The sequence below is a fragment of the Schistocerca serialis genome, chromosome 9, assembly GCF_023864345.2.
Source record: "Schistocerca serialis cubense isolate TAMUIC-IGC-003099 chromosome 9, iqSchSeri2.2, whole genome shotgun sequence".
Taxonomy (NCBI): domain Eukaryota; kingdom Metazoa; phylum Arthropoda; class Insecta; order Orthoptera; family Acrididae; genus Schistocerca; species Schistocerca serialis.
The window spans coordinates 471323918-471396006 of NC_064646.1; positions in this window are offsets into that span (position 1 = coordinate 471323918).

Sequence of the window (72089 nt, forward strand, 5' to 3'; positions counted from 1 at the left end):
TCACCGCATGCAATTAGAGAGGAAAATCGTAAGATAGAAATATGAGAGGGGGCTCATGCCACCTCTCAAAATTATCCTTGGATTTGACGTATACACAAGAGTCAGTTCTGTTTATTGACGAAACCATTCAGATGGAAATGAGCTTCGTCTGACAAGATAAGTTGGTGCATTAATCACTGTTTTCTCTGGACAATTCTTGGATACAAATCGAAAAATTATGTCGCAGTTTGTGGTCCACAGGTTTAAGTTCCTGCGCTAACCGTATATTGTGTGTAAATATCTTTACGTCATGTATTAAAATTCTCCTTAAGCATATTCCTGGCATCCATAATTAGAACAAATCCTAGTTGATGTCTGTGGTACTTCTCCGATATTGGCACCATCTCTTTCAATGTTCTCTTCGTTGCGAGCCGCACGTGGTCTGCCATTAGTCGGAACGTCCATTGCAGTCCATTTTTCCTCTAAGGGTGCCATTAGTCTCCGAATTATCGTCACTGATGGTCCGTGTCTGTCATGGATAAGCTCTTTGCCTCAGAATAATAGTTCTCCTATATTTTTTTTTGTAAATAAGAGCCGCCTTCTCTTGTTGCACAGTAATTTATTTCTTCCAAACGGGTTTCTCCGTCCTTATTCTAAGGCATTTTCAGTAGGACATAGAACGATACGGTTTTGTTTTGACATATGTTAGTTTTAGATTGTAGAACATTTCACGTCGTGTTTTTTACGTAAATAAGTAATTACGTACAGTTCTTCTTGTTTTTGGTTGGCATCTGCGTTTCCTTTCAAATCAAAACAAAACTGCATCGTTCTAGATCCCACTAAAGATGCCGTAGAGCAAAAAATAAGATACTGGGAGAAACAAATTGCAGTGTAGCAAAAAACGTTTTTATTTACAAAACACATTTCTGTGCTTGCTGCGGAGGATAGGCACGCAAACAAACTTGTTAAGAGATCTGTTATTTTGAAAATAAAATCCCACTATTTCTAGTTGTTCTTCCGTGGTGTAATTGATCATGCACAATCTTCAGAGCATCAGATATGATGATGTGCACCTGTAATAAAGGAAACGGAACAGTTCATATACAAGATGTATACATGTTAAAGCCTACTCTGCCTTCTGGTCCATCTGTTTGTTCTGTAAACCATCGTGAAGTGCGTGGAAGAGTGTACTTCCCACTGTGCACCTAACACGGCCTCCTTGTTGCAGTCACCCACGGAGCACAAAAATCATGTTACATGTCCTGAGATGGTCACCTTTGTGGTGTTCGACAGACGTGTTCAGAAGGCGGCTCGGCGAGCACGACTGCTCACGCTTGCAATCAGCGTTCGCGATAAAATGTGCCTGCTGTACTTAATGGCCCAGTGCTGAATGTGAAGAGCCGCTCTTTCAAAATCTATGGAAAGCAGCTTTCTGCCCGGATAGGAACTTTAAAGCGAGGATCAGACATACCAGTGTCAATGTATAACACGTCAGTGCGAGATGACTGGGCACAGTTGGAACTTAGAGACCTGCACTGTGACAGGCAGTTGCGTGATAAGTTTCATAATAAAATATAGACTGATATAACAATTTTCTTCAGTATACATTTCCACAACTTCACAAGTTTGCAACAACGATTATGTCGATGTTACAACTTACAATATTTGTGCGAGCAACATTTTTCCGCAATGAAGAGAACGAAATCCATCCACAGAATTTAACTGCCAGACTTCAGTTTAAAAGCATGTCTTCGAATTAGCAATGTCCATAAAGTGGTACCAGACATCGATGCTTTACTGAGAAGCAAAATAAGTGGTATTCGCTGACGTGCGGTGTTCCAATGTTTATGTTGTGAATAAAATAGCAACGAAATACAGCTTGATATCATAGTAAGACATCATGGTTCAAAATGGCTCTGAGCACTATGGGACTTAACTACTGAGGTCATCAGTCCCCTAGAACTTAGAACTACTTAAACCTAACTAACCTAAGGACATCACACACATCCATGCCCGAGGCAGGATTCGAACCTGCGACCGTAGCGGTCACGCGGTTCCAAACTGAAGCGCTTAGAACCGCACGGCCACACCGGCCGGCAGTAAGACATCATGCACAGAATTGGTAAACAGTATGCTGTCTGATATTTTATTTTAGTGTATAAGCTTTTCTTGGCTCTATTCCCTTCAGCAATAAAAGTCCTGACACTTTTATAGGACATATGTCAGCTCCGAGTAAACTATTCCTGCTGTCCGTAGTTGCTGGATGTAATATTTTTTCGGTAACGTTTTAAAGTTGTCCAACGACTTGATCTTGCACGTATATTATGATACGTTTATTATTATTTTGACAGTTGTAGAAATTCAACTTTTACAGCGTGGATTTCTCCAGTATCCTACCAATGAAACTAATTCTTTCACTTGCAAATCCTGCGGTAGGGTCCATCTGTTCATTTCAAATGTTCAAATGTGTGTGAAATCTTATGGGACTTAACTGCTAAGGTCATCAGTCCCTAAGCTTACACACTACTTAACCTAAATTATCCTAGGGACAAACACACACACCCACGTCCGAGGGACGACTAGAACCTCCGCCGGGATCAGCCTCACAGTCCATGACTGCAGCGCCTCAGACCGCTCGGCTAATCCCGCGCGGCTTATCATTGCATTTCGAATTCCTAGAAACTGGTACATCCAGATATTTGTAAGAGATGACTGATTCTGGCTGTGATTCACTGATTTTGTAGTTACATAAAGTAAGACTTTTTAATATGTGAAGTGCACAAATTTACATTTGTGAACGTTAGAAACAAGTTTTCAATCGTAACACCACTTTAACATCTTACCAGTACTGGGTAAATGTGTGTAACTTTACTTCATACAGTGTCATACAATATTTCATTATCGTAGTTGCGTCCTACGCAGAAAGTTTGAGATTTGCAGTAATATTTTCTTTCAGATCATTAATGTACAACATGAACAGCAAGGACGCAAACACACTTCCCTGGAGATACGCCTTTTTTTGATAAGCAGCTAAAGTAGCAAGAATTCTTAAGATCGACCAAGTGATTAGTGTGTGTGAGCTACAAAAATTCTATTCCTGAGCGTCTAAACTTCCACACCGTAGATATTCCTGTTCGGTTTTTACGCTAACGAGATATTCGTCACACTAGCAGTTAAAAGCTGCCGCTCCTTTTGAAACTGAACCCACGTGTTCATAGGGTTTCGGAGATGACAAAACTTTCGCAAAGTGCAGCAAACGAAGAAGGGGTCATTTGCAAGTGTTACACATGAAGTTTAAACTGAACGTTGATTGCCAACATCGAACCATTCTCCTTTAAAGCGTAATAAGATGATCCTTACAGGCTCAACATGTGCAATACTGATATTTATTAGAAGACATCTTCTGTACACCATGGGCTACACTAGAAAGATTTCTAGTGCAGCTCATGGTGTATAAAAGACGTATTTTAATAAATATCTGAAAGCTGTGGAGCATCTAGTATTCCTGAGTTTTCCATCAAGACTAGTATTTTTTCCCTCCACGCTACCCTCCAATACTAAATTGGTGATGCCTTGATCCCTTCTTCTAGCCAAGTTGTGCCACAAATTTGTCTTCTTCCCAATTCTACTCAGTACATCCTCATTAGTTACGTGATTTATCCATATGATCTTCAGCATTCTTCTGTAGCACCACATTTCGAAAGCTTCTGTTCTCTTCTTGTGTAAACTGTTGTGACTTGGCAAGACAGCCAAGCCACTAGGAGAGGAAGCCGAAAGGCACGCGTTTAAGCTCACGCAGGCTGGCGTGAGGTCTGGAACAGTTAAAGGAGTTGAGTCTAGTAAAAAAGTATGTAGCTTCTGGAATACTTAACTTTAATCCATAATTGGTGAACATCGGTCTGAAGGTACATGCATCACAAGATAAATAGCAAATGATAATGGCGCCTTGCTAGGTCGTAGCAAATGACGTAGCTGAAGGCTATGCTAACTATCGTCTCGGCAAATGAGAGCGTAATTTGTCAGTGAATCATCGCTAGCAAAGTCGGCTGTACAACTGGGGCGAGTGCTAGGAAGTCTCTCTAGACCTGCCGTGTGGCGGACCTGCCGTGTGGCGGCGCTCGGTCTGCAGTCACTGACAGTGGCGACACGCGGGTCCGACGTATACTAACGGACCGCGGTCGATTTAAAGGCTACCACCTAGCAAGTGTGGTGTCTGGCGTTGACACCACATAAACTTTTTATCGTGCATGTTTCACTTCAATATATGGCTGCACTCCATACAAGTACTTTCAGAAAAAACTTCCTAACACTTAAATCTATGCTGGATGTTAACAAATTTCTCTTCTTCAGAAACGCTTTCCTCGCCATTGCCAGTCTACATTTTATATCTTCTCTACTTCGACCATCATCAGTTATTTTGCTCCCTAAATAGCAAAACTCCTTTACTACTTTAAGTGTCTCATTTCCTAATCTAATTCCCTCAGCATCACCCGATTTAATTCCACTATATTCCATCATCCTCGTTTTGCCTTCGTTGATGTTCCTTTCAAGACACTGTCCATTCCGTCTAACTGCTCTTCCAGGTCCTTTGCTGTCTCTGACAGAATTACAATGTTATCGGCAAACCTCAAAGTTTTAATTTCTTCTCCATGGATTTTAATTGATACTCCAAATTTTTCGTTTGTTTCCTTTACTGCTTGCTCAGTATACAAATTGAATAACAAAGGGGATAGGCTACAACCCTGTCTCACTCCCTTCCCAACCACTGCTTCCCTTTCATACCCATCGACTCTTACAATTGCCATCTGGTTTCTGTATAAATTGTAAATAGCATTTCGCTCTCTGTATTTTACCCCTGTCACCGTCAGAATTTTCAGTCTATACAACGTTTAAATCAGGCCTCGGCGGCCGTAACTTTTTCAGCACCAACTTTCTCTCAAAAGAAAGATTCTCACTATCAGTAGTTAAAATACTGTTTACGCTATTTACACTACTCATTTTAAACAGGAAACTAACGCATCAGTTAGTCTATAGGTCTCATTTTCCAACAATATTATTCAAGATGAAATAACGAAACCTTATCACAGGCGCGACACTACTTTGCCTCGACCGCGGACGCTGCCCCAAACATTCCTGCAGAACGCACTGCCCCCACCGAACTCCCCGTACCCCCAGTCTTCTACAGGGGTCCATTGCCTGTCTTTAAAGAGCCGGGACGATTCGCCAATAGATAATGTCAATTTAACGACCTTTCAGCCCTCAACTGTGGACTTTATTTTATTGAGCAACCAGTTTCAGCGTTTTACTACGCTATCTTCACGCCCCTGACCGACGTGTAGGAGTAATCTACCTCGCCAGCGACACTGGTATTAGTAGATATTTGTTACGTTGAACACTTAAACTACCACCTCAGGTGATGATTAGTACATATGTCCAATTCCCATACAAATGCGAAGCATTGCCTGGTTCACTATAAAGTAATAAGCACCTTTCAAGCGAGATGTAATAGGGGTAATGCAGGAGTAGGTTTAATAATGAATAGGAAAATAGGAATGCGGGTAAGCTACTACAAACACCATAGTGAACGCATTATTGTGGCCAAGATAGATACGAAGCCCACGCCTACTACAGTAGTACAAGTTTATATGCCAACTAGCTCTGCAGATGACGAAGAAATTGAAGAAATGTATGATGAAATAAAAGAAATTATTCAGATTGTGAAGGGAGACGAAAATTTAATAATCTTGGGTGACTGGAATTCGAGTGTAGGAAAAGGGAGAGAAGGAAACGTAGTAGGTGAATATGGATTGGGGAACAGAAATGAAAGAGGAAGCCGCCTGGTCGAATTTTGCACAGAGCACAACATAATCATAACTAACACTTGGTTTAAGAATCATGAAAGAAGGTTGTATACATGGAAGAACCCTGGAGATACTAAAAGGTATCAGATAGATTATATAATGGTAAGACAGAGATTTAGGAACCAGGTTTTAAATTGTAAGACATTTCCAGGGGCAGATGTGGACTCTGACCACAATCTATTGGTTATGACCTGTAGATTAAAACTGAAGAAACTGCAAAAAGGTGGGAATTTAAGGAGATGGGACCTGGATAAACTAAAAGAACCAGAGGTTGTACAGAGATTCAGGGAGAGCATAAGGGAGCAATTGACAGGAATGGGGGAAATAAATACAGTAGAAGAAGAATGGGTAGCTTTGAGGGATGAAGTAGTGAAGGCAGCAGAGGATCAAGTAGGTAAAAAGACTAGGGCTAGTAGAAATCCTTGGGTAACAGAAGAAATATTGAATTTAATTGATGAAAGGAGAAAATATAAAAATGCAGTAAGTGAAACAGGCAAAAAGGAATACAAACGTCTCAAAAATGAGATCGACAGGAAGTGCAAAATGGCTAAGCAGGGATGGCTAGAGGACAAATGTAAGGATGTAGAGGCCTATCTCACTAGGGGTAAGATAGATACCGCCTACAGGAAAATTAAAGAGGCCTTTGGAGATAAGAGAACGACTTGTATGAATATCAAGAGCTCAGATGGAAACCCAGTTCTAAGCAAAGAAGGGAAAGCAGAAAGGTGGAAGGAGTATATAGAGGGTCTATACAGGGGCGATGTACTTGAGGACAATATTATGGAAATGGAAGAGGATGTAGATGAAGATGAAATGGGAGATATGATACTGCGTGAAGAGTTTGACAGAGCACTGAAAGACCTGAGTCGAAACAAGGCTCCCGGAGTAGACAATATTCCATTGGAACTACTGACGGCCGTGGGAGAGCCAGTCCTGACAAAACTCTACCATCTGGTGAGCAAGATGTATGAAACAGGCGAAATACCCTCAGACTTCAAGAAGAATATAATAATTCCAATCCCAAAGAAAGCAGGTGTTGACAGATGTGAAAATTACCGAACTATCAGCTTAATAAGTCACAGCTGCAAAATACTAACGCGAATTCTTTACAGACGAATGGAAAAACTAGTAGAAGCCAACCTCGGGGAAGATCAGTTTGGATTCCGTAGAAACACTGGAACACGTGAGGCAATACTGACCTTACGACTTATCTTAGAAGAAAGATTAAGGAAAGGCAAACCTACGTTTCTAGCATTTGTAGACTTAGAGAAAGCTTTTGACAATGTTGACTGGAATACTCTCTTTCAAATTCTAAAGGTGGCAGGGGTAAAATACAGGGAGCGAAAGGCTATTTACAATTTGTACAGAAACCAGATGGCAGTTATAAGAGTCGAGGGACATGAAAGGGAAGCAGTGGTTGGGAAGGGAGTAAGACAGGGTTGTAGCCTCTCCCCGATGTTATTCAATCTGTATATTGAGCAAGCAGTAAAGGAAACAAAAGAAAAATTCGGAGTAGGTATTAAAATTCATGGAGAAGAAATAAAAACTTTGAGGTTCGCCGATGACATTGTAATTCTGTCAGAGACAGCAAAGGACTTGGAAGAGCAGTTGAATGGAATGGACAGTGTCTTGAAAGGAGGATATAAGATGAACATCAACAAAAGCAAAACAAGGATAATGGAATGTAGTCTAATTAAGTCGGGTGATGCTGAGGGAATTAGATTAGGAAATGAGGCACTTAAAGTAGTAAAGGAGTTTTGCTATTTGGGGAGCAAAATAACTGATGATGGTCGAAGTAGAGAGGATATAAAATGTAGGCTGGCAATGGCAAGGAAAGCGTTTCTGAAGAAGAGAAATTTGTTAACATCGAGTATAGATTTAAGTGTCAGGAAGTCATTTCTGAAAGTATTCGTATGGAGTGTAGCCATGTATGGAAGTGAAACATGGACGATAAATAGTTTGGACAAGAAGAGAATAGAAGCTTTCGAAATGTGGTGCTACAGAAGAATGCTGAAGATTAGATGGGTAGATCACATAACTAATGAGGAAGTATTGAATAGGATTGGGGAGAAGAGAAGTTTGTGGCACAACTTGACCAGAAGAAGGGATCGGTTGGTAGGACATGTTCTGAGGCATGAAGGGATCACCAATTTAGTATTGGAGGGCAGCGTGGAGGGTAAAAATCGTAGAGGGAGACCAAGAGATGAATACACTAAGCAGATTCAGAAGGATGTAGGTTGCAGTAGGTACTGGGAGATGAAGAAGCTTGCACAGGATAGAATAGCATGGAGAGCTGCATCAAACCAGTCTCAGGACTGAAGACCACAACAACAACAACAAGCGAGATGTATATAGTCTATGTTTACCGGTGTAGCTTAGTGTTAAAGGACACTCCTATTTCAACAATATAGATCCCAGACAAATACGTCTTACTTGCTACAATCTTACTGTATTGCTGGTAGACTTAGGTTGTGTTGTGACCAGACGAAATTACAATCTTCCGACCACAACTGTGTGTTCTTTGAGTGCTATGGGACATGGTTCATTTCTAACTAGAACAGATGAAATATTAATTCGCTGTCTTACAGCAATGAATAAAAATTGTTTCTTAACTCGAGAGTGTTCTTTGCCATAGGAGACTGTAGAACACTTACAACTGTCATTGATTATAAAAGGATCACTTCATGCAAACAATCGCAAACTCTTCTCTTGAAGTACAGCGTTCAACTTCAATTAAACTACGTGTTCATCTGCAACTTCATGATCACTGTTCCTTCATGGTATTGTTGACAGCTGAAACTGACGTTACAAACTGGAGGAGATCTTACACACTCGAAACTATATTGCCCTCAGTGTGAGGGCACTGCTGTGGATGAGAGGGAGGCGCGGTCTTCTGGAGGAGCTTCCAACGTCATTGCGGACTGCAGTGAGTCCTCGCCGGTGCCTGTGGTACCGCGACCTCTGAACCGTACCACAGGTTGAATGCGCCAATCCCGAAAGCACAGGACATTTGTGTAGATCTCGTCCATTCTCTGAGATGTCAGGGACGTCAGCGCTTTGAGCTTAGCTGCACGAAGCGTCTGAAAACCATATTTTCGCACCTACCGGCGCTTGTGCTTCCTACCAACAAGGAGACTGCGCGGCAGACGGATTTTCTTTAAAGCTTTATTATTTATGGTACGTAAACAAGTATCAAACTCTCAAAGGAGTTCGATGTAATTCTGGAAAATTCTCGAGCTAATTGATTTTCAAGTTTTCCTAGGATCAGTAATACTCGGCAGCAAGGTAAAGTTCTTGACAAGCAGCGTCACTCATTGGTAGGATGTTCACCTACCATGCAGGTGACTTGGGTTCGAGTCCCAACTGTGGTAATTGTTTACACAAAGGTACATGCCCCACGAGAATTTCAATATGGTTCAAATGGCTCTGAGCAGTATGGGACTTAAATTCTGAGGTCATCAGTCCCCTAGAACTTAGAACTACTTAAACCTAACCAACCTAAGGACATCACTCACATCCATGCCCGAGGCAGGATTCGAACCTGCGACCGTAACGGTCGCGCTGTTCCAGACTGTAGTGCCTAAAACCGCTCGGCCACTCCGGCCGGCCACGAGAATTTCCGTGAAGCGTAATATAAATAAGTATGAGAAAAGAAGCAGTTGAGTTTGAGTTATTTTCTTAATTTAAACAATCTTCATTAACAGTCTGTCAAACATCAGTAACTAAACATTTTTTACTGCTATATGTAACTGAAAATAAGAGCATATTTCATAAAATGACAGTAATATATATGTTAATCAACATATATTTGATGAATTTTATATTTAAATGGCGCAAGTATTTAAAATGAAAGAAAAAGTAATGACCAAAACAAGACTCAAACCAGCGACTACCAGTCTTGAGCGCAATTGATTTTTTCCCATGTTTCTGCATTTCTGTGTTTCACGGTAATTGTCGTAGAATATGCAGCTTTAAAAATTTGCGTTAGCTGGAAATCGACCAGACATAGCACCCTCCCTCGCCACCCACACCCCGCATGCCAGCATTCTTCCACAGTGCCATGCTTTGTGTCGTAGCAGTGACCTTAGTTTAGGTTCTGAAAGACGTTTGGAAAACGTCGAAGTCAATTTTATCGAGAATTTTTTCGCGTTACTTCGAATTGGTTTGGGAAATTGACATTTGAGGTCTGAGCCTCACCTACCATGAATCTAAGACAATAATAAAAATCCGAGTCTCGTGTTTTATCCTTGTGAGATGTACCTCACAGTTTCTTGAAAAGATGCACCTCGCTAGCAGTCAGCCAGTCTGTGAGATAACAAGTGACTTAAACAAGGCCCTAGCCTGAGCGATACGAAAGACACTCGTACGAAATGGGACGTGTTTCATAGTGTGTATAAGAGGAATGAGAGCACGAGAACTAGAAAAGAGCGCGTCGACGAGAGGGCGAGTAGCGGTGCAAGTGAGAGGGCAGAGCAGGCGACGGCGTGTACACACAGGTCTCCGTGTTCTGGCGGCCGGCAGCAGCCAGGGCAAACACTGTACCGTAGCGGCCCGCGGCGCCGCCCTGTTTGGCCTCTGCGCTTCCGCAAACACGGCGGCACCTGGAGCCTCTTACACGGCAGGAATCCGTGTTTCTCCGGCAACAGAACACCAGGGCCTGGCGGGAGGGAGTCCACGGTTATTACGGGAGCTTGCTCGAGCGACGGGCAGGTCTGATTTACCTGTTTGCATACCAGAAGGCAGGTGCTGACCGTTCTACAGTTGTAGAGGAGCACGTCCGCATTTTGTTTATTTCGCCACTTTTCTTGTGGACTCGTCAGTGGTGAAGTATCCGTTGTTAAATCAACATCCGTTTTTGCTTCTACTCACGCAATCTTCATACTACTTTTCAACCGTACTGAGGAAATTTAGAGAACCAGCATTTGAGGCTGACTGCACTACAATTTTACTTCCGCCAGCTTACGTTTCGCGGAAAGACCACAAAGATAAGATAAGAGAGATTAGGGCTCGTACAGAGGCATATAGGCGGTCATTTTTTCCCTCGTTCTGTTTGGGAGTGTGCTAGTTGTGGTACGAGGTACCCTCCGCCACGCACCGTATGGTGGATTGCGGGGTATGTATGTAGATGTAGATGTAGATGTAGATCCGTCTTTTGATACGTCACGGTGTACATCACTATAAAGTTCCAGTTTCAGAACGCTGTATAAAGGAAAAAAAAAACTCCTCAGAATGACGTCATATTTGTACTACAAATTACTGACGCAGTGGGAAACTTCATGGAATAATACAAAACGAAAATTTTACCAATAGATTTGGCTGTAAGCGTCTTAACATGGGGTCTGTTACAAATGACAGATGGCTGTGAATACAACAGCTTCGGTTTGAGTTGAAAATTACACCCGTAGTGTTGAAAGTGCATGACCGCAAACGGTCGGAAGTCAACAGTTACGGCACAGTGTGTTTGGTGAGCTCATCCACCACGGCAAGATCGTAACACATCGGATGGAAAGAATCGGTTTTTAATTGTCTTGACATCAAAAACCGCATGAAAAGCAAAATGATATCGGTTTTTAATTGTCCTGGGACCAAAAACCACATAAGCAGCAAATTGACATCGGTTTCTAGCTGTCCGGGGGTCAAAAACCGCATAAAAACCGAAATGACATCGGTTTCTAATTGTCGTGTGACTTGCGCAAGACGTGTTCAGTACGCTGCCCACCGTTTTCTGCCACAAGCTGATATCGAGGAACAGCAACATCCACGACAGATCGCAGTGTCTCGGCGATCACGTTCAGAATGCGTTGCGCAATAGGTACCTTCAGTTCACATCCGTTCGTAATCAGAGTACGGAATAGAACGTCTTTCAGGTAACTACACAGCCAGATGTCACACGGATTAACATCAGGTGGTCTGGACGGATAGGCTATACGGAATCGACGCTCGATAACGTTTCCGAAATGCGTCTGCAGCAACCCCTTCGACAGCTGTGCGATGTGTGGAGGAGTGTCATCTTGCATAAAAATGATCCTACCCACAAAACCGCGCTGTTCAGGAGTTGGAATGACGTTGGCGCGAAAAAGAATCCCATAGCGTTCCCCAGTGACGGTGCGTGTAACAGAACCCACAGGGTTCATCTCCTCGAAAAAATACGGCCCTGCGATAAACGATGCCGTCAACTCGCACCACCGGAACCCGCACTTTACCTTAGTGGCGATCCATTCACTGTAGTGGAGACATATCAATTCCTAGGACTGGCTTTCGACGCTCGATTGACTTGGCTCCCTCATCTTCGTCAGCTTAAGCAGAAGTGCTGGCAGCACCTCAATGCCCTTCATTGCCTGAGCAACACCATTTGGGGTGCAGATCGCTCTACGCTGCTGCAGCTCTGCAGAGCCCTTGTCCAATCCCGAATCGACTATGGGAGTGTGGTTTATGGTTCGGCAGCGCCTTCAGCATTGCATTTACTCGACCCTGTGCAACACTGCGGCATTTGACTAGCGACAGGAGCTTTTAGGACGAGTCCGGTGACCGGCGTACTGGTGGAGGCTGGTGTCCCTCCACTGCAGATCAGACGAGCGCAACTGCTCACCAGTTACGCAGCACACATTCATAGTTCCCCTGAGCATCCGTATTACCGTCTCCTTTTCCCGCCCGCGGCAGTCCATCTCCCGCATCGGCGGCCCAGATTGGGGTTAACGATTGCGGTTCGCGCTGTCCCTTCTCTCCGAAATGGAGTCCTTCACTTTACCACGGTCCGTTCACGTACGCCTCCAGGGTGTACGCCTCGGCCGCAACTTCGCCTGGACCTTTCACGTGGTCCTTGGGACTCCGTTAACCCCGCCGCTCTCCACTGTCACTTCCTGTCGATTTTTGACGTGTTCCGGGGCTCTGAAGTGGTTTACACCGACGGCTCAATGGCTGATGATCACGTAGGCTTCGCATATGTTCGTGGAGGACATATTGAGCAGCACTACTTGCCAGTTGGTTGCAGTGTTTTCACTGCAGAGCTGGCGGTCATATCTCGTGCTCTTTAGTACACCCGCTCAAACGCTGGCGAGTCCTGTGTAGTGACTCATTGAGCAGCCTACTTGCTATCGACCAGTGCTACCCTCGCCACCCTCTGGTAGCGTCCATTCAGGAGTCCATCTATGACCTGAAACAGTCCCGTCGTTCCGTGGTGTTTGTGTGGACCCCAGGGCACGTCGGAATCCCCAGCAACGAACTTGCCGACAGGCTGGCCAAACGGGTGACGCGGAAACCGCTGACCTGCGTTCTGTCTTACACCGCAGGCTTTTCCGGCTTTGGGAAACGGAATGGCATAACAGCACGCGCAACAAAGTGCATGTCATTAAGGAAACTATGAATGTGCGGAAGTCTTCCATGCAGGCCTGTCGCAGGGAATCGGTTGTCCTCTGTCGGCTCCGCATTGGCCATACGTGGCTAACGCATGGTTAGATACTCCGTCGCGAGGACCCACCTCAATGTCGCTGTGGCTCCCACTTTTAGCCGCTCTGCGTCAGGCTTTTAACTTTCCCAGCACCCTGCCTTCGGTGTTGGGCGCCAATGCCTCCATAACAGCTTTAGTTTCACGTTTTATTCGTGAGAGTGGGTTTTATAGTTCTATGTAGGTTTTAGCTCATGTCCTTTGTCCCTCTGTGTCCTCCACCCTAGTGCTTTTAGTGTGGACGTTTTAATGTGTTGCAGAGTGGCTGGCTTTCCCTTTTTATTCCAGTGGTTCACCAGCCACTGTAATCCGCTTTCATGTTTTACTCTCTTCTGTTTCTATCGTCTCTGTTGTTTTCTGTCTTCTTCTGCTCCTTTTAGTGGTCGTTGCCTTCCCTTCGTTCGAAAATGGCTCTGAGCAGTATGCGACTTAACTTCTGAGGTCATCAGTCGCCTAGAACTTAGAACTAATTAAACCTAACTAACCTAAGGACAGAACACACATCCATGCCCGAGGCAGGATTCGAACCTGCGACCTTGGTGGTCGCTCGGCTCCAGACTGTAGCACCTAGAACCGCACGGCTATTCCGGCCGGCCTTCCCTTCGTTCTTGTGGCTTTTCCTTTATTTCCGTTTTGTGTTATATGTTTCGTCCGTTTTCTTCTCACACTTGTGGCATTGTTTTATTAGGAACAAGGGACCGATGACCTCGTAGTTTGGTCCCTTCAGTCCTCTTTTAAACCAACCACCCAAACAACTCGCACCATACAGTCACCGCCGGCTGGAGTGGCCGAGCGTTTCTAGGCGCTACAGTCTGAATCTGCGCGACCGCTACGGTCGCAGTTTCGAATCCTGCCTCGGGCATGGATGTGTGTGATGTCCTTGGGTTAGTTAGGTTTAAATAGTTCTAAATTCTAGGGGTCTGATGACCTCAGAAGTTAAGTCTCATAGTGCTCAGAGCCATACAGTCACCTTTGGAGAATGAGGTGGCACCGGTTGATGTCCGTGTGGATTTTCCGTTGCCCATGATCTGCAGTTCTGCTTATTCGCATGTCATTGGAGATGGAAATAGGCCTCGTCTGTCCACAAAATGACCCATGGTCATTCATTATCCACTTCCATGCGAACAAGAAATTCCAGAGTGGACGTTTGTCTTGCTGGCAGGTGAGCAGGGAACAAATCCTGAACATGGCTGATTTTGTAAGGGCAGCAACGCCGGATTTTTCGTAGGATTTTGTGCATCGTGCTCGCAGGCACCTCCAATCTTCGGAAAGTTCTGCGTGCACTACATGTATGGACAGCATCGCTCGACCCCTCCTGCAATGCTGTGGCCACATCTTCGACAGACGTCGGATCAACTGCTTTCATCCCTCTGCCGTACTGAATTTGAAAAGAACCTGTCTTACCGAATTTTGTAATCATTTTTTCTAGACCTTTTGCACTCATCGGACTAGTGTCTTTTTCCATAGCACTGAGTGTCCGGGACATCTGCAGGGCTACTGGCGCACAGGCACCTTTCTTGTAAAAGAGGTTTACCAGCAGCGCGGAGTCCTTCATGGAGGCAGTCACGCTGGGCGCCCCGGACGCAAACTAAGGAACAGCCAAGTGTCGTGCGTTTGTTGGTGTGCGTGTTCTGATGCTTACCTTGCCATTTATTGGTCACTTTTTTATTTTCTATTTTATTTACTTATTATAGTGGCGTTTTCCATGCGTCAACGCTATTTCAAACCTGACGATATTCTGAGCAGTGATTCTCTTTCTACAGCGTTTTGTAACTGCAAGTTTAATCACGGACACCCTATACAACAAACCATTATAATGTCGATAAAATTGGCAGAAATTAAGAAAAACACAGCGTTAGTTTATTAACGAAATTTACCCGCACTTGAACAGCAGTAAGTCTTTTCAAAGCCTTCTCATTGCCCTCCAGGTCTTTAACGCTACGTTCGCGCCTAGCGCTCGACAGAGAATAATTTCTACGGGCAAGCATACTGAAATTACCGTTAATTTTTCTGGGATTATTGTTAGAATGTCAGTATAAAAGAAACCAAAAATAGGACAGAGAAGACGCTGAAAACAGCCGTCGGTGGCTTATTAACTGGAAAATTGAGCATCAGAGAAGCAACCGGGCACTGTTCTGTCCCTAAGAGCTCATTAGGCCACTGTCTTGTTCCCTTAAAGCAGGGGAAAGTACAACAGTGCTACCTTCCTTGGGCAAATTTAAGATCATTTTGACTGATCTGTTGGAAGACAAACTAATCAAAAATCTAAGCAAAACCGAAATTTTAAACTTATTTTATGAGTTAGCAGCACAGTTTGAGGTGCTACATACTAAAAACGACTCATTTTTTTGTGAAGTTATGGTATTACTGTCGTGTATTTTCACAGATGCACAAAGTGCCACAAAGGACTAAGAGTTGGTAACAACGTGATTCATTGGCCGTGGAAGATAAGAGGAGTGGCAGTAGGGTACTTGGGGGGAGAGTTCAGCACGGGAGGAGTCCTGGAGGAGAACACTGGGCAGCGGTTCCGTTCCCTCGGCGACGTGGAGCAGACGACGTTCCTCACGTGGCACGGATGCCTTGCAATCGTAGCCTCATTGACGGCAGCCAACGCTTTGTCTGGCCAGCACTTTATCAATTGAAGACGCACAGTCTATAAATCAGTCCACGATGATGGTTGCCTCTTTATTCAGATTTATTTGTTGCAATTGGTTTTCTTATCATCGAGGCCGGGTTCTCATTCAAATGAACAAAAGACAGGCAAAACTTGGTTTTTTGAGACACTGAAAGGACATTTGTGGATTGTGATTAATCATTTTTTGAACTTTATTTTAGATTTTCACTAACAAATGGAGCCCATAATTATGGTTTCATGAAAGGGCTCAATGTCTGAAGTACGCTCGCTGCATGCAGTATAGTCCTTAAAAAAAAAAAAAAATTATACCTCAGCATAATGAAATAACCTTAAATTTGATAATGTGCTAACTCGAACTTTTTGAGTTCGAGTCTTGGTTCTTTCGCTCTTTATGGCTTTCCTAAAATAGTTAGTATTAACAAATTTCATCTATTCTAGGTGTAAACTCTGAAGAAAAGGGTTTACTTATCATGCTGCACGCATTTTGTAACATCGTTTCTTGCGAAAACCCTGTTTAAAGTTTAAGGAAAACTTTTGTATGTATTATTAATTAAATTTACATAAAACTACATGTTATTACGTACTTTTGATGTCGCCGAACAGAAATCTGAAGTTATATTTTCAAAAATGAAAACGGCTAGTCGAATATGACTTACAAAAAACCATATTTTGACCGATTTTGACCAAAATATGACCAAAAAGAGTGTTTGCGCTACTTACGCTTAGTCTACAGTTCCAGGAGAGTATATCAATCCTCACTCTTACTCGAATTATTCATGGAGAGCAATTCCCCCGTTCTTCTTGGCGAGAAAAACCGATGTGGTTGAGGTGCATATGCTTGCTGTCTTCGGCAGCCTGCATACTTTGTTCGTCAGCTTTTTCGGCAAATATGTGTGCATGCATACTGTCTTATAAATCATTTTGTAAACGTGCGTCACGACACCAAGTTTTCTACCTCGACTCAGCGTCTGTCGTTGATAGCATCCCACGGCGGCAGTGGCACTGCTTCGAACGAACTTTTGTAACGCACGGATAAAAAACCCATAATTTTAGACACATATACCTTTCAAAAACATGCAATTAAAAAGAAATCGAATTTCCGACCATTGAATGAAAATCGTCCTTAATATGGAGCTTCCTCTGGATCCCAGGACACATTGGTATCCGTGGAAACGAGGCGGCGGATATAGCGGCCGAGGCTGCAGTTTCTCTTCTTCAGTCCGCTGTTCGTGTGGTTCCCATCGCCGATCTACAGAGTGTTTTATGTCGTCGTCGTTGCTCTTTTACGGCACGCACATTGGTCTACACTTCCGGATAACAAATTGCGGGACGTGGCAGCTCTTCCCTGTGCTTGGACCTCTTCCTCCCGAACTCGTCGTCGGGAGGAGGTAGTTTTAACTAGACTCCGGATAGGACACTGTCTTTTCAGCCATCGACATCTTTTAAGTAGCGATCCTCTCCCGCTTTGTCCCCACTGCTCTCAACCGTGGACGGTGAGAAACCTTTAACTTGCGTGCCGCTATTTTACTCCGCTACGCGCCCGTTTACAGTTGTCGCCTGATAGATCTTCCGTTTTAGCAGACGACACGCGCTCAGCCGATCGCGTTCTCGAGTTTATCAGTCTCAGTGAGATGACGTCGTTCATTTGAAGCTCTTTCCGGGGAAAACAACACCCCGTTCCATAGTGGTTTTCTAAGATCTCCTTCTGTTTTTTAGTTTCCCCACTTTTTGAGTCTCGCTCCCATTGCTGCTGATTTCCAATTCGGTTTTCTTTTTTACCCTTCCCTAAGCCACAGAACGGGCGCTAATGACCGTAGATGTTTTGCGCCCTAAAACCATAACAAAAAAACAAAAACAAAAAAATTAATATGGAGCTGAATGCAACTGGATATGTTAATCATTTGGTTTATTTATCACCTCGAAAATATTCTGTGTTATGTTAGAAATGCTTGATTTTAAATAATATTTCATCAAGGCATCTCGATAAACCGTTACTTAAAGGAACCTGTGCGAAAGCATATCTGTTAGTCTGTCACGGGCGTCGGGGGGAAACTGAAAATAAATTGCGTAAGTACTAAGTGATTGTCGTGAAATGAGGCAGTAAATAATAGAACTGCTGAAGGCAACATGTAGAATTACGGACTCTGGAAGCAAACGATTCATGACTTGAAAGATAATTCAGTAGAATGAAGCTCTTAAGATGTTGAAAGCTGATCTGACTTTCCCTGCATCTGATGCGGATGCTCCTCGGTCTCTCCACGTCGTTGCTGTTGGTGGCAGAAATACAGTGACGTCAGTCTGTGGTAACGCCGACGTCCTCCCTTCTAAAATAGCGGCATAATTCGAAGGTCTGTGATGGAGATCTAAGTAGAGATTCTGCAGGCAAGCTCTGCGAGGCAACCAGGACGAAAGGAGGGTCAGATGAAATATGAATGTACTGTGTGGTGGCGTCTGCCAAGGAAGCCTCGCTTTACCGCATTTTTCGGTTCAAGTTAGACCTGATTGGCAGGATTCTGTATCCCGCGAGCTCTGAACGCGCAGGCCCCTGCCTGGACTTTAACTTGGCTAACCAATGAAATTCTTCCTAACACCTTACTCGGGAAAAAAGTCGTTCCTCGCTCACTCTGTCCCTTTCTTCGGCCAGTAAAGGGCCTTCCCTTCTGCATTACCGTCGTCAGCCACTCTGGGATAAACACCAGATGTACCACTGTCTCCATCTTTCTTATGTTCTTAACCAAAAGTTCTCGTGAAAGAGACGCACATTCAGTGGTGTACCACAGTTTTCAAAGACTTTGGCCTTTCTTTTCACCTGCCTGATTAGCGATCTCCAATGTCCGTTCAGAAACTGGTGCCTACGTACAGCAGACAATAGCGCTTTCGGCTAGGGTTCCTCCTCACTCCACCTCATACAACGTTCTCGCAAGTAGTCGTTGCTGGAAGCTCTCCCGGTTGAGGAACTCGCGCGGCCGGTCCTCGGGCATCGGGTGACTGTCACCCCTCATGGTCCCTACTCAGGAGGACAACCGGGCGCCTGGTCATCCCAACATTCACTTTGCTTCCATAATATTTCCTTACTCCCATAAAGCACACAAGTCTATTTTCGTACTAATGCAAGTAACGATCACTCGTACGATTAGTTTGAATCTCAGGGGAAAGGGTAGTGGCCTTGAATATAAGTCCGCCTGTTGTGTAAGCTGACACCAAATGTGTAACCTGATACCAGATGTGATAAGACAGTTATCAGCACCCGAAGCTGCAGTTATGACCCCATCCATAATAACGCCAACAGCATAAATTTCTTGATGTACGTCATACACCAGCATGTCCGATGTTTCTTTGAAAGCTCTTCAGGTTTTCCAGAGTCATGCTCAAATATCGTCCACACGTCCATAAATAAAGGTGTTTGAAATGTGATATTCCATGTTAACTGTATGCTGCTTTTATGTACTTTGTTTGGCTGAAACTGCTCCAGGCAATACTGACTTCCGCGAAAAAGTGAACAATATTTCGTTCGCTTACATCATTATCTATACAATTTTAATTTCCTATACACACTGAAATGCCACTCTATATAAATTAATAGCATTACTTCCGATATTTTGAGAAATATCTTTGGTCTAATTTTGCAAGCTGTTGCCTGCGTAACAAAGTGTTTTATGGCGTGAGAGCAGTAAAGTGCTGCCAAGTTCGTGCTGTGTTTTTAGTCTCTTGCCAGGCTGGCGAGACGACTAGAGCAGTAGCTGCAGACACAGCGGCCAGACACGCAGGGGTTGGTGATACGTAATTCAGATCTGTAACAACATGCGTTCTCAGAAAGGATAAGTTCACAAAGGTAAATGTATCTCATTGGAACAACCGAAATAAAATGTTCAAACGTACCTACGTTCTGTATTTTAATTTAAAAAACCTACCTGTTATCAACTGTTCGGCTATAATTGTGAGCCATATGTTTGTGACTATTACAGCGCCATCTATCACAAAGCGCAAAAAGTGGTCCAACTAAAACACTCATATTTCTTTACGTACTACACGAATGTGTAATAAAAAGTGGGGGTTCGTATTTAAAAAAAACGCAGTTGATATCCGTTTGACCTATGGCAGCGCCACCTAACGAGCCAACCATAGCGCCATCTGGTTTCCCCCTTCAAGCTAGACAAATTTCGTTCTTCGTAGGTTTTTCGTTTGACGCTTATTTCGTGAGATATTTGGCCCGGTTAGTATCAATGGACCACCCTGTATAATTTAATTCCTTAAAAAAGGAATTTGTTAACGTCTAATATAAATTTGAGTGTTAGGAAGTATTTACGGTAGGTATTTGCGTGGTGTGTAACCTACCCATGTGAAACATGGACCAAAAACAGTTCAGACAAGGAGAGAATATGGGCTTTTCGCATGTCGTGCTCCGGAAGAATGCTGTAGGGCGAATGGTAGATTGAATAACTAATGAAGGGGTGCAGAACAGTATTGGAGAAAAAAGAAATTTTTGTCACAACATTATTAAAATAAGCCATTGGATATTAGAACACATCTTGAGGTATAAAAGAATCGTAATTTTGGTAATAAAAGAGAGTGTGGCGGTAAAAATTGTAGAGGGAGACCAAGGTTGACGAGAACAAGAAAACTAAAATGGATGTAGCTTATAGTAGTTATTCGGAAAAAAAGGGGGCTTGAGAGCATGGAGTAGAGAGCTGCATCAGACCTGTCTTTGGACTGAAGACTATGAGAACAAATGACGACGACGGCAAATTACATTAGTCAGAGGACCGCCTTCTGCCGTCCTAGTGTTTGAAAGACTTTCTGGCTGGAGTTCTTCCTTCGTCGCAGACGAGTACGCGAACCATCACTTCGACGCACCGGACGCAGTACATATGGTGATATCGCAAATTGATTCGGGTTATTAGCGCTATAAACCTAAACAGCTGTGATCAAGCTAGTTTATTGCCACTGAGCTTCCACATCACCGTAGATCATCTTCGAAAGTAGTGTCTTTTAGTGTTTGGTACGTAGATGATGTCAGTTATTTCGCGTTATTGATATTAGATCGCGCAGTCATAATAAGGGGCAGAGTTGGGCAATTGATTATTAATTTCAGTAAGAAAACATAGACAATTGTTTTTAAAGCGTTGATTTTAATCTATAATAAATATATATTGAACAACAACGCTTATCATTTAGAAGTATTAGTTGCCTTCATCATTCATATATGTTCCGATTGTAATTTATATGTAAAAAAGAGCATAAAGAGATCCTAAGATCTGCTTCAGGGGGTAGTCAGATAGGGCAAAACAATCATTTTAGAGTTTATTATTTTCCGTTGCGTACATTCAATTTTACACCCGCGTGGAGTAGCAGTTTGGACTTGGCGTAGCTCCACACGACCACTACACCAAAGAAAACGTTTAGAGCAGCACCCCCAGTAAAGTATTGGTGACTGTCTTCTGGGACTGAGAATGGGTTATTCTGTCCTCCTCCATGATGCAAACGGGAAATTATGACTTTCGTTTGTTCGTTGCCACAAATGTGCAAACGAACTTCCCCCATGGCAACGCAAGGCCTTGAACAAGACTACGTCCACGGAAGGAGCTCACAAAACTTCACTGCACTGTTGTTCCTTATCCATCGTATGGCCCAGACCTCGCACCTTCCGTCTTGCATCTGTCCGTCCCAGTAAAGGGAGCAGTCTGCGAGAAGCAGTATGTGGATGATGGGGAGGTTGTTCATGCAGTAAGGCGTTGGCCCCGACGTCGACCAGTAGAGCTGTACCGTGCAGGAGATACACGCCCTCCCAGTGGGGTGACGTAAGGCCGTTGCATTGCACGGAGGTTTTGTTGTATGGTAGGGTTTTGTAGCCAAAAATTGGGGAACAGGATAAAGTTTTGGAATCCCAAGTAAAATCAATCTGCTTTCAGAAAAGAACTGTTAGATTACACTACTGGCCATTAAAATTGCTACACCAAGAAGAAATGCAGATGATAAACGGGTATTCATTAGACAAATATATTATACTAAAATTGACTTGTGGTTACATTTTCACGCAATTTGGGTGCATAGATCCTACGACGTTAGTACGCAGAACAACCACCTCCGGCCGTAATAACGGCCTTGATACGCCTGGCCATTGAGTCAAACAGAGCTTGGATGGCGTGTACAGGTACAGCTGCCCATGCAGCTTCAACACGATACCACAGTTCATCAAGAGTAGTGACTGGCGCATTGTGACGAGCCAGTTGCTCGGCCACCATTGACCAGACGTTTTCAATTGGTGAGAAATCTGGAGAATGTGCTGGCCAGGACAGCACTCGAACATTTTCTGTATCCAGAAAGGACCGTACAGGACCTGCAACATGCGGTCCTGCTTTATCCTGCTGAAATGTAGGGTTTCGCTGCGATCGAATGAAGGGTAGAGCCACGGGTCGTAAAGCATCTGAAATGTAGCGTCCACTGTTCAAAGTGCCGTCAGTGCGAACAAGAGCTGTCCGAGACGTGTAACCAATGGAACCTCATACCATCACGCCGGGTGATACGAAAGTATGGCGATGACGAATGCACGCTTCCAATGTGCGTTCACCGGGATATCGCCAAACACAGATGCGGCCATCATGATGCTGTAAACAGAACCTGGATTCATCACAAAAATGACGTTTTGTCATTCGTGCACCCAGGTTCGTCTTGGAGTACACCATCGCAGGCGCTCCTGTCTGTGATGCAGCGTCAAGGGTAACCGCAGTCATGGTCTTAGAGCCGATAGTCCATGTTGCTGCAAACGTCGTCGAACTGTTCATGCAGATGGTTGTTGTCTTGCAAATGTCCCCATCTGTTGACTTAAGCGTCGAGACGTGGCTGCACGATCCGTTACAACCACGCGAATAAGATGCCTGTCATCTCGACTGCTAGTGATACGAGGCCCCTGGGATCCAGCACGGCGTTCCGTATTACCCTCCTGAACCCACCGATTCCATATTCTGCTAACAGTCATTGGATCTCGACCAACGCGAGCACCTATGTCGCGATACGATAAAGCGCAATCGCGATAGGCTTCAATTCGAAACGCGATGGTACGCATTTCTCCTCGTTACTCGAGGCATCACAACAACGTTTCACCAGGCAACACCGGTCAACTGCTGTTTGTGTATGAGAAATCGGCTGGGAACTTTCCTCATGTCAGCACGATGTAGGTGTCGCCACTGGCGCCAACCTTGTGTGAATGCTTTGAAATGCTAATCATTCACATATCACATTATCTTCTTCCTGTTGGTTAAATTTAGCTTCTGTAGCACGTCATCTTCGAGGTGTAGCAGTTTTAATGGCCAGTAGTGTATTTATTGAACGCACTTCGTAAATGTAGTGTCGCAGCTTCGTTCGAGGTCTTCGCTGCCTAACAGTCTCCACTTCCTCAAGTGTAACCGGTCTGGAGTGCGTAGTCACGTTACAGCTTTTCTTTAGACTTCCGCAAAGGTTACCTCGTGAGCGTCCTGTCTCAACTGGACGGTTAGCAGCTTGGCTCCAGTAAGCGCGATGATAATAATAATAATGAGCGTATGGCGTTGGTGGCCGGGAGACCCCTCGCGGGGCGGTTCGGCCACCGCTCCACAAGTTCTTTAACACCACTACGACGACTTGCGAGTGAATGAGGATGAAATGATGATGAAAGAGACACAACACCCGGTCATCTGGAGGCAGAGAAAATCCTCGACGCCGCCGGGAATCGAACCCGGAACCCCGTGTGCGGGAAGCGAGAACTCTACCACAAGACCGCTCGTACGGCAAAGCTGGGGCGGAATGGCAGCGACCGTTGCAGGCCACGTGGAGCAGGCGTCGGACTGGCGCCGGTGTGGCAGGGGCACGGGCGCAGGTGGCTCGCAGTGGCACGTGGCGATGCGGAGGCGCTGCGCCACGCACGTGCGGAGCACGTGTCTGGCCGTGAATACCTGAGGCCCGGGTGGGGCGCGCCGCTGCAGGCGCCGGGACCCCCGATTAAAGTTGCTCCCCGGCGCCCCCCTGCAATATTTAGTAGAGACGGCGATGGGGCGGCACGGCGTTCGCCCCCCGCCCGCGGCTACTGCCGCCTGGGGACCGCGTGTCGTCCCGCCCCCCGCGGAGCCGGAGCCATCATCCAGGCACCCCGAGACACACAGCTGACGTGTTACCCACGTGGCTAAGGCTCCGGTCTTCAGCGCACGAGGGCACGCTGAATAAATCTTGTCCTGGCACAGACACGGACTTGGCTTCTGTGATCGGTAAATACTGCGCAGTGGTGCGCACCTTAGACCGTCGATATTGTTGAATTTCTTCCTAGACTGCTCGATCATATTGTCAATTATATTAGGCAATAATATTATCATTGGTAATGCTGGACAGACACTTCTGCTGTGATGAAATCTCTCCTTTATTCGAAACAAAAAGAAAGGTAGATTAAAAATTGGTTGAACGACTGTCAAACACTACTAACGAAAACTTGTTGACAGATTTGCGGTTGGGGAAACAAAAATTTAAAAAAATTAATTAAAGAAAAGGTTACCATAAATATAAATTCTTATGTGTTTATGGTCCAACATTACATTTCATAGAATGCGATTTTCACTCTGCACCGGAGTGTGCGCCGATATGAAACTTCCTGGCACATTAAACCTGTGTGCGGACCGAGACTCGAACTCGCGACCTTTGCCTTTCGCGGGCAAGTACTCTACCATCGAGTTCGCCGGCCGGAGTGCCCGTGCGGTTCTAGGCGCTACAGTATCGAACCGAGTGACCGCTACGGTCGCAGGTTCGAATCCTGCCTCGGACATGGATGTGTGTGATGTCCTTAGGTTAGGTAGATTTAATTAGTTCTAAGTTCTAGGCGACTGATGACTTCAGAAGTTAAGTCGCATAGTGCTCAGAGCCATTTGAACCATTTTGAACCATCGAGTTCGAGTCTCGGCCTGGCACACAGTTTTAAACTGCCAGAAAGTTTCATATCAGCGCGCACTCCGCTGCAGAGTGAAAAAATCATTCTGGAAACAACCCCAAGGCTGTGGCTAAGCCATGTCTCCGCAATATCCTTTCTTTCAGGAGTGCTAGTTGTGCAAGTTTCGCAGGAGAGCTTCTGTAAAGTTTGGAAGGTAGGAGGCGAGATACTGGCAGAAGTAAAGCTGTAAGGACGGGGTGTGAGTCGAGTTTGGGTAACTCAGATGGTGGAGCACTTTCCCGCGAAAGGCAAAGGTCCCGAGTTCGAGTCTCGGTCCAGCACACAGTTGTAATCTGCCAGGAAGTTTCATTACATTTCATACATTGCTGGAAATGACTGTCTCCATATACGGTTTAAAAACCCCAAAAGCGATGAGTATGACACTGACACAGGTAATGTACTGCAAGTCGCATGGAGCCGCGAATGTTGAGGAATATTACAAGAGTGGACGACGGATTTTAAACACGTGACTTTACCAGATGACGTATCTCGCCGCACGTGAAGCGGGTCAACCGTTAGATTTGTCGCACCTGATCATCCCAGTTCAAGTCAAGTAGTCACGTCAGTGTGACTCCGGGCCTACGCGAGCGACTTCAGCGCCTGTGGCTCAAGGGTCGAGGCTTGCGTATGGCGTCTCCCGACTGTGGCGCTACCGTGGCAAAACTGGGAACTACGGCTCAATATAAAGGTCGGTGCAATGCGATCAGATGTCACTTCACTTTCGGATTGTGAACCGTAAACATGAAGTGACGAAAGTAAATTATTCTTTAGCGAAACATGGCTCACTATCCTCTTACAGAGACTGTTGATACGATGTTAATTTTAGGTGAATGCCATAACAATTGCGCTGCAGCTGCGCAATTGTATGAGGATCGTTTCCCAAACAGACGACAGCCAAGCGAAAACATTATTCGAAATTGCACTGAACGAGCTCGAAATGGATACATGCACCGTCCACCTCGTTATCGCGAGTACAATGAAAATGACGCTCGTACCTTTCCGTTCTCGCCTGTGCTCAACTGGGTGCCGAAATGAGTAGTCATGCGATTCAAAGACAGACTGGAATACCGAAATCAACTGTTCTCAGGATTTTGAAGGCACATAAATATCATGTCCATCATATCACACTTACAAAGGCATTAATGCCGAAAGATATGCAAATACGCGTGCATTTCTGCCAATGGGCCTTGGAAATGATGAGAGGTGACAATGATATTTTTAGATACGTTATGTTCACCGATGAAGCCACATTCAAAAACAATGGCGAATTAAATCGTTATGATTGTCATTATTGGTCCCCTGTCAATCCACAATGGCACAGACCCGTTGACAATCGACACAAATGGTCGTTAATGTTCTGGTGTGGAATTTTAAACGGTTACTCGATAGGACCGTAATATTTTTGACCGAAATGTTACTGGGGAATCTTATTTACAACTTCTCCGTGACGATTTATTGGTCCCAATGGAAGATGTTGATTTAGAAACTAGGCAACTAATGTGGTTTCAGCAGGACGGAGCAGCTCCCCACTATGCTAAAAATGTGCGGAACGTTTTAAATTTACGGTACCCTGATCGGTGGATAGGATGCGGTGGACCAATTCAGTGGCCTCCACGTTCACCAGACCTAACATCTCCTGATTTTTTTTCATGTGGGGTTACTTAAAAAATATTGTTTATGAGAGACAGATCACAACCCGAAACGATACGGAGCAACGCATTCGAAGAGCGGGATGTGCTGCTCAAAACTGTGTACGGCTTTCGCAGACGATGGACTTTATGCACTGAAGCAAATGGGGATAATTTTGAACAATTTTTTCGTGGCTAATTTTACTAATTAAGCACCCCAAATTGTGAGAGGCAAGTTGACTCACACTAATGAAGCACCCCATAGGAACATCATTCTACTACGTCCATATCGTTGTACCTGGGTTCAGATGCTCTGAGCACTATGGGACTTAACTTCTAAGGTCATCAATCCTCTAGAACTTAGAACTACTTAAACATAACTAAGGACATCACACACATCCATGCTCGGGGCTGGATTCGAAACTGCGACCGTAGCGGTCGCGCGGCTCCAGACTGACGCAACTACTACCGCTCGGCCACTCCGGCCGGCTGTTCCTGGGTAACGCTAAAAATAGGATACACTACATTTTGTACAAAAGTAGCTTAATTTGGCGTAATGAAAGAACTGGTGCACATTTTTTTATCTATTTGATGCGTCTCTCTCGATAATTCTAAATAAATCAGCGTTCTTCCCCAATTTTACTTTTTTCTCGATTTCAGCGCCATCTGTCAATGGTTTAAAAAATGTTTCACACTATATTTTATTACTTTTTTATGGAGAATCCGAATCTGCAATAAAAAATGAGTGTTTCCAATTAAGATTTAAAAGTTGCCCTATGCCCCACCCAATGGGGCGGGGCTGGAGATCACGTGTCGTTATCGATTGATGTCCCCCCTTTGAGCTTACGAACTTGTCTTACCCACTACTTTTACCCTATGTGTAGTTTTCGAGATAATCTCATCCGAAACTTCAGATGGACCTCCCTGTACTTCCCTCACGGCGTTACGTGAGCGAGACGCCACCGGGCGGCCATCACTCTCGCGTGGGCACAGCAGCCGTAATGTTTTGGCTCATCAGTGGAGATCGCAAGACGAAGCTCCCGGATTGCGCGCTTTGGCGGCTCTCCAGTGCAGTCTAAATCTTCCGGACGATTAGGTAGTTAATTACAGCTTAACGTCCTTCTGGAGTCCGTAGCGGACTGCTTAGCAGTCCTCTGAACGGGTTTACGGCTCTAAGCAGAACACGCCACTGGCTGCGTGCCTATATACACTCTAAATGCGGAATAAACAACTCCGTGTGTTCGCTCTGTGGCAATCTGCTGCAATAAACCGGCCAATAGTCTGCAGTTGCGAAAACGCGCAGCCATTTTCAGATACTCCTGCTGTAACTCGCTGCGTAGTAGACCCCGCTTGGAGCACAGTCATCTTAAATCGTCTAGAACTCCCATAATATATGCGCCGGACATTGAGTCCTTCTGACCAGTAGAGGAATATGATCAGAAGACACCTTCACTGGTGAAAAGCATTTCGCTCAGAAGGAAACCGCGCCTACTCCTCATCACGGATTTCGTCCAAATTTATGGGGTATGGACGGCGTGGCCAAAAATGAAAATGACGGAATTGGACGCTTCAGATGGCCAGACATTTGAAGAAAAGCGTATTTTAGCCACGGGTCGGGGAGGTACGAACCTTTTATGCTAGCGCAGTTTCTACGCAGTGGTTGGCGTAGAGGAAAGAAACGGTAACCTGAAGGTCGTGCTGTCTAGTCCGTATACACAAACTTTTTTTTTTTTTAATTTTCAACTTTTACGTTATGTACATTGCAACTAAACGAAATAACGCTCAGTATATTGTTTTTATAAATGCTTTGCATAAAAGGCGTGAAGAGGAAAGGCAAAGGAAAATTTGGGATTGCAAATTAAATTTCCAGGGACGACTTGTAAGACGTACACGAGAACTTACTATGTAAAGATACAGTTTTATTACATTACAGTCGATGATTTACACATGCTGAGGTGCTTTTCGCCGGAAAAACGGGGGTCGCAATAGTTTTCCCCTCCATCTTCCACGCCTTATCAACGCCACGTTTTTACGGTTACATGTTTGTTTTAAGGTCTCTATAGAAAAAATGGTTTACATTCATAAAAGGTAATTTCTCATAGGATATTTTGTCACCAAACCGCCCTTAACGCCTTATTGCGGCAAATATTGGCCAGGAAAGCTGATGACGTACGATGGATTGTATTTTGTCTTCTCCGGGTGGGATTTCTTTTTCTCTGTCGATGAGACAGGAGCAGGTTACAAGCTCTTTGATCAAATTCCTTACCCAACGATAGAAGCAACGTCGCAGGTTTGCGTTAGCGGAGAGCATTTCAGGGGAATCGTATCTTGGAAATTTATTTGTAACCCCAAATTTTCCTTTGCGTTTATTGTTCATGCCTTTTTTATAAATTTACTTAATACAATATACTGAGCATCATTTCGGTTTATTTTCAGTGCGCGTAATGTAAAACTTGGAATTAAAAAAGAAGTTTCTGCATAGGGAATAAATCCCAGGACCACCAGTTTTCCGTTCTGCACTCTTCCCGACACGCCTACAGCTGCCTGAAAGCTATCCTAACATAAATCATCATTGTCTCTTCAGACCTGATCCAAAAAGGCTAGCTTTTCTAAACGCATGACGATCTGTAGCTTCGATTACTATCAGTTTCATTTCCGGCCGAGTCGTGCATCTGCCATAATTTAGAACGAAATCCGTGGCGACATGTAGGCGCGGTCCCCTTGTAACTCCCAAACCTACCCCTATTATTTAAAGTAAGGTCGTCTCAGGCATCAAGCGAGATTTGCGACTTTGCCTAGGCTTTGTCGTCTTAGTTGGCGAGTCATCGACAGGTGTAGAAGTAACGCGTCTCGTGTTATATATTAGTGACCTTTCAGGCTATATTAACAGTAGCCTCAGATTTTCGGCAGGCGTTGTGGCTACCCATAGTGAAGAACTGTGTGGAAAAAACTGCACAAATATTCACTCAGTTCCTGATAATATTTCAAGACGGTGCAAAGACTGACACTTTTCTGTAAATGCTCAAACCAGTAAAATTGTGCCTTTCACAAGACGAGAAGTCGTAGCACCGTATGACTTCAGTATCAGTGAGTCACAGTTCGATCGCTCACCTCTTACAAGTACCTGGGTGTAACAAATTCTAGGGATATGAGATGGAATTTCTGTTGTAGGAAAATCAGATACGATTTTCTAAAGTATGATGACATAAATAGAACTGTCCACCAGCAAGTATATCCCAAATATAAAATATGTAAGTAGTTACAATCTGGACCATATTATTACTGACACCTTAATTATCCATTCTGTAATGATTACTTGTGAAAATGGGTGAAGTTCGAAATTAGTCAGCCACTAAATAAATAGCATATTTGGTGCAAGTAATTAAAAATGTATTTTCTTCAGTATTTGAGAGCTTGAAGTCACCATGTACTGAAAACTGTTTGAATGTTGTGTTTTATTTTGGTGATTTAATGATCCTAATTCTGTGTACTGACTGTTCGTCGATATTGAACTGTGTTCAAGACTAGATGCGAGACTAAATGAAATAGTGATCTAGGAAAATTGTGTTCTGTACTATGTATGTGAATACAAACACTCAACCAAAGTCGTCACGTACGTGCTTTCGAAGTCGTAAAAGTTCACCGTTCCACGAAACAGACGCTGCACAGTAGGTGATAAGGAACAGTCTAACACCGCAGCTTCAGGAAGAAGTGTCGCCAGGCATGTGAAATAAGTCATTGTCCAGTTCCTCCATATGGCGGTCGATGGAAAATTAGTAAATCAGTGTTACCGTTGGACAGTGCATTAAGTGATGATAAAGACAGCATGTAATCTTGCTACGTATTAGCAATTTCAGAGATGGCATCCAACAAACAGAATAGTGCCTGTAACGTTGTATCACTACCATCATCGTAATTAGCATCTACTTCACAGCAACGAGCGAAATTACAAAAAACTGTTGTGTCGTCGCCATGTTGTTGTGTCTAGGAATCGTGCATACTCGGTTCGCTAGGCAAACAAACAGCTCGTATTAATGAGTTTCATTACAATAAGACAAGTAAAAATACTTAATTTTGATGGATGTGTCGCAAGCAAAGGGCGACATACAAGATAATCGGTCTTCATCAGAATAGACAAATACAAGTCTGTGCTACGTAGAGATTGCTAATAATAGAGGTTACTACTATGCGCCGGCTAACGAAGTGGCTAATGTTGGAACTGCTATAGGAGTGGGATGCCACCAGTCGGGCGCGGCGCTAATGTCCTCTTTACCTAGGGGCCGCTGCTGTCACGTTGTCGTCCTGGAGGGAGGTCGGCCAGCGTGCGATTGGCTGTCCTCTTCTCACCACATTTTCTTCTCTGTCTTCCCGACTGGCGTGCCGGCACAGACTTTACGCCGTAACTAACTGGACAGACATTCGAAGAGACAGCGGTTGTAGCTACTATTCAGTCAACCAGATTTCCTTTCCACCTGGTATTTGTAAACAGCTTAGGGCAGTAGTATACCTAGCTACTCTCTGAACCACTTTGACCAACCTTGAACCAACATACCAGCATAAACGCAGTTCAGTACCACACATATGACGTCACAGTGGGGGGGGGGGGGGGGGTAAGGTAACTACATCATAATCCAAGATGGCAGAATCTGTGATTTCACCATGGCATTATACTGACCATTAACAACCCATCACAGTGTAATATTTTACAGACTATTATTTCCACATCCAAAATGTCTGTCATTTATCAAAAATATGTAAGTTTCATCAGCAGTGATTGTTCCGTACTTCTAAAAATATTTATCTCGCATACGATATCTAAAATTTTGCCTATGAGATGAATTCATCTCTCCCTTTTCTGTCATTTACTAAAAGCAAGTTTATGTCAAATGCTGTACTAGCTCATCAGTAAGTTTCATCTCCTTCCGGAATGATTACTTTAAATCAGGGGTTCCCAACAAAATTTTCTCGAGGAGCCCCTCATCGAGCATGATTGGTACTTTGTCATATCACAGTATCAAGTACCTAAAAAAGTCAAATTAAGAGGCTTTTTATACGTTTTCTATTTTTTGTACTTAGAAAAATCATTGACATATTCATTATTGAAAAAATATTGAGCTTAAAACTTTTTCAATTTAGCCATCATTGTTTCAAATCTGGGCGTTTAGTATAACAAACTCTTTAAAAAAATAAAAATTGAGTATGAACTGAAAATGACAGGAAAAAATTGAAACTGAGTGTGTTGGTCTTTCAAGTGTACTACACTTGAGATTGCATTGAGTAGACATGTGTGAAAAATAAGAAAACACTAATTTCATACAAGGTATTATTTATTTGAAAAATATAGTTACAACAGAGTACTCAATCAGTACGCAGTTAGTTTCAATTTTAAGTTCTTAATGAGATGAGTTCAGTTTGACCTTTGAGTCCATTATTTCTGAAATATTAGGTTCCAAACTTGAAACTGTCACTCTGACATTCGACCGCATGTTATCTCCACATCTAACGTGTATGTGTTACCTCACTGATCTGGATAGCTCCAAAATCTGACAACGAGTGTCCGCTTTACGTATTAGAATTCATCCAATCATTATTTTTATCATAACTGGAAAAGAAGCGATCTGCAAACATTACTTCATGAAAATTATGAAGCAATCTTTATCGCATAAGCACATTCATTTAAAAATGGCGACCAGTTTAGATGCGTTTCACCACCCTCGGACCACTCTCCGCAGTAACAATAAATTTAGAGACTTTGGGGATGTCTACGTTAGAACCGCAACTTAAAATTCAAGGTAACAACAATAACTGATTGACTATACACCCAAATGTGTCAGGCGAAGACGGTAACAAATAGCAAGTGCCGTATGTAGGAGACGTTGTGTCAACTGCTGGATTGCGTGAGCAAGCTACAGGTTAAGTAAAGAAGGCTCCATCTTAGTCTTCACTATGACGTTAATTGCAGCCAGTCAGGTACAATGTGAAGCGGAGCATGATAAAACCACTACACGTAAGTGATTGTAATACAAAATATAGGTACAGAATTTACTGCTGCACACTCATCAGTCGGAACATTATCACCACCGACCTGCTATCGATATAAACCCGTCCAGGGGATAGCAGCGTCACCTGGCGAGGAATGGCTGCCAGTCAGGCACACGCACGGTGGACGTAGTTTCAGTAAGAGCGCTGCCCCTGTGTAGAATAGGGGAGGCGCGCGATCTATCTTGAGTTTGACCGAGGGCAGAAAGTGATGACTCGGCACGAGTATTTCAGACACTACACGACTTGTCGGGTGTTCCAGGAGTGCTGTGGTGAGTGTCAACACGTGGCGGAACCAAGGTAAAACCACGTCCAGACGTCATGGAGTCGGGCAGCCGCCTCTCAATATAGATGTCGGACCTCGAAGGCTGGGCAGACTGGTAAAACAGGACAGGCGGCGAGCTGTGGCGGAACTAACATCTGGCCAGAGCACAAGTGTGTCTGAACATACCGTGCACCGAACACTCCTAACGACCCATGAAAGTGGCAATGTTAACATCACGTTATCGTCAACTACGATCGAAATGGGTACATGGCCATCGGCACTGGAAGATGGTGCAGTGGCAGTGTGTTGCATGGTCCGATGAATCCCGATAGCTTCTTCATCATGCAGATGGGAGGGCGTGAATCAGGCGCTTTCCAGGGGAACAGATCTTCGACACTTGTACTGCGGGAGGGAGACAAGCTGGCAGCGTCTCCATTATGCTCTGGGCATCCATGAGTCCAGTGCAGCTCGTGCGAGGCGCAAATACGGCGTAGGAGTATCGTCCACTGGTTGCAGACCACGCACACCCCTTCATGACTATCATGTTTCCCGACATCAGTGGCATTCATCAAGATAATGCTCTATGCCAGTAGGCAAGGAGTGTGATGGAGTGGTTCGAGGAACACAGTGGCGAGTTCCAATTGACGTGTTGCCCCCCACCCCCCACCCCACTCACCAATATGAACCCGTTCGAACACATCTGGAATGTGATTGAACGTGGCGTCAGAGTTCGTCGCCGCACTCCCCGGAATGTACGGGAATTAGGTGGCTTCGGTGTGCAGCTGTGGTGCCAACTCTCTCCGGCGACCTATCAAGGCCTCATTGCTTCCAAAGGTGGACATACCGCCTATCACGTAGGTAGTCATAATGTTCTCGCAGATGAGCGAATATAGTAGGTGACCAAGAAGTTATAATTAACTTTAACCAATGGCTACAGTTTCTACATAAAATAGTTGCCCACTATGAGGTCTTTTTCTTATTATGTGACTTGTAAGACTTGGATTACCTTCGCTGCTTTTACGACACACATCATAACATAAAGTCACAATAGAGGGCAGCTATAGTTCGTAGAACTCTTGCCATTGTTTCACTTTTTCTATTGTTAATCGTAACTATTTTGGAAGTTATACAGTATTAAATTCTGTAGCATTTATACTTAGAAGTATACACTGTACTGACATTTTGTACTACAGTCACGTATGTACAGTACTTTTGTCACGCTTCTCTTCGCAATACTGGATACTACAGACGTTACGGAGCGCCCTCTCCTTAACCTGTAGAGTTCTCACACTACCCAGCAGTTCACATCCACCTCTCCTACATGCTGCCTTTGTCCATGTGACCGTCTGAGTTAATTGCTGTTGTTACTTTCAGTTGTAAGTTGAAATTCTTGTTTAGACATCGTCCTAAGTTTCTAACTTGCTCTTATTGCAGAGTGTGGTCTGATGATGGTCTAAAACACGTTGAAACGGGTCACCACTCTCACATAAATGTGTTCACGTGACTATGATTGCTTTTTAAATTCTATTAAATCAGGCAGTCATATCTGCTAAATCTGTTATATGCAGACCGTTCGTGATAACTGATCGTATCGGATACGTCTTGCACACAAGGCCATGCATCTCTTGGTTCAAATGGCTCTGAGCACCATGCGACTTAACTTCTGAGGTCATCAGTCGCCTAGAACTTAGAACTAATTAAACCTAACTAACCTAAGGACATCACACACATACATGCCCGAAGCAGGATTCGAACCTGCGACCGTAGCGGTCGCACGGCTCCAGACTGTAGCGCCTAGAACCGCACGGCCACTCCGGCCGGCCATACATCTCTGACTGTTCTTAATTTGTTGAAGCTAAAATGGTGGGATATAGTAAAAAACTATCGTTTGTAAATGAAATCCTATTCCGAGCTGCTTAGTTGATTGAAAACTTTTGTGCTTCATAGCATTTAATATTTTCACAGATGTTGTTGTTGTTGTTGTGGTCTTCAGTCCTGAGACTGGTTTGATGCAGCTCTCCATGCTACTCTATCCTGTGCAAGCTTCTTCATCTCCCAGTACCTACTGCAACCTACATCCTTCTGAATCTGCTTAGTGTATTGATCTCTTGGTCTCCCTCTACGATTTTTACCCTCCACGCTGCCCTCCAATGCTAAATTTGTGATCCCTTGATGCCTCAAAACATGTCCTACCAACCGATCCCTTCTTCTAGTCAAGTTGTGCCACAAACTTCTCTTCTCCCCAATCATATTCAATACCTCCTCATTAGTTACGTGATCTACCCACCTCATCTTCAGCATTCTTCTGTAGCACCACATTTCGAAAGCTTCTATTCTCTTCTTGTCCAAACTGGTTATCGTCCATGTTTCACATCCATACATGGCTACACTCCATACAAATACTTTCAGAAACGACTTCCTGACACTTAAATCTATACTCGATGTTAACAAATTTCTCTTCTTCAGAAACGATTTCCTTGCCTTGCCAGTCTACATTTTATATCCTCTCTACTTCGACCATCCTCAGTTATTTTGCTCCCTAAATAGCTAAACTCCTTTACTACTTTAAGTGTCGCATTTCCTAATCTAATCCCCTCAGCATCACCCGATTAAATTTGACTACATTCCATTATCCTTGTTTTGCTTTTGTTGATGTTCGTCTTATATCCTCCTTTCAAGACACTGTCCATTCCGTTCAACTGCTCTTCCAAGTCCTTTGCTGTTTCTCAAAGTTTTTATTTCTTCTCCATGAATTTTAATACCTACTCCGAATTTTTCTTTTGTTTGTTTTACTGCTTGCTCAATATACAGATTGAATAACATCGGGGAGAGGCTCCAACCCTGTCTCACTCCCTCCCCAACCACTGCTTCCCTTTCATGCCTTTCGACTCTTATAACTGCAACCTGGTTTCTGTACAAATTGTAAATAGCCTATCGCTCCCTGTATTTTACCCCTGCCACCTTCAGAATTTGAAAGAGAGTATTCCAGTTAACGTTGTCAAAAGCTTTCTCAAAGTCTACAAATGCTACAAACGTTGGTTTGCCTTTTCTTAATCTTTCTTCTAAGATAAGTCGTAAGGTTAGTATTGCCTCACGTGTTCCAACATTTCTACGGAATCCAAACTGATCTTCCCCGAGGTCCGCTTCTACCAGTTTTTCCATTCGTCTGTAAAGAATTCGCGTTAGTATTTTGCAGCTGTGACTTATTAAACTGATAGTTCGGTAATTTTCACATCTGTCAACACCTGCTTTCTTTGGGATTGGAATTATTATATTCTTCTTGAAGTCTGTGGTATTTCGCCTATCTCATACATCTTGCTCACCAGATGGTAGAGTTTTGTCATGACTGGCTCTCCCAAGGCCATCAGTAGTTCTAATGGAATGTTGTCTACTCCCGGGGCCTTGTTTCGACTCAGGTCTTTCAGTGCTCTGTCAAACTCTTCACGCAGTATCTTATCTCCCATTTCATCTTCATCTACATCCTCTTCCATTTCCATAATATTGTCCTCAAGTACATCGCCCTTGTATAAACCCTCTATATACTCCTTCCACCTTTCTGCCTTCCCTTCTTTGCTTAGAACTGGGTTGCCATCTGAGCTCTTGATATTCATACAAGTGGTTCTCTTCTCTCCAAAGGTCTCTTTAATTTTCCTGTAGGCACTCTCTATCTTACCCCTAGTGGGATAAGCCTCTACATCCTTACATTTGTCCTCTAGCCATCCCTGCTTAGCCATTTTGCACTTCCTGCCGATCTCATTTTTGAGACGTTTGTATTCCTTTTTGCCTGCTTCATTTACTGCATTTTTATATTTTCTCCTTTCATCAATTAAATTCAATATTTCTTCTGTTACCCAAGGATTTCTATTAGCCCTCGTCTTTTTACCTACTTGATCCTCTGCTGCCTTCACTACTTCATCCCTCAGAGCTACCCATTCTTCTTCTACTGTATTTCTTTCCCCCATTCCTGTCAATTGTTCCCTTATGCTCTCCCTGAAACTCTCTACAACCTCTGGTTCTTTCAGTTTATCCAGGTCCCATCTCCTTAAATTCCCACCTTTTTGCAGTTTCTTCAGTTTCAATCTGCAGTTCATAACCAATAGATTGAGGCCAGAATCCACATCTGCCCCTGGAAATGTCTTACAATTTAAAACCTGGTTCCTAAATCTCTGTCTTACCATTATATAATCTATCTGATACCTTTTAGTATCTCCAGGATTCTTCCAGGTATACAGCCTTCTTTTATGATTCTTGAACCAAGTGTTAGATATGATTAAGTTATGCTCTGTGCAAAATTCTACAAGGCGGCTTCCTCTTTCATTTCTTCCCCCCAATCCATATTCACCTACTATGTTTCCTTCTCTCCCTTTTCGTACTGACGAATTCCAGTCACCCATGACTATTTAATTTTCCTCTCCCTTCACTACCTGAATAATTTCTTTTATCTCGTCATACATTCCATCAATTTCTTCATCATCTGCAGAGCTAGTTGGCATATAAACTTGTACTACTGTAGTAGGTGTGGGCTTCATATCTATCTTGGCCACAATAATGCGTTCACTATGCTGTTTGTAGTAGCTAACCCGCACTCTTATTTTTTTATTCATTATTAAACCTACTCCTGCATTACCCCTATTTGATTTTGTATTTATAACCCTGTAATCACCTGACCAAAAGTCTTGTTCCTCCTGACACCGAACTTCACTAATTCCCAGTATATCTAACTTTAACCTATCCATTTCCCTTTTTAAATTTTCTAACCTACCTGCCCGATTAAGGGATCTGACATTCCACGCTCCGATCCGTAGAATGCCAGTTTTCTTTCTCCTGATAACGACGTCCTGTTGAGTAGTCCCCGCCCGGAGATCCGAATGGGGGACTATTTTACCTCCGGAATATTTTACCCAAGAGGACGCCATCATCATTTAATCATACAGTAAAGCTGCATGTCCTCGGAAAAAATTACGGCTGTAGTTTCCCTTGCTTTCAGCCGTTCGCAGTACCAGCACAGCAAGGCCGTTTTGGTTAATGTTACAAGGCCAGAACAGTCAATCATCCAGACTGTTGTACCTGCAACTACTGAAAAGGCTGCTGCCCCTCTTCAGGAACCACACGTTTGTCTGGCCTCTCAACAGATACCCCTCCGTTGTGGTTGCACCTACGGTACGGCCATCTGTATCGCTGAGGCACGCAAGCCTCCCCACCAACGGCAAGGTCCATTGTTCATGGGGGGGGGGGGGGGTTTCACAGATAGGTCTCCTTAAATTTAATACGTAGAAATCCAACGCTTACGACTTCTGAGAAACACGTTGTGCACCCATCTCCGGAATTTAATGCAGCTGTTGGTGACTGAATCGTGGTGAAACGAAAGGGCGCCTGTGAAGGTGTTCCTGTTTCAGTGTTATACAGTGCATGTGTGTATATGCACTCAGCCTAGGGCATCAGCAGCCGCAGCTGTTAATTTGACTACACAAGTAGCAGAGAGAATCTCCTGTTAAACTGAGCTGTAGAAAGAAGTGTCAGATGAATTAAATAACATTAATGAATAAAACGTTCTCGATTTTCCAGCCGCGTCAATTCGAATAAAATGCTCGAGCTTTCGATGGCCATCTCCGCCATCCTCGTCAGGAGTTCACTGACTGCCGGGGCAGTTACGGTCTCCCCCTTATATAGGCAGGATGACATCATCAGCACCCAATCAGATCTATCCAATGTGGCGCGCGCGCGTAAGTCGACCCGGGCGGCTAGCGGAGCTATTGTCCGTGGCAACATTAATGTATTATATGTTTCTTTTTTCCCCGTGATAAATCAGTTACAAAACAGGTTTTCTATTTACACTAATTTAGATTCACTCTTTCATCACCGCCTATCAGTATTTGTTCTCGTAGTTATATAATCTAAAAATGACCATTGTAATTGGCCAAGATGTGAAATACTACTGAGACTGTAAAGTGTGGACTGTAGTTAAAGTTGCATCCCAGTACGCACCAGTAAAATGATAGTGGTATCTATGTTTAACATCTCATTCTTTAAGCAGTTCTCGACAAATATGACAAACCCCTGCTGGATGAAACACAAATTGCTCTTCCATTCCATCTTTCTGTTTTGAAATAGCAACTCATTCACAGTATCGTAAATTACATACAGCTGTTCAGCGAACCATTCTGCATAATCGCTATCTGTGTACAATTTAAACTCTGATTATTCCACATCATGGCTACAGTCTATGTCATAGATTATGGTGAACAGCGTATGTAAATGTCCGGTAGAGGTACTACTAAGACTGCAAATAACAACAGATTCTAGCGTTTATCCCATGTCAGCATAAACTGCAAAGAGGAGCATTAACTTGTTGCTAAACTTGAAAATTTTATGTACTAGTTCCTCCCACTAGCCATGATACTGCTGTCTGACTTAAAGTGTGCACACTCAATCAAACGTGCGGGCAACTATGTTATAGTCTGGAAATAGCACAGTCGTCATATTCTACAATATATAACAATGAGAAGAAGTAATGCTATTACACACTAACCTGAAAAGGTTATCTGTTGTAGTAACCTGCCAATGTTAATAGATTGACATGAGGCTCACGATGGCGCTTTGAGACATTTAGCGGTAGACCTCGATATTCCTTCGCACCCTCCAGGTCGTCTACAACCATCCGCTCATAAAGATACACTGGATACATTAACCGAGACATGTTTATTCTGCTTTTGGAATACGTGGAAGTGATTAAAGTTGTGGTATAGCGACATGCACGTACACAGATGGCCGTAGTATCGCGTACGCGAGGTATAAAAGGGCAGTGCATTGGCGTCACTGTCATTCCTACTCAGGTGATTCATATGAAAAGGCCAAGATGCCGTACGACATGAATTAAGACTATGAACGCCGAAGGGTAGACGCATGAAACATTCCATTTAGAGAATTCAATATTCTGAGATCCACAGTGCCAAGGATGTGCCGGGAGTGTCAAATTTGAGGCATTACTTCTCGCCTCGGTCCAGCAGTGGCCGGCGGCCTTCACTTAACGGGCAAGAGAAGTGGTGTTTGCGCGTGTGCGGGGTTCGTGTCCCGGCGTCCGTCTCTGTCTGCTCCGTCCACGACCCTTGGTGGAACGGAACGTTCTTCTCTGATTTTCCTGATTGCAGGCTCCCAGGCTGTGCTGAGGCGCTCAACTGCGCGGTTATCAGCGCCCGTACAAAGTCCCAAACTTTAAACAGTCCAATCTCGCAACGTTCACGAATGATGATGAAATGAGGAGGACAACGCGAACACTCAGTCCCACGGCAGAGAAAAATCCGCAACCCGGCCGGGAATCGAACCTGAGACCCTAAGATCCAGAGGCAGCAATGCTCGCCACTAGACCACAAGATGCGGACTACTGCGAGATACAATAGAAGAAGAGGGAGACGCAGCAGGAAAGAAGAATGTGCAGGGAACCACCATGATGTACTTCTTTATGAATACTAAAGATACGAAGAAATTACCCAGACGGAATACAATAATTTGCAGGCTTCTAATGCCATAAACATGCTTTTTTTGTTGTTTCAGAGATAACAGTGAGACGAAAGTTCAAACAAACTTTCAGTTGAAACAGGTTTATAGTGTGTGGCAGAGCTGTGTAACGCTTGGTTGTGGAGTCCAAGATGAGTTAGTAAATTGTAACACATTAAGAGGTTACCTGACTATAAACAGTTCACTGGCACAGCTGTCACTGACATTCATCTTGGACCACCTTTCTGGCACAGGCTATCTGAAAAAGTTGTTGTGTGGTATATGTGGATACTATTTAACATGCACTAAAAATTTAAAGGCTAATATTTTCACTCTTGCACCCCAAACACGAAAAACTATTAAATATATTCTATGAGTATACTAATTTTTGGAGCTGTGCTTTGCGCAAGTACACTAGAGGAGACTGTAACTACTTGATTGCTTTTGTTAAAAATCGACACTCAAGATGAAATAGTACTGGCATCAGAAACCTTGTTGCTTCCTTTCTCAAATTCACGGCGCAAGTGTAGAAAAAGCATTGAAGTTTCCAGTATCTGAATCTGGTTATCTGACTGTACTACCAATGTCGGATTAATTTTCACCAATTTTAGAATAAAATAAGCTACTGTGAAACCATGAATCTATCTTTCAATAGTTAAATAGTACTTGCTTATTCACTCACATATTTTATCCATATGCCGTATAAAATAAACATAATCTACTTTCACCACGTAAATTAACCACTATATGCTCATAACCTCACTGGAAAATTCTTTATATACGGAATTCGCACATCGTACTATTGTAGCACAGTAAACAATACTCGGAAAAACGTGTTTTGGAGAGATCCATCACGTGGTGCATCACTGAAACTAGGTATTTTCGTAATACACACGAACGAAGTCTGTTCAAAAATTCTGGTAGATTCGTAGTTTCGTGCCAATGGTGTGTTGGAGGGAAATGCTGTTGGCACCCTTACTCACTCCTCTGTTTAATGTGTAGTTGCCGGAAGTTTCATTGTTGTGTTGTTCAGTCTGCGAAATTCGAAATGTCAGAGTTCAAAAATGGTTCAGATGGCTCTAAGCAGTATGGGACGTAACATCTGAGGTCATCAGTCCCCTAGACTTAGAACGACTTAAACCTAACTAACCTAACGACATCACACACATCTATGCCCGAGGCAGGATTCGAACCTGCGACCGTAGCAGCAGCGCAGTTGCGGACTAAAGCGCCTAGAACCGCTCGGCCACAGGGGCTGGCGATGTCAGAGTTAGAGGAACAAAGAGTCTGCATTCAATTTCTCGTCAAAATTAAGAATACCGTCGCAGAAATGCACCAAATGATGCAGGAAGCCTACGGTGATGAGTTCTAAGCCGTACTCGGTGTTCCGAACGTTCAACGATTCAGAAACGACCGGGAGGGGTTTAATAAATATCACCATCGCTGGGGATGCTCCTCGACGACTACCGACGACTTTGAAGGATTAGTTCATCATGAATTCGTGTCACAGAGACAAACTGTTAGCCGATGGTATTATCGGGACGTTTTGCGACACCTGCGAGAAAATGTGAGAAGGAAACCGCCTGAGACGTGGCGAGACAATTCGTGGTTCTTGCATTATGATAACGCAGCCGCACACTCATCCCTGTTGGTGTGTGACTGTTGCACAAAAAACGAAATCACTGAGCTACCTCATCCTCTGTACTCTCCATACGTGACCCCTGCGAAATTTTTTTTATTTCCAAAGTAGAAATCCCGGTTGAAAGGACGAATATTTGGAACGACAGACGACACAATAGAAAATTCGAAGCAAGAGCCGCATTAAGACTGCTGCCGGAAGTGGAAAATGCCCTTGGGTGCGGTGTATTAATTGTGGAGGAGGGTACTCCGAAGGAGACCATACACAATAAGTAAAAAGTAAGCGGGGAAAAAATTTGTGGTGAATGTTCAGGAATTTTTTGAGCAGACCTCGTATAAATGTGAAAGCATCGAATGCGGGATGTTAAGCTTCAAAGGTGGCGTCACAGAGTTATAGCTTTTGTGGCGTGGCGGTTTTCCCTTCATCTCATATATCCGTAAAACTTGTGTGATAGTTCCAATAACTGAAGACAGAGTGTACAGTCGCTATAGTCTGTCGGTAAACTGAAGAGCGAGCGAGCGAGTCCCCACTCTGCCAACCCAGCTACTCCACAAGGCGCTTCTACAGGCTGTTTCACAACGTAGTACTGGCCCTGCCGCGGCGCGCGGTTTAAATCTGTGGCGACGCCGTGTACAGAAGGGTCTCGGCTGCGTTCATTTTTAGACAAATGCATTAAGACCAGAAGGTATAGAAAAAACGATAGCTTCATTCGAAACACAACATTATAGAGTAAATAATATTAAGAATGGCAGTCAGGATTACACTACAGACATAGAACCGAATGCCTGTTCATGTGAATGTATCGTATGATCCTCTATTGCTATTCGTAAAACGAACGCCTTATAATACACTCAGTCTGTAGAATTTAAGGCTTGTTCTAACTCTGTGTTTCTACTAAAAGGTGGAAGTTTTCTTTGAAAGACTTGCAACACGAAGAGTGTTTAAAAAGTAAGCAGAAATTTATAATTTTGTGTGTCCGATTTGCACTACTTTTTTGTCACTGTCTTCGTAAACATGTCTCGAAAGTATGTGTACAATGTTATACATATTGGGTATTTACTCTGTTGTCAGTTGTCAGAAAGGTTACATGTGTTTTGGTAACATCAAGGATTATTTGTTTTGTATAAAAACAGATTAGAGAATGTGTATTAAATTTTGTTATAGGAATGGAATAAAGTGTATGAAATTTTTAGAAATGTTAAATATTGCTTTTGGTGAGCCTGATATGGGTGAACCAAGGGAATAGAAGTGGTATAAACATTTCAAAGCATAGATGAGATTAAAAATGCACAGTTAAGAGATCTATAAACTATCCCGAAGAAACAGTTCCTAAAGAATTCGGGAATAGGAAAAAGCACTGACACAAGTGTATAGTATGCAACGGGGAATATTTTGAAGAGGATAACGTTGCTGTAGATTAACAAATAAAGTTCTTACCAAAAAATAAAAATTAATTTGTGAACGAACCTCGTGTGTCAAGCTATTTGCTTATAAGTCCAGAATCGATGTACATGTTTCGAAGAAAATTTCAGCAGTGTTTAGAATATCTATTGCGCACATATTTGTAGTAATATGTCTCAGATCAGGTGAATAATGACAGAGATTTAATGTTCCATAAATATCAATGGTTTCGCGTGATTTTGAAACTGTCTATAACGATCGAATTTCTCCCAAGATTATTAGTTTTCGTTTGTGGCGATTCCATTAAGCCATGCGGCTTATTTTCGCGTTCGTTCCTTATGCGTCCTATTGGACGAGGCTGACTTTTGCATAAATTTCAGCCCTTTGATTGGGGCTGGTAATATTAGCCAACAGCCCTTTTAGTGTCGCCTCTTTAATACACGCTGTAATAACATTAGAGACGATCGAAAGCTCGTTTACTCCGCAAATGCCTACTCTTCCTCGTATTCTGCACATTTTCTTGCAATGCTAGACGATTATCCATCACTTTCGGATATCGAAGTATATCAACAAGTATACAAAGTTAACTGACTGACACTGGCAACTAAGGTCCCACCAACAGAAACGACGTATATCACTACACGCCGATCTACACCGCTAGACAGGTAACGGGCAACAGATTTTGGGTGCCCATGTAGGCCGGTGGCAGCGTTCTTCCGGGAAAGGTCACTTCCCCCACCAAAAGCGCTGCTCGCTCTTGAGTTTGCAGACAGACTATACGTTCTTTTCGAGACAGGTATGGTTCATTTACATGCCTTCAGCATCTTTTTAATGGTAAACACTGCATTGTAACACTTGTCTCCAATCACAGAGGTGGTGTATCCGTACCAGACTTGCAGTTAAAAATCTACCGACCTTTATACATAGACTATATTCCAGCCTGACCTAGCCTTATCGCCTTGAACCCACCAAAAACTGACGGAGATAGGACGCTCAGCGACCTTGCTGTCAACCGATTTTATCGGGCGATCTCTAGCGACGACGTGTGACGAACGTTGTCGGTGCCACTGTGAATGGATCCTGAAAGAACCAAGCAAACGGGAATCCGCCGTCGAAGCCCTACCACCACCCGCTCCCGAGGCTGTCCAGACACAGCAAGTGGTCACACGGGCTCTGTCCCCATCGCGCCACAGCTGTCGGACCAGCAGCAGCAGCAGCACTATATACATGTATATAGTGCGCGTGTAATGAAATCGGACCGCCCGCCGACCGCGTTGTCTCGTCCAATCACGGGCCGCAACCCGGCACGCCATAACCGACCCCCGCCCCCAGCAGTGCGACAACCGGTCGTAAAACGGAGACACTGCCTGAGGGAGCTGCCTGCAGGGTTGCCAACGCAACAACGCATCTATTATGTACGTGAGCTCAAAATATATCACATCAACTTTTTAATTCAGAGAATATACGTTATTGTAGCAGCTGACATTTTGTTTTGTTATATTAATCCCAAGTATAGACAATATTAAAGTGCCTAGCAGAGTTTACGTTGTCTCTGAAGTGAATTGAATGCTTCACACGTGTGCATTCGTGGGATTCCCCGATTTGAAACCACTGCTGTGCAATTGTCAGATTTCGTTTGGGGAGTTCTCTGTCGCGCCAGACGAAATCAATGCAGTAAGTTAGTCGTGATATTCTGCAATGCAAATAAAGGCAATGTTACTGCGATAAACGTGAATTCCTCTCAAAACGTTTACAAAGAATGTGTTAAGTGGCATACTGACAAGTAGAAACAAGAAGTTGAGCAAGAAGTAAATTGTTTGTGGAAGGAAGTTAATCGGAATTTCACCGACGAGAATTCTCTTACTGATTATATAAATCAAAGGGTTGAAAAGTGACGTAGTCATACGGCTCAAAGGAAGGCACGAAAGTCGTTGTATTTCATCTGCAAAGCAAATGACGTTCAGTAACATTATGTACATAATATGCCAACAAAATGTCAGTATTTTAGGGATATGTCAAAACAGATTAATACTATTTTTGTGAAGCCTTTTTGTTCATCTCTCTGTCTGTCCTGATTACACACGGTTGGAATGCTTAAAATAGTGTGTTTTAAATCACGTGTTGAAGACACAGTTTAATACACTCCTAGAAATGAAAAAAAGAACACATTGACACAGGTGTGTCAGACCCACCATACTTGCTCCGGACACTGTGAGAGGGCTGTACAAGCAATGATCACACGCACGGCACAGCGGACACACCAGGAACCGCGGTGTTGGCCGTCGAATGGCGCTAGCTGCGCAGCATTTGTGCACCGCCGCCGTCAGTGTCAGCCAGTTTGCCGTGGCGTACGGAGCTCCATCTCAGTCTTTAACACTGATAGCATGCCGCGAGAGCGTGGACGTGAACCGTATGTGCAGTTGACGGACTTTGAGCGAGGGCGTATAGTGGGCATGCGGGAGGCCGGGTGGACGTACCGCCGAATTGCTCAACACGTGGGGCGTGAGGTCTCCACAGTACATCGATGTTGTCGCCAGTGGTCGGCGGAAGGTGCACGTGCCCGTCGACCTGGAACCGGACCGCAGCGACGCACGGATGCACGCCAAGACCGTAGGATCCTACGCAGTGCCGTAGGGGACCGCACCGCCACTTCCCAGCAAATTAGGGACACTGTTGCTCCTGGGGTATCGGCGAGGACCATTCGCAACCGTCTCCATGAAGCTGGGCTACGGTCCCGCACACCGTTAGGCCGTCTTCCGCTCACGCCCCAACATCGTGCAGCCCACCTCCAGTGGTGTCGCGACAGGCGTGAATGGAGGGACGAATGGAGACGTGTCGTGTTCAGCGATGAGAGTCGCTTCTGCCTTGGTGCCAATGATGGTCGTATGCGTGTTTGGCGCCGTGCAGGTGAGCGCCACAATCAGGACTGCATACGACCGAGGCACACAGGGCCAACACCCGGCATCATGGTGTGGGGAGCGATCTCCTACACTGGCCGTACACCACTGGTGATCGTCGAGGGGACACTGAATAGTGCACGGTACATCCAAACCGTCATCGAACCCATCGTTCTACCATTCCTAGACCGGCAAGGGAACTTGCTGTTCCAACAGGACAATGCACGTCCGCATGTATCCCGTGCCACCCAACGTGCTCTAGAAGGTGTAAGTCAACTATCCTGGCCAGCGAGATCTCCGGATCTGTCCCCCATTGAGCATGTTTGGGACTGGATGAAGCGTCGTCTCACGCGGTCTGCACGTCCAGCACGAACGCTGGTCCAACTGAGGCGCCAGGTGGAAATGGCATGGCAAGCCGTTCCACAGGACTACATCCAGCATCTCTACGATCGTCTCCATGGGAGAATAGCAGCCTGCATTGCTGCGAAAGGTGGATATACACTGTACTAGTGCCGACATTGTGCATGCTCTGTTGTCTGTGTCTATGTGCCTGTGGTTCTGTCAGTGTGATCATGTGATGTATCTGGCCCCAGGAATGTGTCAATAAAGTTTCCCCTTCCTGGGACAATGAATTCACGGTGTTCTTATTTCAATTTCCAGGAGTGTATATTTTCTAAATAAAAATGATTTTAATAGTTTTAATCAATGTTCTAAATATATAGAAACGATTTCATTTCTATTTTTACATGGCTACGGGGTAAACCTCTCGTGAGGGGAGGGGAGGGCGGAATTAAAGCTGTGAGGACGGCTCGCGAGATGTACTTGAGTAGATCAGTCGGTAGAGCATTTGCTCGCGAAAGGAAAAGGTCCCGAGTTTGAGTCTAGGTCTAGCACACAGTTTTAATGTGCCAGGATGTTTCGTATCAGCGCAAACTCCGAAACAGAATAAAAATTTCATTTGGGCCTCAAAACATCTCACCAAATTTCACGAAGAGGAAAGGGGGACAAAATTCTAAAGAAAATTCTCACAAAATGAATGGATGTCCCTTAAGCTCAATGCACAAACCGTTACTCGGACATTTAAAAGCGCACGTTTGTCACTTTGCTGTGTATGGTGAATAACTGGTACCAGGTTACCATGTTACCCGTCCATCGCTGGCTATGGCCCTGACCCTATTGTAGTGTTGCGGTGGTACGATTCAAATGGCCCTGAGCACTAAGGGACTTAACATCTGAGGTCATCAGTTCCCTAGAACTTAGAACTACTTAAACCTAACTAACCTAATGACATCACACACTTCCATGCCCGAGGCAGGATTCGAACCTGCGACCGTAGCAGTCACGCGGTTCCAGACTGCGCGCCTAGAACCGCTAGACCACCGCGGCCGGCGGCAGAGAAGGTGCAAGCTGAGGGAGGAACAGTCTTCTGGGAGCAGCTGCTGCGCAGTGAAGTTAAACCACGCGCAACGAAAATAGATATCATTGGCCTCTTGCACAAACATTTCGGACTTATTTGCGTACTTGCAGCAGGTTTCCGCATCCTGCACTTTGGACACTCCTTTCCGCAGTTACTCAACGCTAAAAGCTCACATTCATGAGAGGATCTATGAATATTATAAAAAGGGATATATACCGGGTGATCAAAAAGTCAGTATAAATTTGAAAACTTAATAACCACGGAATAATGTAGATAGAGAGGTGAAAATTGACACACGTGCTTGGAATGACATGGGGTTTTATTAGAACCAAAAAAAAAGTTCACAAAATGTCCGACAGATGGCGCTGGACAGCAAAACGTCAGTGACTGTGCATGACAATCGTGTATAAAAGGAGCTGTAATGAGAGAGAGAATCAGATGCGCCAGCAGTCGCAGCATGTTGACGTTACCTGAAAAGGCAATTTTAGTGGAGCCATATTATCAGAATGGGGAATGTGTTATTTCTGCGTTACGATCCTATCGCCATAGGAAGGGGATTCTAACGGGTAAAGGTCCGTTGACAAATGCAGCTATGGTGAAAATGATTTCGAAGTTCGAAGCCACGGGTGGTTCAGACGATAGACCCCGAAGTCGCCGACCGAGCACAAGGCGCAATCCTGCTGAGACAGTTCAGGAAGAAATGGAGACTGTAGCGGGTTCGTCTACCGTTATGCAAGGGGAAGTCAGCGCTCGTGCAGTCGCACGTCGCACCGGCATTCCATACGCTACTGTTTGGTTGGCACTAAGGCGTACCCTCCAATACTATCCGTACAAAATCCATCGGCATCATGAACTGTTATCTGGCGATTTAGTTATGCGTAGGGCATTTGCGGTGTGGGTGTTTCAAAAGATGGCGGAAGATGACGATTGGTTGAGTAAGGTGTTGTGGACCGACGAAGCTCATTTCACGCTCCGAGGGTCTGTCAACGCCCACAACTGCGGTATTTGGGCTACCGAAAATCCTACAACTGTGGTGGAAACTCCATTGCACGACGAGAAAGTAACGGTATCGGTTGGATTTACAGCCGGCCGCGGTGGTCTCGCGGTTCTAGGCCCGCAGTCCGGAACCGCGCGACTGCTACGGTCGCAGGTTCGAATCCTGCCTCGGGCATGGATGTGTGTGATGTCCTTAGGTTAGTTAGCTTTAAGTAGTTCTAAGTTCTAGGGGATTGATGACCACAGCTGTTAAGTCCCATAGTGCTCAGAGCCATTTGAACAATTTGGATTTACATCTACCGTTATCGGGCCTTTTTTCTTCGAGGAAATGCGTGATTCTGGTTTTGTAACTGCTACCGTGACGGGTGAGAGGTACGCCGATATGTTACAGAATTGCATCATCCCCAGCCTGGCAGATAAACACCTGCTCGAACGTACGATGTTTATTGCAGGATGGCGATCCATCCCATACTGCTAGACGCGTGAAAGATCTTTTGCGCGCATCGTTTGGTGATGATCGTGTGCTCAGCCGCGACTTTCGTCATGCGTGGCCTCCCAGGTCCCCAGACCTCAGTCCGTGCGATTATTGGCTTTGGGATTACCTGAAGTCGCAAGTGTATCGTGATCGACCGACATCTCTAGGGATGCTGAAAGACAACATCCGACGCCAATGTCTCAGTATAACTCCGGACATGCTTTACAGTGATGTTCACAACATTATTCCTCGACTACAGCTATTGTTGAGAAATGATGGTGGACATATTGAGCAGTTCCTGTAAAGAACATCATCTATGCTTTGTCTTACTTTGTTATGCTAATTATTGCTATTCTGATCAGATGAAGCGCCATCTGTCGGACATTTTCTGAACTTTTGTATTTTTTTGGTTCTAATAAAACCTGATGACATTCCAAGTATGTGTGTCAATTTGTACCTCTCTATCTACATTATTCCGTGATTTATTGTTTTCAAATTTATACTGACTTTTTGATCACCCGGTATATGTATGTACTCGTATGTATATATGTTACATATCTCCTCCTGAACCAGCTGAACGATTTCAACCAAACTTGGCACATATTGCTATGGTAGGGTTGAGGTGAAAAAGCAGCGTAGCCTATGACGTGCGAATAGCTTACCTCAGTCACCCAGTATTTGATAATGAAAGCACTTAATGACGTGGAAAGAACTTTATGCGTAATTTCAAACCATAACGAAAGTTTTTCTCCCTGACAACCCGTACAAAATAATGAAAGCAAAAAAGTTTGTTGCTTGTTACATTTTCGGTATTCATGCTGTAAAACGGTCACACGAGGCAAGATGTTTTAATGTAGTACTACTCTATTCCTAACTGCATTTGCGACACTTTTACGGACAGTATTCACATATACCACTGAGTAAACCAACAAAATTAATTCATTGTAGAACACACAGTTCAGGGAATATGACATGAAATACTGAAATGCGAGTCACCCGTATATGCAGGTTTTTTTTTCCTTCAGTGCAGAGGTATCTACCAGCAGGATAATGCAACATGCCACACAGCTCGCAGTGGTTCGAAGAGCGCCATCATGAGTTAGCCGTAGTTCCCCGGCCACCATTCTCCACAGGTTAAAACCCAATCGATAATGTGTGCGACTACATCGATCGGGCTGTTGGCGTCATGGATCACAACCGAGACAACTAGCGAATCTGGCCGCCACGCTGGAGTCGGCATAGCTACACATGCCTGTAGGTACCTTCCAGAACCTAAGTGACTCTGTTCCTGCACAGTTCGCAGTGGTCCGTGTTGGTTGTTCAGGAGCTTGACACTGTAGCTTGGCCATTCAAATCTGTCTGCTGAGCTGCTGCTCCATCACATGGCTCAGGATATGAACTCAAGTGGAGGTCACCTAAAGAAACCGCCCCCAACTCTTCTGCTTGTACAAGCCACGGGCAAGCAGCACACACTGTTCTCAAGACTCGACCACACACATCAGGAAACAGCGGACTCGTCGTTCGTGTTCTGCCCGTGGCACCAGGCCGTCTGCAACTCGTACACTTCGGCTAAAAATGGTATGCCACCTTCCACAGTCCTCGCAACCCCATGGTAGGAGCCTCCTTATACCTCCCCGGCACTGGATCCCACGACGCCAGACACGGCACCTGCGTCACACGTGTTGTTATCTCCTTGTACACAGTTACTTGTTAAGTCATTTCCTACCATCCTCAGTTTTCTGTTATATTAGCAGATCCTTTACGTCTCCAATTCTGGCGTTCCTTCGCGTCCTTCTTAATGTTACTGAATGTCTTTCTCCCTCTCCTCATCTTCCCTCCCATACATCCTCCTGAGGTTGTCAGTTAATATACTCCTATCCAATTTCTTTTTCTTCTTTGTAGTACATTATTGTTACAGCACACCTATTATTTTCAGTATTTTCTCATTTGTCACTTGATGTATCGACGTTGTTTTTCCCATCTTTTGCAACGTCGTCATCTCAAACGTCTATGGATTTGAAAGTTCCTGGCAGATCAAAACTGTGTGCCGCACCGAGACTCGAACTCGGGAACTTTGCCTTTCGCGGGCAAGTGCTTTACCAACTTTTTCTTTTTTTCACCTTACCATTTATTTTATTTTCTTCTTATTTTCTTTATTTTAATTTTTTTTAGTTTTTTAATGGAGAAAAGAAGTGGTTTTAGGCTGCTTTATGGCAGAAACGATTACTGCATTTCTTCTACCTCTTGTATACGGAAACGGAACAACAAATTAAAATACATCGCCTGGAATCGAAACCAGGCTGCGTGTCATTTTTTTTTCTTTTTCTAGTAGCACAATCAGGAGGCAAGGCGGGTAGGCACGAATTCTGAAGCCTAGCCACAATTTCTCTCTCTTCCTACCATTTAAGCGCTCCATCACATTTCTATTGTTATTATTTTATTTTATTGTTTGTTATATAAGAGCAAAAAAAAAAAGGGAGCCATACGCCAAAAGTTACGCCGATAATGTGAAGTCAGCCGGAGTGGCCGAGTGGTTCTAGGCGCTTCACTCTGGAACCACGCGACTGCTACGGTCACAGGTTCGAATCCTGCCTCGGGCATGGATGTGTGTGGTGTCCTTAGGTTAGTTAGGTTTCAGTAGTCCTAAGTTCTAGGGGACTGATGACCTCAGATGTTAAGTCCCATAGTGCTGAGAGCCATTTGAACCATTCTTTTTTTTTATAATGTTGTAAGATGGCAAGAACTATGCCCCTTACATGAAGTCATTAAAGATCACCTAACTCACGTTGAGCGAACAGTAGGGCTGAACAATAATGACTGACAAGGCACACTGCATCTTGTAGAGGGTGTAGTATGGACGTATTGTAATAATACGGGTGATGGTTTTAAAATAATTCACACGACATGAAAACTTTGTGGAAACGAGTCGATTTACTGGACACTAGTTTACCCCAGGGAAGTATTCAGAATTGATCGTGGCCGGCGAGGGAGTGGCGAAGGGAAGCTACAATAGGCAGCTTAGAGTGGCTCAAGCTCTGAGAAAGCCGTAACGGTTCGCAGCCTCCAGCTGCCTTAAGATGAGTGACAGTGAGTGGGTGGTTGACCCCATGCTGGTGTACTGGGAAGCAGACAGAGAATTTGTATGCCTGTTGATAAATGTCTGTCGTCCCCTTTTCAGTGAAACATGCGAGAAAGCCGTGCAAAGCTACAGTGGAGCAGTCAACAGAGGCCAAAATACACATGTTCATGACTATAGCAACTTCACGCTGAATTCACGGTCTGCAGAGTCTGAAGTAAATCAGGCGAAGAGCAACAGAATGAAATATGCCGGCCTCCGATGGGAACGTAGGACCAAGGAATTTGAAGTACTGTCCTGGGAGTCAGAATTCCGGAAAAATTGGTGTTTTTGTGCAGACGCTAACCTTGATGGACGGCCTGGGAGGAGCTAAATAGCAGAATTTGAGAGGAAGAGAAATTTTGTGGGAACTTGTTCACTTCCCAGAGCAGGCATTGGTCGGCACTGGGAAGCGACTCATAATTAACGTGACTTGCGCTGCAATTGGCGTAAGTGATTTTGCTGTAGGGGAAACCGAGGCGAAGAGTGGACTGGGAGAAGTCTCCATAGTGGTCTTCCGTTGCCAACTTGCCTGGAGTGTGGACGTGGCGTTCTTTACTCAGCTTGCCTGAGAGAGAGTGAGCATCTCTGCAGTTTAGGACTTAGCAAACGGAACGATTGAGCTTGGAGATAGAAAGTTTTCGTTCAGCTATGTACTGAGCAAGATAACTAGGAGTGAATAGACGAGCACAGCCTTGCAGCACCACGAGGTCGGCTGACGTCCGCATAACAATGCTGCGCCGCCCCGCTGAATTCGGTGATATTGCGCCCGCTCCGGCCACTGATTAATTTGTTGGATCACATCGGCAAAGTTTCCACGAGGGTTTCATGGGCCATGTATTGTAGAATTCTTCTCGCACTTCGCTTTACGCTTGGGTCAGTCGATAGGAATTATTTTTGATTTATCGCGCTTTACTACACGCAAACGCAATTTATTGCCACTGCCTGTTAGGAGAGTCATGTAATGTGATGATTTAAGGTCGTGAGTTAAAATAAATCCGTGCTAATCGACTGCATCTGTTTCCAATCAAGTAGTTGAAATTCAGTCGCTTTCTTAATTAATTTTATGTTCAATATTTGCATCTGGTGTTCAATAGCTGAATATGACTTCAATGTTTAATTACAAGGGATGAATTCTGAATCAGTTAATGTCATCACTGCCACCGCAGTTCGATCAGGAGTCACAGGGCCTTATTACTTTCTTTGGGTTATCCGACATTGCGGCAGTTTTGCACTCTCTGTTGATTTGTTAGTCAATTACCTGGGGTGAACACACACCAAAACCAGATAAGTGATGGGTGTGGTGTTACAATGTGAACTAAAAAGGGCCATCTTACCCGCTGTGATCACCTTATCGAAGCGGGCCGCCAATAAGAGGCGGTCGTCATTGCAATGGACATCACCAGCCATCAACCGTCGGAGCGTCTGGGGCCGCTACACACAGCCAGAGAGCGTCTCTTTAAGGTAGGGGAATCGTGGAAACATCACGTGCGCAAGTCAATTTCTTCTCACACCCGGCACACCCCAACTGGGCGGTGGGTCCATGAATGACGATCTCAAATAGTTAGCAGAAAGGTTCCGGTATTCCGTTCTGTTCGTTAAGTCCAGGAACTCGTCGATCGTGTATTGCCACAAATCGAGGACTTCCTTTTTGCCGTCGCGGTACATGTAATGTATCGCCGTTCCTTGTACCCCATTGACCGCATTCATCCGGGTCGTCGGGAAATAGCGTCGGGATGAAAGAGGTCCAGGGGCACAATCTAAACACAGGTGCGGCGTAGCAGGAAAGCCAGTATCTAGCGGAATAGTTTCGAGAACTCGCGTGCGCGGCCACAGTTCAGTCTGGGTTCGTCTGTGTCCACCGTCGCGCAACGGAGGCACATAGGGTCATCCGTTAGGTGAATGACATGTAGCCTTCGTCGCGTCAGAAATTTCTCGTTAGTGACCACATATGACGTCGACCTTTGACAGGAAGGGCGAGTGGATGACTCGCCAAACCTGCCTCCAGTCGACCGTGGGGTGTTGTCGTACAACATCGTTAGCTGGATTCCAGCGTTGGAAAACACTATAATAAACCTTCGCTATCGGATTCCGTGTCTGCGGTATACCTCCCAACATATAGCTGCATTCCACGAGAAACATCCTAACATGTGATAGCAAGGGCGATAAATGTCCAACGCATACCAGTGGGAATAGCGTGTGTGGGGCCACCTCTGCTATCAGGATTCCACGTGAAACCCAGAGTCGCCGCATTGCGCGAAGGTACAGCGCCAACGCTCTGTGTTTGACGTGAGTGCGTCCAACTCCTCCTTTCTGGAAGGGTAAAGTAAGAGCAACAGAACGGATCTTAAAAACGTCACCAGCGTTCACCACGTGTCCATACACTGTATCCTTGAAGCCAGCGCGTCTGTCATCGGTAATACGTGGGTGTAATGGTTAAGGTGGGAAAAAATTAACATCTTAATTTGTTGAGGCGAGCGTCTATGCGGAGTCGTCATGAGACCTTACGATACACAAGGGCCGCCGCACGTTGTATTTGTTGATGGAGCGATATTCCTAAACATTTGGGCATTGGGACCTTTGTCAGGGGTACATCCAGTTCCTCAGGCATGCCTCGTCCCACCTTCATGTAGTCTGATTTCCGGAGGTTGATCACACTGCCTACCACCGCCCCGCACTGTGGGAGCCAGGAAAGCGCCCTTTGTATTTCGTCACCAGTCCGTGCTAAGAACATCACATCATCGGCGTAAACATCACATCGAAAGGTCACGGAGCGGAGGCTAAGTCCTTCCAAGCGTCTCCGCAGTTCGTGAAGAGCTGGTTCGAGGGCAATGGCGAATAACGTGGCAGAAAGAGGACAACCCTGCCTGGCGGATCTGTTGACACGGACGGGAGCGGACCGGTAGCCGTTTACCATAATCCATGTGACCACCACATGGGTCAAACGAAGCACAACAGATGTCGTCACGCGTAGGATACCGATGTGTTCCATTACTGCACACAGGAAACCATGTTCGACTCTATCGAAAGCGTGGTCAAAATCCAGTGCAACAAGAGCGCCTTGGAGGCGGCATGTTTGCTAGAGCGCCACCACGACCCGTAGTTCCTTAAAGTCGTAAACACATTAGTGTCGCCTCCGAGGCATGTTTGATGAGTGTGAATGGCCGCCATTACCTTAGGTTTGAGCCACTCACGGAGGATGCGTGTCAACAGCTTTTAGCCAGTGTTAAGCATTGTCAGTGGTCGAAAATCAGGTGGGCGATAGCCTCCTCTGGGTTGGGCACCGGAATCAAGAGACCCCAGTCAATTCAGATGGTACTTGAAAATCGGGGTACTGGAGTTCTTTGTGCATCCTGACCCACATTGGGCCCTTAATATCAATAAACCTTTTGTCAAATTCAAGAGGGACTCCATCAGGGCCTAGCGTTTTGTTGAGAGCACCGCGCAACATACCCTCTCGTAGTTCTTCCAAAGTCATCTCCGACATGAGCGTAGCGTCGTGCTGTGGGTTCCTAGAGACGGGTAGGTCAGATAGGACTTCCGTGACTTCCACATCCATGTTGTACTCTCGCTCGAAGAGAAGTGTATATGACTGTGTGAACGCTCGGACGATGTCCATTTGCGTTTCAGATCGTTGTCTGTCCTCCGTCTCGACCTCCGTAATGAGCTGCTTCTTGCGTCTTCGCCTGTCTCGAATGATATGGTGGAGGGAAGGTCGTTCTCCACTGACATCATCAGTAGCTCTCACTCGCACCCGCACACCCGCGAGACGTACGGCGGTGATGATTAGCACCTGTGCCTTGATGTGCTGTTCTGCCGATTGTCGTTCCGGCGACGACGGCTGCACAGCCAGTTCGTGAAAAGCAGTGTAGTAAAAATCAGTGGTCGCAGTACACCAGCGCGCTCCATCTCGTCCGTAGCCAATGTTCGGCACAAGGCGGGTTTGACACACCAAAACCTCCATTGAAGTACGGAACCGTAGGCGGGTAATCACCGGTGGCATTTGTTCCATGTGAACTGAACTTCGCGTCTGCAATTTATCTCACCAAGAAGGGCCACATGGAGGCACCACGGACCTCTACTTCATCGGACGCGTAGGCGAAGGAGGGTCATCCGTGAACGCTGCTGGCCGCATCTCAGTGTCGACAACTGCCGATCGCAGACCGCGTGTGACTTAGACTCGATCCAAACGGCTCGCGGAATGACTAGTAAAGTAGGTGCATGCATTTCGATCGCCGTGTTGTATGATCCAAGTGCCCGACAGAACCAAGTCCTTTACAAACGCCTGAGTGCTGGGCAGGTGGCATAGTGCGGCACCTGGTCGGATGGTCTGAGCACACAATTGAAATCTCCGCGTACTACGAAGTGGTCGATATTGCCCTGGAAGAGCAGAGCTATGTCTTCGGCAAAAAAAGGTGCCTCGTTCTCTCCTTCTGTCGGTGCCGGAAGGAGCGTACAGGTTCACGAGACGAACTATACCAACCGTGAGTGCGTCCCCCAGGGCCGACGGTAACTAGGATACTGCCTTCCCTCAGCAGAATAGCGGTACCTCGTCCGCCCACATTTGAAGGCATAGCGTAGGTGTCATATCCGTACGTATCGATACAAAGTCCTGACTTTACTTCTTGAACTCTAACAACATCCAGATCCGCAGCTCATATTGTATCTTGCAGCATACTGGTTTTGAGAGCAGAAGTAACGCCATAGTGATCGTGACGAGGCTGTATGCGTTTTCCACCAAGTCGCGACGGCTGTCCCTGGTATTACAGGTGGGCAGTAGTCGCGATGTGGAGCGTCGTGAGGGCGTAGAGATGGGAAACGACGGCTGCGGGTCATGCCGGCCAAGGCGTCTGTCGCCGTCAACATAGACACTGCCAACGGCATCGGTACATCGTCAGGGTCCTGAAACGCATCCAGCATCTCCATCTTCTGCATCCAGTCTCCCAGTGACGTGGATACCACTGGATGTCGAGAGGCAGACTTAGTCGTGGGTGCATCCACTGGGTCGGGACTTCGGTGACCTCCCGCATCCCCACAGTGCGCAGACCGACCGGTAGCGGGAGGAGACGTCGAACCGCGTGGCACTTTAGTATCGCCCGTGTCGGATCAGTTTATCGGCTGACGCACCGCATCATCCGTCGTTGCTGTCTCGGGCGGTTCTACTGCATCGGTCATTATGGGTTGTTTCTCATGGCGGTTTGGCGATTTCTGTTTACGCTGTCTCGCCTCTGTGTCCGGCGCAGGGCAGGGGGTGGACGCGGCATCCTGTTCGTCGACTTCCACTGTTCAGTTGACTTGTCGTTGTAACGGTGAGCCTGGGTTGGACGACAGGGCAACAGTCATCGGCTCTGGAAGACCCTGAGGGCTCCTCAGCAACTGTTGCGGGGGCCTTCAAAGCTTGCACCAATATGCAGTAGAAGGGTCGTCATAGACAGCTGGCGTCTGCCGTCTCGCCGCAACAACATACGTAATCGGTTTAGAAGTCGCTGTCGACGCTCGATCCTGATCGGTTGAGGGCGTCTCACGAGACGGCATTCCAGGCATTCGGTACGCACGTGTCCTACCTGTCCACATCCGGAACAGGTCCTCAGGTAAATAATTATTGTCCTACAACCAGCGATCGTGAGATAGGAAGGTGTATGGCGGTTCGCCGGCCAGAGTGGCGGAGCGGTTCTAGGCGCTACAGACTATAGCCGCGCGACTGCTACGGTCGCAGGTTCGAATCTTGCCTCGGGCATGGATGTTGTTCTTAGGTTGGTTAGGTTTAAGTAGTTCTGAGTTCTAGGGGACTGATGACAGCAGTTAAGTCCCCTAGTTCTCAGAGCCATTTGAATAATTTTTGTGTGTGGCGGTGCATTTCAATACTGACTTGTCGCACACTGTTAAGAGCAGGATAAGTTTTGAAGGTCTTCCATTTTTCGGCAATATGGCTGAGGACTGTTCCACAGGGTCGAAGAACAAGGGTGACCAAATCCGCTGGAACTTCAAATGGTAGCTCAAACACGCGCACATTTTGTATTCCCAGTCCAGCGTTACCACACACACGTTTCTGTCAGAATGTCACAACCCGTAACCTTCCGTCGAGCGTCTGAGAAGTTTGTCACGGGCCTCATCGTCTGTGAACTTAAGATATACAACGCTGGAGACGATAGATAAGTGGATACCTAACAGCCCTGTCGGGTCTACATCTATCACGTCGCGTAAAAATCTCTCTACTTCGTGGGTCGTGGGTCTTGAGTACGTAGCGTCGAACTGCAGCTTGATCGTGGCTTTACGAAACGAAAGAGCCATGGAATGTCAGGAACGTAACCATAAGGCTAAACACTAGCGCGGTGGCGCGGTAAACGACGGCGACACCCGGAAACGCGGCACGGAGCGGCCGAGACGTCCCGCAACGCTCTGCAGCCTAAGGCCGACTGACAACAGAGCTACCCAAGCACGACCTACGACCCGTCCTCACTGCTGCACTTCACTAGTCGCCTACCTTCCGGGTTCTTTTAATTTATCAGGAAGTTTCACATCAGCGCACACACCGATGTAGAGTGAAAATTTCATTCTTGTCCTCAGATTTGTTTTTCTTATTTTCCACGTTTCATCAACATACGGGCTGACAAAACAGTTTCTTATTCCTTTCTCTACTACTTTGTTACATTAATGAAAAAATCTACCATTCCCTTAGAAAATGGGTATTACGTAGTCTGTATTTTCTGTACATTTTCAGTAGCCCTATTAAAATTGTCAGTCATAAGTAGTTTAGCCACTGAACATTATACTGGAGTACTTGACAAGAATTAGCTGTAATGCTGAACGGTGTTGGTGTTAGTTCTTCAGTCCAAAGACTGCTCACATCTACCTGTCCACGCTAGTGTGTTCTGTGCCATCATTCTGTTCAAAAATGGCTCTGAGCACTATGGGACGTAACATCCGAGGTCATCAATCAATCCCCTAGAACTTAGAACTACTTAAACCTAACTAACCTAAGGACATCAAACACATCCGTGCCCGAGGCTGGATTCGAACCTGCGACCGTAGCGGTCGCGTGGTTCCAGACTCAAGCGCCTAGAACCCCTCGGACACACCGGCCGGCAAGCATTTATCTCTGAATCTCTGCTGCAACCTACGTTCATTTCAACCTGCTTGCTGTATGTATCCCTTGATCTCTCTACTGTTTACATATACCACACTTTTCTCCGCTACCAAACTGACCATTACTTCATGCTTTAGCATGTGTGTTATCAACCGATCCCTTCTTCTAATCAAGCTGTGTCGTATTATCCCTCTAAATCGATTTCCTACTTCCTCATAAGATATTTTATGTACCGATTTAATCTTTGGCATTTTGTTTGTAGCACTGCATGTAGAGAGCTTCTGTTCTCTTTTTATCTGAACTTGCTGATGGTCCAAGCTTCAGTTCCATACAAGGCTGCACTTCAGACAAATACTTTCAGAAAAGACTGTGTGACACTAAAATTTATATCACCTCGTAGTAAACTATTTTTCAGAAGCCCTTTCCTTGTTTTGCTTACTCTCAGTATGTCTATACCAATCAAATTTCCTCAGCATCGCCTGATTTTATTAGAGTACATTCCATCACCGTTGTTTTGCTTTAGTTGATATTCTGTTAGAACCTATCTTTAACACACTATCCATTTCGTTCAACTGCTCTCATGCGTCCTTCGTCATCTCTGACAGAATTACAGTGTTACCAAAAAAGTTAAGCGTTTGAATTTCTCTACAACTTTCAGATAACGTTTCGTTCATTCTGTGTTTTCGAAGCTAACTTCGGTATTTCAAAGACTATAATCCAGTCAGCACTGTCAAAAGCTGTCTCTAAATCTACTAAGTCTTATAGACGTAGGTTTGCCTTTCCTCAACCTGTCTTCTAAGATAAGTCGTCTGGTCAGTGTGGTCTCACACTTACTTTGAACACATGCTGATCCTCCCTGAGCTTGGCTTTTACCTACTCGTCCATACTTCTGTACGTAATTCATTCCACTATTCTGCAGCCACCAGTCATTAAACTGATGGTACCGACATTTAGAGCGTTGCATAAATTTTAGTGTTCCCCTATTTGTACCGGTTGGTTATAATTAAAATGGAACTGTAAGCATTTAGAATGTGGTGTGGGTACAGGAAAATGGGAGAGACGATGGTTCTAGCACGTTTATTAGGACACCGTCACAAGTTACAAAATGTGTTTAGACTCCTCTCCTGATTCAGCAACTTACTGCATCCGTAACACGGCACAGATCACAGTTGCCTTCAGCATATCCAGTACAATCGGAACGGTATGTCGGCGAATGTTGTCCTTCAGACCAAGAAGACTCCGAATACATCCCTGATAGACACGATCTTTCACGTATCCTCACGACCGGAAGTCGCATGGATTTGGGTCAGTGGATCTGGAAGACCACGCACCTTGAATTGCCTAAAAATGATATAGTTGTCACCGAAAGTTTCTTGCGTGAAAATAGTGGCGTATTGCATTCTTGCAATACTACACAAGGAGGTCCTTATAACGTGCGTATGTCACTGTACATGTAAAAGGACTACGAGGTGTCATCTCCTCGAAGGAAAACGGACCGAGAATGAACGAGCTTGTGAAACCACACCACACAGTCGCAGAAGTGTTCTGGAAATTCCTGCACAACATGTGCCGGAGTAGAACTCCTTATGCGACGATTCTGTGCGTTTAGGTGACTTTCCAGACTTTTTGGGACTTCATGTCGTCCGTCCAAAGAATATTCGCGCGCCGCATGTCATCCATTTCCATGCGTACCAAAAAACGAAGGGCGACGTCAGGGCGTTGTAGTATGTCTTAGAGCTACGTGTCCTCGGAGTCTTTCGCGACTTCATACATGAATAAAACTTTCTCGGTTTTCCAGCCGCGTCAATTCGAATAAAATCCTCGAGCTTTCGATGGCGACATTGGTCTTCGAGTATCCGGTGTGTATGGTGTACCCTGTGAATGTGGCAGCATGTATATCGGACAAACAATTCGCACGGTTGCGGAGCGTTGTACTGAGCAGAAGCGCCATATAAAGCAAAGGGAGCTTGACAAGTGGGCCATAGCGGAGCATTGCCTAGAAAACGGACATAAAATACAGTTCGAAAATACAAAAGTGTTGGCTCATGCGTCTACATATTGGGACTCCGTTATAAAGGAAGCGGCCGAGATTCGCTTAAACAGCAACCATTTCAACAGAGACCAGGGATACACACTGAGCAGGGCATGGGGACGGGCGCTGGACATCGAAAGAAAGCAGAGACAGGTGCGCGACGCGGGAGCGGCAGTTTCAAACGCGGCGCCTGCCCCTGGCGCCACCTGTCGTCACCGGTGCTGCCACGGGCAATAGCTCCGCTAGCTGCCCGGGTCGACTTACGCGCGCGCGCCACATTGGATCGATCTGATTGGCTGCTGATGATGTCATCATGTCTATATAAGCGAGAGACCGTAACTGCCCCGGCAGTCAGTGAACTCCTGACGAGGATGGTGGAGATGGCCATCGAAAGCTCGAGGATTTTATTCCAATTGACGCGGCTGGAAAACCGAGAACGTTTTATTCATATCGTAGGGCTTCATTTGATGCGCATTCTCAATCTTATAGGGATAGCAATGCAAAATGCGTTGCAAGATATTTTGAACTGATGGCCAGGGGAGAGAGAATTCCCCTCGCACAGCTCGAGCAATGGCTGCAGAATCTGAGGCGCGTGCTGTATGGTCGGTTACAGCTGCAGCAACTTCAACAACTGCCTTGGGAATGGGCCGCCACCCTCTCCCTGGTGCACCACACAATTCACCTGTTTCTTCAGATTTCTGGATGCTATTCCTGAGTCCATTAATTGAGACGGTGCCTCTTCGCAGCTGTTTCTGTCGGCGATATTTCAGTAATGTAGCGCTGCTATTTTTACCATTCTGATACAACTACTTTAAGACCAGTGGACGTACTTTCTCCTCAATACCCACTGCGTTTCATGCGGAAAAATTTCAAGTTTCTTAACCGCTTGCAGCGGCAACAGCCTCGCCGCAGTGGTTACACCGGTTCCCGTGAAATCACCGATGTTACGCGCTGTCGGGCGTGGTCGGCACTTGGATGGGTGACCATCCAGGCCGCCATGCGCTGTTGCCATTTTTCGGGGTGCCCTCGGCCTCGTGATGCCAAATGAGGAGCTACTCGACCGAATAGTAGCGGCTTCGGTCAAGAATACTATCGTAACGACCGGGAGAGCGGTGTGCTGACACCACGACCCTGCTATCCGCATCCTCCCCTGAGGATGACACGGCGGTCGGATGGTCCCGGTGGGCCACTCGTGAGCTGCAAACGGAGTGCTTTTCTTTTTAAGCCCCGTACAGCAACAGTCAGTTCATGAAAGAAATCAACACGCGCCGCCAAGCGACAAGCAGTATTATGACGTCAAAAAAAAAAAAAAAAAAAAAAAAAAAAAAAAAAAAAAAAAAAAAAAAACTGAAAATTCGCGTTCTGAGTGCCTACAGCGCCATATTTTCACCTGGCGACATAAACTGGAACTGTGCTTCATTTCAGCATTCTCCGCGAGCGCACCGACGAATTGACGTACGTACAATGTTTCACCGCAGTGGGGTACATACAGCCCACGCAGCAGCACTCGGAAAGTATCAGTTTAATTATAGCCACCCGGTACGGTAATTCCTCCCATTCGTCACACGGACAATAACACGTGCCGGCGGCGCGCAATGGCGGTGTAGCGGTGGCCCATCTCACACGGAGCGTCGGCTGTCTCCGGACACCAACCGAGACAGGCAGCGCCGGTGGGAGGGACAGGGACAGAGAGACAGACAGACACAGGGACAGAGAGAGACAGGGAGACAGACGAGCGGCGGACGGAGATGGTGATTGGCGGGCGCACACTGCTCCCTGCCAGCAGGTGTCTCTCCCGCGTTGTTCCACGGCTGGGATTGCAGCGGTGCGGGGGCTGCCAGTCACTGCTCGCCGGAGCTCTCTATAGGGAAGTCAAATAAATAGGAAATGCGGGGAACCGAGGCGAATGCCTTCAGGAAAATGTAAAGAGGTAGGAAATATATGGTCGTCGGAACGACAGACGCGGCATATAGAATAATCAACACAACCATGTGTGACATTAATGGAGTGGAATTTTAAAGTTCAACAGTAATTCCACTGTTAAACGTAAAGGAGGGAGGGGAAAAGTGCTAACAGTATATTCTGCATCTACATCGATACTCCGCAAGCCGTCTTACGGCGTGTGGCGGAGTGTTCAAATGGTTCAAATGGCTCTGAGCACTATGGGACTCAACTGCTGTGGTCATAAGTCACCTAGAACTTAGAACTACTTAAACCTAACTAACCTAAGGACATCACACACACCCATTCCCGAGGCAGGATTCGAACCTGCGACCGTAGCGGTCGTGCGGTGGCGGAGTGTACTCCGTATCACTACGAGCCGTTTCCTCGCCTGTTTCACTCGCAAATATAGCGAGGGAAAAACGACTGTCTACATGCCTCCGTATGAGCCTTCATTTGTCGTATCTTATCTTCCTGGTCCTTAACGCGCAACGTATGTTGGAGGCAACAGAATCGTTCTGCAGTCAGCTTCAAATGCCGATTCCCTAAATTTTCTCGTTAGTGTTTCTCGATCGCCTTCCTTCCATGGATTCCCATCTGCATTCCCGTAGCATCTCAGAAACACTTGCGTGTTGTTCGAAACTACCGGTAGGAAATCTCGCAGCCCGCCTCTGAATTGCTTCGATGTCCTCATTCAATCTGATCTGGTTCAAAAATGTTCAAATATGTGTGAAATTTTATGGGGCAACTGATAAGGTCATCAGTCCCTAAGCTTACACGCTGCTTAACCTAAATTATCCTAAGGACAAACACACACACACTCATGCCCGAGGGAGGACTCGAACCTCCGCCGGGATCAGCCGCACAGTCCATGACTGCAGCGACATAGACCGCTCGTCTAATCCCGCCGGCTCTGATCTGGTATGGATCCCAAAACTCGAGAAGTACTCAAGAGTAGGTCACACCAGCGATCTAAATACGGTCTCCTTTACAGACGAAGCACTCTTTCCTAAAATTCTCCCAATAAACCGAAGTCGACCATTCGCCTTCCGTGCCACAATTCTCACATGCTCGTTTGTTTTTCCTACTCATCCGCGTTTAGAGCTAGGCTGTCATTCATCACACCAACTAGAAATTTTGACTAAGTCATCTTGTATCCACCTACAGTCACTCAACATCGACACGTTACCGTACACCACAGCATCATCAGCAAACAATCGCAGACTGCTGCCCACCCAGTCCACCCAATTATTTATGTATATAGAGAACAACAGCGGTGCTATCACATTTCGCTGGGCACTCCTGACGATACTCTTGTCTCTGATGAACACTCGCCATCGAGGACAACGTGCTGTGTTCTACAACTGAGGAAGTCATCCAGCCACTCACATATCTGTGAACGTATTCCTTATGCTCGTACCTTTCTTAACAGCCTGTAATGGGTCACCGTCTCAAACACTTTCCGAGAATACACAAACATGGAATCTGCCTGTTGCCCTTCATCCACAGTTCGCAGTATATCATGCGAGAAAAGGGCAAGCTGAGTTTCGCACGACTGATCCTTTCTACAACTTCCGATGGTCAAAGGACGATATGTTTCTACGATTCTCCTGCGTGAACGATTTCTTGAGCGTGAAATTTAAAACTTCAACTTTCGTTTTGTTATCTTCAACTGCCACACCACACTGGTCAACAGGTGACTCGATGGAACCCTTAGACCCACTCAGAGGTTTCACACAAAATTTTCTCGTGGATATAAGCTTCTCGGTCACAAGAAAAATTATTATATTCAAACTGAGAATGCGTTCAAGAATTCCACAGCAAACCGATGTTAGCGATATTGGTGTGTAATTTTGCGGCGCGTTCTTATGCCCTTCATATACACAGCAGTCATCTGCTCTTTTCTCCAGTCGCTCGGGATTTAGCGCTGCACTAGAGATTCGCAATAATTGCAAACACAGTAAGAGGCTAATGTCTTAGAGAACTCTTTGAAGAACCGAACTGGGCTTCCGTCCGGACTTGTTTTCAACTCCTTCACTTGTTTCTCTACGCCATGAATGCTTATTAATATGTCGTCCATACGGGAGTCTTCCGATGGTCAAAGGACGATATGTTTCTACGATTCTCCTGCGTGAACGATTTCTTGAGCGTGAAATTTAAAACTTCAACTTTCGTTTTGTTATCTTCAACTGCCACACCACACTGGTCAACAGGTGACTCGATGGAACCCTTAGACCCACTCAGAGGTTTCACACAAAATTTTCTCGCGTTCTCTGCCAGATATTTTGCTAAGATATGACGGTGGTAATAGTTATAAGCTTCGCGCATAGATCTTTTCACAGCCGCACGAATCTCTACTAACGTTTGCTTGTCGTCATTTGCGCGTCCTCCTTTGGCTCGAGCGTGCAACAGCCTCTGCTTCTTCTGCATTTTCCGAGTCTTGTTATTAAACCACCATGGTTTTTTCGTCATTAATCACTTACTAGACACACACTTCTCCAGACCATGATTTACAATTTACTTGAACGTTGCCCATGATCCCTCTACGTCCATCTCACTGGAACTAAGCCATGTCATTTCACTGTCTAAGTGAGATGCTAACAACTGCTTATCTGATCTTTCTAGCAGAAAACCCTTCTAGTCTTCTTGACTGATTTATTAACTTACGTAACCATACTTGCTATAATAATATCATGATCGCTACTCCCTGTTTCTACACCGACGTTGTCGAGCATGTACGACCTATTTGTAGCTACAAGGGCTAAGATATTTCCATTGCTGCCGAACAAGCTGCTTCAGACAATGTCGCAGCTTGTGTTTCAGAAAACGTGTTCAAGAGTCGCATAACTGTCCGTGTGTGCCCCCCACAATGATCCCATCCACATCCCAGTGTATACTCGGTAGACGAAAGTCACCTCCAACTAGTAATGAGTCATCTGTGTGTTTACGCGTTGAAGGCCTTTACGAGGGGAGGAGGGGGAGGAAGTGGAGGGGGAACTATCGGATAGTGTGATAGAAGAACAAGAATTACTAGTCAATGTGGATGGCTTGGTAGCTCAGTGGAAAGTGACAGACCACAATTCCACAGGTCTTGGGTTTGATCCTACGTCGATACAACGATTATTATTCCAAACAACAGAAAATCCAGGGTGGAGATCAAGTGTTAACAACATAACAGCTCAACGCGTCACCTTCCAAGGATTATTATCTGTCAGTTATAACTTCTTTTACCTCTAGCAACGCTTGTTGATGTGAAAAATTGCGAGAGGCACCGTAATTCGTAGTCCACATTAAACTGTAGGTCCCGCTGTAACTCTGGATGAGTCAATTCGCAGATGGCAACGTCGTAACACCTGTAAAAGGACAATACCTAGTCGAAGCACTGCGAAGGGTGAGTCAGGAGGAAAAGTACGTGCTTCGAACGATGATAGTCATTCTGATAAAAAAATCATGTGAAAAATGTTCTGTACTTAACTGTTTCCGAGGAAACCGATAAAAGCAGTGGGAATCTGGACAAATGTAGATGATTGTAAATAAAAAAATTTGATATAATGTTATGATTAATTGTGTATGTTCAAAGAGTGCACTGTCAACTAGAACGCATTATGCAGGTCTTGTAGACAGCTGCTGTCTCGTTAATACAGTTTCACTTGAGCACACGCTTGTAAAGTGTGAGCAAGAATTCCTCCCTTTATATCCTCTTTGCGCTTGTAGACTCCCAAGCCATTCCGACAAACATTAATCTAATGTAGTAAGATAGGGTGACCTCGGTGGCCAAGATGTGACTCCACGGTGACAGTCCCCTAGTGAGGCAGTTTGTCGCTGGCAGTACAGAATGTGCAGTTGAAGTGCGCGTTGAAATAGTCAATAAAGACAACACTACGTAGCCTAATGTCGCTTTGGTTGTATTCACATGCGAGTGCTGGTAAAGAAAGACATGCGACTAACTCCCGTGGTTTTAAAACAGTAGTATGTTAGATATGGTAAAGAAAGGGGCATATGTTCATTTCAAGTGTTTTGGTCAGAAGTACCAATATTGGCACCCCTCAAAGCATTTACCTTTCCTTCCGACCCATCCTATAGCTGTCATACGTGACGCAGTATTTAAGTTAGCGTTCAACGGAGCTTTAGAAGATTTGCGACCAGATAAAATTAAAAGCATACGTAACATTCCTGCGCATTTTCTGAGATCATTGGGGAAGTGGGAACCTAACGACTATTAAGATTTGTCTTTAGAATATATGAGTCTGGAGATAAAGCAGTGTTTCACATTTCTGACACATGAATCGCCAAAACATTACTATTAGTAGCTCCGAAAACCAACACAATCTTAACTTGGGAACTGTTCGAAGTAGAGCATCGTAGTTTGTTATAGAACATCTAGTAGGTCTCACAGTCCTTCTCTGTAATGCCAGAATTTCAGTGTATGCCCCAGACGTTGCTCGTAGAACATAAAGATGATACAGGAGTTCTGACGATGTATGTGTCAGTACTGCAGCATCAGCAGCTCTGACTGTTTCATTGATTTGTGCGCGAAAGGATGGCAACGTCATCGACTGGTATTGTGTACACGCGATACTTGACGTAAACTCAGAAAAAAGCCTCTAATCTGGACCATCGCGACCCAACCACGTCTCAGGAAATGTGTCATTCATACTCCAGTGTGGGGGTGCAGCATCAGGAAGACGGGTGAGGACTGCCGCTCCTCGGTCTCTGGTGGCAGGGACCGTTCGCCCATATTCACTTCAACATTTACAGTTTCTTCTGCGAAGAAAAATGGGTCTATCACGTGTAGTGCATTAAGGCAGTACCAAATGTTAAGCTTTGGGCTATCACGGATGTGTTCATGTGTATTGTGTTGGTTTTCGGAGCTAATGATAGTAATGTTTTGACGATTCACGTGTCAGAAATCTGAAACACTGTTTTATGTGAAAACATGCACTTGCCCGCATCTCGTGGTCGTGCGGTAGCGTTCTCGCTTCCCACGCCCGGGTTCCCGGGTTCGATTCCCGGCGGGGTCAGGGATTTTCTATGCCTCGTGATGGCTGGGTGTTGTGTGCTGTCCTTAGGTTAGTTAGGTTTAAGTAGTTCTAAGTTCTAGGGGACTTATGACCACAGCAGTTGAGTCCCATAGTGCTCAGAGCCATTTGAACCATTTTTGAACATGCACTTACTATTTGAGGTAGTCATTACTCACTTCTATAGAGGCAAACAAGCAACAGGCGAATGCATTACCGCAGAAGACATTCGTTTGGCTGCAGTGTCTGGACCATTTCCACTTCGTACGCAAACAAGCGTAACTGCTTAGGTAACATTTTACGGACAGTTGATTTTGGTTCCTACAATTTGCGTTATCCACGCCGAACTGGCTTCCAGGGGCTGCCCTGAAGTGCAGCCTGCACTCTGTCAATTAGTTCTTGAGACACAGGGGACATCTACTTCGAGCGAGGTTCGGTGAAATGTCATCCACACAATTCCGACGAGAGCAATGGCGTATAAGCGTGGAAACTATCGTACAATCAGATTAATTGCTTATATACAATAGAATGGAAAAGAACATCGATTGTCTGCTAGATGAGGATCAGTTTGATGCATGGAAGAAAAACGGCGTTATAGAAGTAATTCTGACGTTGCCCTTGATAGTGGAAGCAAGACTTAAGAGAATCTAAACACAATAACAGTACTTGTCTAACTGGAAAAAGCTTCCGACAGAGTAATTGGTGGAAGATGTTCTCGGTTCTCATAAAAATAGGTGCAAGCTTTTGGGAAAGCTGGATAATATGTGTCAGAACCAAGAAGTGTCTATCCGCTGCAGATCTTCCTGCATTTCGCTGCAATTTTCTAATGCTGAAACTTCTCTGTATGCTACAGCATCATCCGCGAAAAGCCGCATGGAACTTCCGACACTATCTACTAGATCATTTATATATATTGTGAAAAGCAATGGTCCCACAACACTCCCCTGTGGCACGTCAGAGGTTACTTTAACGTCTGTAGACGTCTCTCCATTGATAACAACATGCTGTGTTCTGTTTGCTAAAAACTCTTCAATCCAGCCACACAGCTGGTCTGGTATTCCGTAGGCTCTTACTTTGTTTATCAGGCGACAGTGCGGAACTGTATCGAACGCCTTCCGGAAGTCAAGGAAAATAGCATCTACCTGGGAGCCTGTATCTAATATTTTCTGGGTCTCATGAACAAATAAAGCGAGTTGGGTCTCACACGATCGCTCTTTCCGGAATCCATGGTGATTCCTACACAGTAGATTCTGGGTTTCCAGAAATGACATGATACTCGAGTAAAAAACATGTTCTAAAATTCTACAACAGACCGATGTCAGAGATATGGGCCTCTAGTTTTGCGCATCTGCTCGACGACCCTTCTTGAAAACTGGAACTACCTGTGTCCTTTTCCAATCATTTGGAACCCTCCGTTCCTCTAGAGATTTGCGGTACAGGGCTGATAGAAGGGGGGCAAGTTCTTTCGCGTACTCTGTGTAGAATCGAATTGGTATCGCGTCAGGTGCAGTGGAATTTCCTCTGTTGAGTGATTTCAGTTGCTTGTCTATTCCTTGGACACTTATTTTGATGTCAGCTTCAAATCCTGGTTTCCTAAATTTTCTCATTAGTGTTTCTCGGTCACCTCCCTTCCATGGATTCCCATCTTCATTCCCGAAGCATCTCCGTAACACTTGCGTGTTCTTCGAACCTACCGGTAGCAAATCTCTCAGCCTGCCTCTGAATTCCTTCGATGTCCTCATTCAATCCGACCTGGTACGGATCCCAAAAACTCGAGCAGTACTCACGAGTAGGTCGCACCAGCGATCTAAATGCGGCCTCCTTTACAGATGAACCACACTTTTCTAAAATTCTCCCAATAAACCAAACTCGACCATTCGCCTTTCCTATCACAGTTTTCACATGCTCGTTTGTTTTTCCTACTCATCCGCATTAACTTACACTTTTCCACATTTAGAGCTAGCTGCCATTCATCACACCAACTAGAAATTTTGACTAAATCACCTTGTATCCTCCTACAGTCACTCAAAATCGACGCCTTACCGTACACCACAGCATCCTCAGCAAACAATCGCCGATATGAATGGAAGATCACTAACGAAGAGCTAGCATTACAAAGAGTGTAAGACAAGGGGTGAATGGCTCTGAGCACTATGGGACTCAACTGCTGAGGTCATTAGTCCCCTAGAACTTAGAACTAGTTAAACCTAACTAACCTAAGGACATCACAAACATTCATGCCCGAGGCAGGATTCGAACCTGCGACCGTAGCGGTCTTGCTGTTCCAGACTGCAGCGCCTTTAACCGCACGGCCACTTCGGCCGGCATATGTGTAAGACAAGGATGCAGCGCTTCCGCACTGCAGTTAACTTGTACATCGAAGAAACAGTGACAGAAGTAAGGGAGAGATTCAGAAAAAGAATTAAAATTCAGGGAGAAGGAGTATCAACGGCAAAATTCGTTGATGACGCTGCTTTCTGCAGTGGGAGTGAGAAAGAATTACTGGACGTACTGAGTGAAATGGACAGTTTTTGAGCCTAGAATATGGAATGAGAGTAAACCGAAGGAAAACTAAAGTGATGAGGAGTATCAGAAAAAAAATTATTGATAAAATTAACTTGAAAATGGCGACTGCGGAGCAGACCAATCGAAGGGATTACGCCACCTTGGAAGCAAAATAGCGTATGAAGGACGAATTAAGTACAACACAAAAAGCCCCTGTTTATACCAGAGCATTGCACATAACAGCTCGCTTAAAAACTACAAAAAGTACTCAATAAACCGAAAATAGCTCTTCTATGAAACACAAAGTGAAGCTATTTTGCCTGTTCGCACAAGGGAAGCGGACAGGAAAAAGTATTCACTAAACAAACCGAAAATATCTCTGCTATGAAACACTTACAAAGTGTAGCTATTTTGTCTATTCGCACAAGGGAAACGTCGTAAAATTCTGCAGCCTGAGACTTCAGCCAGTGATTCACGCCCGCCTATAGTTCCGCGTCGTCATTAAGGCGCTGCGTTGCAAGCCATTTCTTCATTTTGGGAAACAAGTGGAAGTCGCTTGGTGCAAGATCGGAGCTGTAGGGCGGATGAAGGTAAATTTCCCATTTGAATGAATTAATTAGTTCTTTAGTGCGGTTTGCCGTGTGAGGTTGGGCATTGTCGTGCAAATACAAAATTTCGACGTCAGCTTTCCTCGGAGTTTGTTTTGAACTACTCTTCTAAGGCTGTGCAAAGTTTGACAGTACCGGACATAATTTATGGTTGCTCCACGTACGAGAAAATCAGTAAGAAGCACACCTTGCATATCCCAAAACAGTCACCATCAACTTCCGTGCTAACAGGGTTTGCAAACATTTTCTTGGTTTTTGGGGGGGGACCTTGTGTACCCCCACTCCATAGACTGTAATTTTGTCTCGCAAATAACGCGTTTCACTCAAGTCTCGTCACCGGTTACGATTCGATCCAGTAATGAATCACCATGTTTGTGGTAGGCCTCCAGAAACGTCAACGTTGCCCCCATTCACCGTTCTTTAAGGTGCTCTGTAAGCATTCTGGGCACCCATCGTGCATAAAATTTGTGAGAGCCTAGCTTTTGAGTGACAATTTCAAACAACAAAGTCCGTGAAACTTGTGGAAAAGAAAGCGAAATCACCGCTATTGTGAAGCGACGGTTTCCACGAATCGTTTCATCTACTTTAGCCACGAGATCGTCAGTCACAACGCTCGTGCGTCCACTCTTCTCTTCATCATGAACGTTGGTTCCGCCATTTTTAAAC